This window comes from Pelophylax lessonae, assembly GCF_965119305.1.
Source record: "Pelophylax lessonae genome assembly, chromosome: 4".
Taxonomy (NCBI): Eukaryota; Metazoa; Chordata; class Amphibia; order Anura; family Ranidae; genus Pelophylax; species Pelophylax lessonae.
The window spans coordinates 500,960,731-501,032,819 of NC_138771.1; the positions used below are offsets into that span (position 1 = coordinate 500,960,731).

At 44.5% G+C, this 72,089-nt stretch overlaps 2 protein-coding genes across 2 annotated transcripts in view; one reads left to right on the top strand and one right to left on the bottom strand.

The window, feature by feature from the left end:
- The window catches only part of KLHL42 (kelch like family member 42), a 20,357-nt gene extending 10,228 nt beyond the window's left edge, over positions 1-10,129 (top strand). Inside the window, exons 3-4 of the mRNA XM_082254886.1 lie at positions 744-937; positions 9,697-10,129. Of these exons, the coding sequence (XP_082111012.1) occupies positions 744-937; positions 9,697-10,121 (619 nt within the window). The 3' untranslated portion in view covers positions 10,122-10,129. The remainder of the gene's footprint in view (positions 1-743; positions 938-9,696) is intronic.
- A 21,481-nt stretch (positions 10,130-31,610) lies between these two features.
- PTHLH (parathyroid hormone like hormone) lies at positions 31,611-43,043 on the bottom strand. Its single transcript, XM_082256235.1, has 5 exons — positions 42,855-43,043; positions 40,580-40,643; positions 38,598-38,716; positions 34,889-35,287; positions 31,611-32,073 (listed from the first exon to the last, which is right to left on the bottom strand). Exons 3-5 carry the CDS (start codon positions 38,696-38,698, stop codon positions 32,064-32,066), a joined length of 510 nt encoding a protein of 169 aa, XP_082112361.1. The 5' UTR covers positions 38,699-38,716; positions 40,580-40,643; positions 42,855-43,043; the 3' UTR covers positions 31,611-32,063.
- Positions 43,044-72,089: the final 29,046 nt, after the last annotated feature.

Here is a 72,089-nt window from a genome sequence, read left to right on the forward strand (position 1 = left end):
AACAGAAACTCATTGGACTCCGGACTGCAAAGTTCAGATGCATATATGTGAGCCCAGCCTAAAGCTGGATACACACTATACAACTTTTGTTCAATTTTTTTAGATTTACCTTCAGCTATATAATACAAGGGCCTGCCCGATTGCATACAAATTGAACGTGTTTAGGTTTGACCACATATTATATGGTTTGGTAAATTTTAAAGGAAAAAAATTTAAAGAGAATTGCATAATGTGTATCCAGCTTAAGTCTTCAGCCTAAATGCAAGCAATTAGCTGGAGTTGACATCTATTAAAATTCCTTGATGGGTGGATGCCAGTCTGGAGGAGTAGGCATTCCTAGGCAGGCTTTATTTGCATACAGACCACCCTAGGTAACACCACATGTGACGCTGAGCCTCCATGATTAAAGGAACTGAAATCCAATGAATAAGAGGGGTGGGCCAGGGACAGTCAGGCTGGGGAGCAAAGAGCTAGATGATGCTGGATGTTCTCTCCCACAGCCAGGGCGTAAAGTGAGCTTTGTTTGACTTGCTCCCACTTTTAATGCACATTATGCAAAGTTTACAGTATCAGAGTAAGGACTTTCAGTACAGGAGAGGAGCCTGTACCAACTGTATTAGACTAAAGGCAAGGCTGGGTTTCAGCTGTAAGTGGAGGAAATGGCGTTTTTGTTTAATTAGTTGTCTACAGTTCTGATTTCACATTTCACCATAACACCATTTTCCACCCATTTATCACTTCAGGTATAATTTCCGGCTCCTCGCAGTTAGCGGGTCCCTCTACGCTGTCGGAGGCCAGTCCTTACAGACCATGGAGTCCTTCAATCCAGCTCAGAACACGTGGAACTTGGTAGCCCCCCTTCCAGACACCCTGGTGGAGTTCTCAGCCTGTGAAAGCCTGGGGAAGATCTATGTAGTTGGTGGATACACTCCGCGAGGTTAGTCAGCTTTTTTATTAAAGTAGACCTTTGAGCATGAATAAATTCCTGACATGTCACATTATACAGCAACAGTAGATGTTTTCAGAAAAGCGCAATCTTGTATCCCGAAACGACTGTCTTTTGATTTCTGGTTTGGGGAGTTTGCCTTGGCTAAGATGATGTCTTGTGTCTCTTGCAGACAGTCTCCTCGCCTCCAGTGATCAGACTGTACATTGTAATTTTGTTTACCAGAGAGGCTGCAGCAGGGGGCTGATCTGTGTCAGACATTTGTGAACACAGCCAAGAACTCCACTTACATTAGGATTTATATGATTGCGTCAGCACCTCAGTCCAGGAAGTAATTGGTGACCCTGGGTGATGCCTAAACAAAGATAGCACTGTCCTTCTGGAGAAAAAAGCAGGTGGAAGCGTTATAAGGGGGAGTGCTGTGATCTCTGCCAGAGGTAATAAATACCTGGAAGTGTTACACTTTCTTTATTACTGAGCATGCTGCAAAGAATGTATGTTACTGTGCAAAAGTTTTAGACAGGTATGAAAAATGCTGTAAATTAAAGCGGAGTTCCACCCTGTGAAAGTTTTTTTTTTTTTTTTAAATAAAAATACCCCGGGACAGTCAGGGCTAGTACATTCCACCATGGATAGCCTCTGATCTGTCCCGGGTTGCACTTACCTTTTAGAAGAAATACTTACCTTGAAAATGTATTGTCCAGCGCTGCCATCTCAGGTGTGGGCAGCTTGAAGCCAGCGCGATCCTCTTCTGTGTCCTCTTCCGTCTTCTTCGGTCCCACGATGCACTGCACCGGCCCCGCCGTCACTTCCGGTGCCGCAGCGTCATCCCTGCACAGCTTCTGGGCATGCCCAGAAGCTGTTTAGCAAGGTATGTCGGTGCCTGCACCGGAACTGACGTCGGGGCCGGTGCAGGCGCATTGATTCCTGGGAGCGATGACGTTCAGCTCCCAGGAATCATTGCAAGCCAGGAAGTGACAAATCGCCGTGGCCGCCGAGGGGAGGAAGTAGGGTAAGTATATTTGCTTCTAAACCAGGTAAGCAAAAAAAAAAATAAAAAATTGCGATTATCCATTTGTTTTTCAGGTGACCCGGAACAAGAAGATGGAGGTAAGTATCATTTTAGGGTGGAACTCCGCTTTAAGAATGCTTTCAGAAATAGAAGTATTTGTTTATTTTTATCAATCAACAAAATGGAAAGTAAATGAACAGAAGAGAAATCCAATACAAATCAATATTTGGTGTGACCACCCTTTGCCTTCAAAACAGAATCCGTTTTTCTAGGTACACTTGCACACAGTTTTTAAAGGAACTCGGCAGATAGGTTGTTTCAAACATCTTGGAGAACTAACCACAGATCTTCTCTGGAAGTAGGCTGCCTCCAATCCTTCGGTCTTTTCATGTAATCACAGACAGACTACATGATGTTGGGATCAGGGCTAAGTGGGGGCCAAACCATCACTTTCAGGACTCCTTGTTCTTGTTTACACTAAAGATAATGACATTGGCTGTATGTTTGGGGTGGTTGTTCTGCTGATAAATTTGGGGCCAATCATAAGCCTGCCTGGTGGTAAGGCATGATGGATACATATCCGTCTGTATTTCTCAGCATTGAGGACACCAAATCTCCAACTCTATCTGCAGAAATGCAGCCTCAAACATGCAAGGAACCTCGACCATGCTTTACTGTTGGCTGCAGACACTCATTATTGTACGGCTCTCCAGCCCTTCAGAGAACAAACTGCCTCCTGCTACAGCCAAATATTTTTCAGATTTTGACTCCCCATTCCAGAGCACCAGCTGCCATTTCTGCATCCCAGTTCCTTTGTTTTGGTGCTTAGTTGAGTCGCTTAGCGTTGTCTTCACATCAGAGGTATGGCTTTTTGCCCCCAATTCTTCCATGGAGACCACTTGTGGCCAGGCTTCTCTGGACAATAGATGGATATACCTGGGTCCCACTGGTTCTGTGCTGATGGCACTGCTGGAAATCGTCATATATTGAAGGGAAGTAAGCATGATGTGTCTTTCATCTGCTGCATTGTTTCCTTGGCTGAGCATTGCGTCTATGGTCCTCAACATTACCCGTTTCTTTGTGCTTCTTCAAATAAGCTTGAACAGCACATTTTGGAACCCCAGTCTACTCTGAAATCTTTGCCTGGGATAGAACCTGCGGATGCAGTATAACTACCTTGTGTCTTGTTGCTGTGCTCAGTCTTGCCATTGTGTATGTCCTGTGACATAAAACTGTCTTCCACACCTTACCTTCATAGCAGAGTTTGGCTGTTCCTCACCCAGTTTGAAGCCTCCTATACTGCTGTTTCTGTTTCTGACTGTGTTTTAGCCTACATATAGAATTGATGATCATTAGCACCTGCTTGGTATAATTGGTTAATCATACACCTGACTTTAATCCTAAGAAATCCCTGACTTTGTACAAGTGTAAGAATTGAGGCTGATTTTTAAGCCAAAGGGTAGTCATGCCAAACATTGATTTGAATTCTTCACATCTGCCTGAAACTTTTGCACAGCACTGTATTTGAAAGAGAAATAGGGCCAACGTTCTTTTTGCCCTACCTCTCCTTTAGGTCATAGGAGTGCACTTCAGTCTGCACTCCTGTGAACTTTATTCAGCTGACAGTGGGCTAAAGCCTACTGTTGGTTGAAGTCATCAAGCCAATCAAGACTCTGGAGAGATCCACCCAGATGCCAGACTGACAGCTGGCTCAGCCTCTCAGCATGCCGCTAAGAGCCTAAGCCATCTGCTCCTGCCTCCTCCACAGCCCAGCGCTCCAGTGAGCACTGGAGGGTCAGAGCAGACTGACTGACAGTCACCAACTCTCTGCTCACTGAAGAGCCAGAACTGAGCGATCAGCGGTGTTTGATCGCTCGGTTTTTGGTATTAGAGGTGGTAGGGGCAGAGGCACCATCAGATCAATGCTACATCCACCTAGGTGAGTATGTAGGTTTTTTTTTTTTTATTTTCAAACCCAATACTTCTCTTTTAATGCTGGGTCTGTTTTAAAGCCCCCAACCAGGATTCCTTGCTCCCTCTTCCCCCTTCAAACTCTATGTTTTTTTTTTTATACCTTTTTTCTTCTAGCCAGTCATGTGATGTGCTAGGTTCTCTTTTTGGTCATTTTCACGTGGTCCGCAGTCCTGGATAACAGAGAGATGTACTGCCATTATAACATAAGCACTACTCTCTACATCTATACACTGTGAGTGCAGGGCATCGATCATGGTTGCAATGCTTTGCCGCTTCCTGTAAAAAAAATAAATAAACAAATAAAAAAATGCACATTTTTTTTCCCCTGCAAAACCGTATGCGTTTGGTGAACCTAGCTTTTAAATGATGCTTGGTATCATTCAACTTGGAAGACCGAGGGCATCTTGTGGCGAGGAAGAGGTACTGCAGTATATATAAGTGGTTGTAAACCCTTATATATACTCAATGAAGTAACTGGCCTCAAGTGATACACAGGGATGAAACAAATCCTCCCATACACTTACACTCTGAGTTGCATACTAAAGACCTGCTGGGGATCATTCAGCCTGGAAGACTGGGGACATCCTGTTGTGAAGAAGTTGTACTGCAGGGAACATCTTTAAATTTTTGGTGTAAGTTGCAATCTGAGCTTTTTTTGCCCTTCAGGTCCACATTTAAAAAGAAAAAATTAGCTTGGAATTAATCTGTGGCCAGACTATGTACAATCAAGTGTTTACATATTCCAAACGATTAACAAATTCACTTTAAAACATGCCCTCACAGATCTCTGTAGCTGTCGTTTCTGTGTAGTGGGCAGTGGCGGCTGGTGCTCAAAATTTTTTTGGGGGGGCGCAAACAGAAAAATTTAATAGGCATTGCTTTGCAGCAAAAAACGCTGTAAAAAATTGCGTGACTTTTGAGGTCACAAAAGTGTGAAAGGGGCCTTCAGTAATTAAGGTATAGTGTTCCCCCTTTCAATGCAGAGTGACCAGCGTGCCCCCTTTCAATGCAGAGTGACCAGCGTGCCCCCTTTCAATGCAGAGTGACCAGTGTACATGCCCCCTTCAATGCAGTGACCAGTGTACATGCCCCCTTCAATGCAGTGACCAGCATACATGCCCCCTTCAATGTAGTGACCAGCATACATGCCCCCAATGTAGTGACCAGCATACATGCCCCCAATGCAGAGATCAGCGTGCGTGCCCCCAATGTACTGACCAGCATACATGTCCCCAATGCAGAGATCAGCGTGCATGCCCCCAATGTACTGACCAGCATACATGTCCCCAATGCAGAGATCAGCGTGCGTGTCCCCAATGCAGAGATCAGCGTGCGTGTCCCCAATGCAGAGATCAGCGTGGGTGCCCCCAATGTACTGACCAGCATACATGCCCCCAATGCAGAGATCGGCATGCGTGCCCCCAATGTACTGACCAGCATAAATGTCCCCAATGCAGAGATCAGCGTGCGTGCCCCCAATGTACTGACCAGCATACATGCCCCTAATGCAGAGATCAGCGTGCGTGCCCCCAATGTACTGACCAGCATACATGTCCCCAATGCAGAGATCAGCGTGCGTGCCCCCAATGTACTGACCAGCGTGCGTGCCCCCAATGCAGAGATCAGCGTGCGTGTCCCCAGTGCAGAGGTCAGCGTGCGTGCCCCCAATGTACTGACCAGCATACATGCCCCCAATGCAGAGATCAGCATGCGTGCCTCCAATGTACTGACCAGCATACATGTCCCCAATGCAGAGATCAGCGTGCGTGCCCCCTTACTTACCTGGAGCAGCAGCGACAGCGGGCGGCTTCTGATCAGTCTCTCTCTCCTCGGTCCCGGCGGCGCGTCTCCTCCAGTCTTCCGCTCCCCCCTCCTCCTCGGCCAATGGCATGAAGTTTGCCTTGCGGCCAATCAGGAAGCGCGTATCGGATGTGCTTCCTGATTGGCCAAGAGGAGGATCGGTGTGACAATAGCAAATTTTCCTTCGCTATTGTCACACAATGGGTGGCCTCGGACGCACTGCTCTGCGCCCCGGGTCCACCCTTTGCATCGCCCTATTGGAGCCTCTGGCTCTAATCAGGTGATGCAAAAAAAAAATAAAATTCCCATTGAACTCCATGCGTGCATGCAGATTAGGGGGCCGGACGCATGGATGGGGGGGGGGCGGTGCCCCTGCGCCCTAAATAGACAGGCCGCCACTGGTAGTGGGGATGAGCTGAATCTACCTGGGTTCAATTTGAGGCAGGTCCTTTATCTAAATTTAGGTGCTGAATCCAAACCTCAATAAGTCATGTTCGTCAACTATTAAAAAAACGTAATAGGCTAAGGGATTGTCAAACAAATGGCATGGGGACTGGATACTGCCCTGGGGAACATGTACCAAAATAAATATATTTTTTTTAAACATTCCCTTTGGTAGAGTGCAGCATTTTAATAATGCTTAAAAGACACATCAAATATACAAAATTCCTTTACCTACAACATGGGCCTAAAATGCCTGCTTCTCCCATACTCTTGCTGCCCGCGCACCCCCTGGAGTGCCCGGGTGGCGGGCTCTGTGATCATCGAGTCCTTGGCACTGGGCTGATCACAGAGCGGGGTAAAGGGCTAATAACAGCGGGCCATTTACCACGTGAACAGCTATCAGCCAATGACAGCTGATCACGGAAGTCAAACAGAAGCTGGTTATCTGCTTTTTTTTTTTTCCTTCACACTGTCAGCGTGAAGAAAAGAAGAAAGCTGTTGACCGGCTTCTGTTAGAGGGACATCGGTCCCACACAGTGCTAATCAGTGCCCACTTATGAGTTCCTCATCATCGGTGTCACCTAACAGTGCCCCCCTCATCAGTACCCATCAGTAAAGTCTATCAGTGCCCATCAGTGGCACCTCACTAGCGCACATCAGTGAAGGAAACAAATTACCTGTTTTTCATATTTTGTTATAACCTTTTACAAACTTTTATTTATTTTTATTTTATTTTTTTTCAAGATTTTCAGTTTTTTTTATATTTTGCTAAAAAAAAAAAAATCTGTGGTGATTAAATACCACCAAAAAAAAAAAAGCTCTATTTGTGTGAAAATAAAATTCTAAAAATGTCATATGGGTACAGTGATGCAATTGTCATTCAAAGTGTGAGAGCATTGAAAACGGAAACTTGGCCTGGGCAGGAAGGGGATATAAGTGCCCAGTAGGGAAGTGGTTACATAACATGTGTTAAGGATGCCCTTAACCTGCCTGTTGAGTGGTGGATCTGTATGATGTATACAACCTATTGCAGCAATACTAACATTTACAAAGGAATAAAAATGTGGTTTAAATTTCCGGTAAATGACAGCTTTGGCCATTTACTTCTGTTTTGTAAACAAATCGGCTGGGGGTTCCCTTCTACACCATATCCTTTTCCTGGACAAAGATTTGCTATAGATGGTAAATGGGGACCCCACACAAAAAAGTAAATGGCATTGAGAAGAAGTAAGTATGCAGGCCCCCTCCTGATCCATACCAGGCCACATGCTTATAACATGGGATTTTGTATTGTGGGTACATTAGGGAACCTTGCCAAGGGGCAGCCATCTGGCAAAGCACCTTGTCCCCATGGTACTGAGGACAAGGGCCACTTCCACAACCCTGGCCAGGTGGTTGGGGGGGTCTGTAGGCCTATCTTTATCTAGAAGCCCCATTTAAGATAAAGGACCCCCCAGATACCCTCCACACGAGTAGGGAGTACATGAAAAATGTAAATAATAAAAAAAAACACACAGTTTGACAGCTTCTTTAATAACCCCCCCAAAAGAAAAAAATTCCCACAATACGCATCCACCATCAACCACATCCTCCATCGAAGCACTGTGACCCACTGAAAAAAAAAAACATGCCACTGGCACGATTTGCTCTGGTCTCTTACTCACCCTGAATCACTTGTCCATTGATTTGTTGTTATCAAAAGAGGAGTCTCCTGGGTGATGCAATTGTCCAAATATGGACTTGTGATTACTCCCTGGCAGGGACCAAAACCAGAAGCTGTGGGCATTACAGGTGAGTACTACAAACCAAACCTACTGTATTCAGTGAACAAAAGATGTGCATTTCCGAGTATCCTGTCCTTTCAGAAGTTCACTGGCAATTACTCAGCTGCAGAAGTTTGCTATTGCCTGTTAGTGGCTGGTTGGCTATCATCAGGGAAGATCAATGAAAAAGTTTGGTTGCCTGCCTGTGGGCACCTATAATGTATCTAAGTATAAGAAATTAAAACCTATATTGCAGTTTACCTTTTAGATGTGGTGGCTGCATTAGTGTTTGTTTTTTCTTTGGCATTTCCCCTCTTTTTTAGCTCCTGGTGATACTGCCAAAAACACACTTCTTTTCCTAGGGTAATGCTCACTCACTGTACTCTATTTTTGGAGGAGCAGCAATAGAACAAGCAGTGTATTAGAACTACAGAGGTACTAAGGGAGAGCTGGGAACAATGTAACTGATAAAAGTGGTGCATTGTTTTTTTGCATCAAACAGATATAACAAAAAGCTTTCAATGGTACATTTAACAGACCAAAATGGAGCAAGTAAAAGACGTTCTTTGTTGGGGTTTACATGAGTGAATGTTAAGGCACACAAAAAAAATAGTACATCTCTGCAGTACATACACATTTCCTCATGTGTTTTCCCTTTAACCACTTCCCGCCGGCCCACCGTCAAATGAGCGGTGTGGCTCTCCTTCTGGGGCGACGTCCTATGACGGCACCCCAGAATGGCCGCGCCGTGTTCCTAGGACACGATACGGCCCCGATCTCGGTAAAGAGCCAATGACGCAGCTCTTTACCCATGTGATCGGCTCTATCCAATCACAGCAAGTCACATATAAGTGCAGAAATGCCATTTATCAGTGCTCCTCGCCTCACACTGTCAGAGTGTGTGGCAAGGAGAGCCAATCAGAAGCATCTCCCCAAAGGGATGACCAGGACAGGTAATTGGGGCACTGGTCATAAGTGCCCTGATTACAGTAAAGCCCTAGGAGTACACATCAGTGACACCAATTAGTGCCCCCCAATCAGTGTCCATCAGTGCCACCTATCATTGCCCATAAGTGTGGCATATTAGTGCCACCTTAACAGTGCCCATCAGTCCTGCCATGTCAGCGCACATCAGTGAAGGATAAAAATGACTTATTTACAAAATTTACTGACCGAAACTAAGAAAAACTTTGTCTGTTTTTAGTAAAAAATAAAAAATCCAGCAGTGATTAAATACCACCAAAGCAAAGCTCTATTTGTGTGATAAAAATGTAATTTGGGTACAGTGTTGCATGACCGCGCAATTGTCATTCAAAGTGACAGCACTGAAAGCTGAAAATTGACCTAGGCAGGAAGGGGGTGAAACTGCCCAGTAGGCAAGTGGTTAAAGGATCTGCAAGTAAGCAAAGTAACTGTTGATGTGCCAGAAATGTAGTGTGCTTCTACCTTCCTCTTTGACATGATAGCACAATTCTTAAGCACCTGGTGTCAGCCCTGCCTACTTTATTTCTCATGATTACAAAGAACACAGACTTCTCATCATCTCCTACTCCCTCTGCATTTCCATAACTCCTTCTCTTGATCTACAAAATTCCTCCCCAATTTCCTTGGCTCTGTACCCAGATCTGTAACCCACTGTGTCCGAAATTTAAGGAAAGAAAGAGAAGTTAATGGTTAGGGATTTACATACCCTTTAATTGTTATATTAGACTGCGGTTGATGCCAAGCCATAAAATTTTCTGTCTTTTCTCATTCAGGACGAAACCTGAAGGTGTTGCGGTACTGCCCCTTGGCTGATCAATGGTCGGAGTTTGATATCTGGCGACATCATGTCCGGAAGCAGCAGATGGTATCCATCGAGGAGACTTTGTACTTGGTGGGCGGATTCATACGGGATGGTCAGTCCGGACTGAGCGAGGACTTGCTGAACGTACACTCATATGACACCCGGACCAAGGAGTTCACCCTCCTCAAAGTGAACACCTCTAAATCAGGGCTGAATATCTGCTGCACCCTGCACAATGATGGCATCTACATTCTTAGCCGTGATGTCAACCCCAGCACGCTGGGCAAACTCCGTGTGTTCCTCAAGTACTGTGTGTTCTCTGAGGTCTGTGAGTACGTCCGCGGAGCCCCATCTGAGGGGCACAACATGCACTTGTTTTCCGTATACCTTTCCTAGAGATTACAACATAGGCTCCACCACCCAGCCTTCACTACAAGCACCATTGTCAATGTGGTGCAATTGGTTACGTTTTTCACAAATCTCCTTTGTAAAATCACACCACGACTTCAAAGAACACCATACTCTTAAAGAAGACTTACAAAACACTATTTGCGTCTAAATTTCTTGTTTTGTGTGTTGTGGAGAAGTGTTAAAATGCTTGTCTGTCTACACTGGGCACAAATCTTTACCTGTCTGTCCCGGAGATAGAACAGGAAGTAGGATGAATTTTCCTGGAAGTGAGGGAAACAGGAGTGCTGAGCAGGAGGTTTTGCTGCTTCAAAGATGACAATCTGTCTAGGAAGCAGGTCCCACACACCATACTTTAAGGTCACTCCTAGATACATGGAGTGATATTTTAAGTTATAACTGAACCCTATTGGGCTGAGTTAGCACCTGGCTACTTGCGTATATGTCTTGGATACACCAAAAGTAAGATGTCCCTGGTATATTTCCTGAGCCCCGCCTAATGGGTACAGCAGATGTGCAGTCCTGGGAACTTAGTGCAGGGATGTTGGGCACCCCTTATCATGGGCACAGCAGATGTGCAGACCCAGGAACTTAGTGCAAGGGTGGTGGAAACCTCTTATAATGAACACAGCAGGTGTGCAGACCCAGGAACTCAGTGCAAGGATGATAGGAACCCCTTATAATATTCACAGAAGGTGTGCAAACCAGAGAATTCAGCACAGAGATCTCATTAATCCAGTCCCTAAGAGAGAGGAAGGGATTGTCAGGGGTTTAACTATTCCACATCCACCAATTCTAAGAGAGTGAAGATACTAAGATTCAATATCTCAAAGGGGTCTCCCAGATAGAATGGTAGTTCCAGAGCAGTGATGTTTTTCGTCTGCTGCATAAGTTGAGCCTAACTGTCCAGGAATAAGTAGATAGCCTGAAGTCAGCTTCCATCTAGAGCTTTGCATAAAACTATTGTCCTTAATGAGAGATCCCCTTTCAAGAGCTCACGTTGGCTTAAGGGCCATACACACTATAAGATTTTCTGAAGACTTTTTTTCCTTCAGATTTACCTTTTCTATGTAGTGCAAGGGCCTGCCAGATTGCATACAAATTGAAAGTGTTCAGGTTTGACCTCATATTATATGGTTTTGGTAAATCTAAAGGAAAAAGTCTTCAGAAAATCTTATAGTGTGTATGGCCCATTAGTGTGCATCAAGTCCCATCCTGTCACTGAATGCTGGCAGAGAATGACATTTCTTTATCAGCTCTGTGCCTTCCAGAGAAACCCAACCTTTTTTGGCAACTGAGATCTGCAAATTGAAAAAGGAAACAATCAATAATCGATAAATACTATTTGTTATCCATCTTGTTCATATTGCTTGCACAGGCTCTAAAAATATCCCAGATACATGTAAAGTTCACTGTTTAATTGGCTGGGAGATTGGTGATTGGTTATCCACCACTGAAGATGCAGCACTCCTGCAGACACGACATTGTATGTGTCAGCATTTCCCCAAAGACAATTGTTCCAACAAATCAGTAAAGTTTTTTTTTCCCTTAAAGCTGTTAGAATTGTCTTTGTCTGACTTGTAACAGAGTTGGGTATAAAATATTTGACTTGGTTATTTTTAAGTGCTCTCTAAAAATGTTGGAAAAGTGTTGACCATATCACACTGGCAGAAGGGATGGGGGGGGTGATATTGCAACAGGGGGGATTCTATTTGCTATAAAATTACAGATTTTGCCATTCTAGAGCTATACCTCACCCCTCATTCCTGCAGGCTTTCTCTTCTCCATGTGACCAGTCCTCCAAAGCTGCTTCTTGTTGGCACACTCTGACATCATCATGTACAATGCAGGACCCCCAATACCCCTGCATTGTAAGTGAAAACACTGAGGTCCTAACCAAAACCCAGAGGGAAGAGAAAATTGCTGGATGCCAGGGGGACGAGGAATAAAGTCAGTAAAAGTTCTTTTTAATGGCACACTAGGCAAAAACAAACATTTCCCTGGAGTTCAGCTTTAAATTATTTAGCAGTGCCACCTAAATGAATTGAAAATAAGACACTGAAAAATGTACTTGCAGATATAAGATGGCATGCCTATAAAAGGCCAGACTGATGGCTTTTTTGGAAACCAGAAATGAGAATCCAAGAGGTACACTGCCTTGAATCATTTTTTATGACACCACCCAACTTCTGCTTTTTATACTCACCTACAACTATTATTATCCTCGTTTTATGGCAGGCCACAAGCCTGGGCCTCAGAAAATGCAAAATCTTGTTCACTCATTCCAACCCCCATAGGTCCACTGGAGCCCCACCAACATTCACTGGAGCATTAGAAGAATGCATACAATGCAGAACCATGTGGCAAAAAAACTGCAGTATTGCTCAGAAGCACTGCAAGGAGACTAAACATTCAGACAAATGATAAATTGACTTTATGACTTTTATGTATTTTGCTAGTTAGTATTAGCAATCACTGATTGTCTTCTCATGCTGCATGGAGTGTCTTTTTAAATACACTGATACAGAATTTACAGAATCTACTTCAGTGGTCTCCAAAATGCGGCCCGGGGGCTGGATGCAACCCTTTGCTTGCCTTTATCTGGCACTTGGGACATTATTCCCCCCCCCACTGCTACGAGACACTATTCTGCCAACTGCTACCAACTGCCACCAACAATGGGGCACTATTCCTCCCAATGATGGTGCACTATTCCTCCCAATGATACCAATAATGAGGCACTATTTCTCCCAATGATACCAATAATGAGGCAATATTCCTCCCAATGATACCAATGATGGGGCACTGTTCTTCCACCTACTACCAAATGGGATGTTTACTCCCACTGATGCCAGGAAAATTATCACTCATGCTCCCCTAAAGTCTGAAGCATGATAAACTGGCCCTTAGAAAGTTTTGAGACCTCTGCTCTAGTTAGCAGGTAAATGTATCCATAGACCTAACACTTGCTTTTCCATCACAACACACTGATCAGCAGCTGAAGCCGCTGATTGAGAAATGTTTTTCGGCATATGTCTTTGACAAAAGTCAATTAAATGTTTGACTTCTGTCAAGCAGGGGCCTGCTACACACTAATAAAAATTTGGTCTGTCCCTGCTGAGTTTTAAACAGTGTATGCCCAGCTGCCTACAGGATTACAGGTTCTGCTATAATTGACTTTTAATTGAAGGAGTATCTCGACTCCATTGGACACCAACCAAACATATGTATTCTGTGTACTAGCCTGTGGTCCCAGTCCTTCCATACACCTAGCCAAGCTGGCCACCCTGGCTTTATGAAACAGCCATGAAGCAACAATTGAATCCTTCCACATGAATTTATACTGGTGTGACTGCTGCAATCAACCAGCAGGAGGTGCCCATACTCTAATCTTCCCAAGGACGTGCGATGAAGCTGGTGTAGTTCCTCCAATAGGCAGCAGGTGGGGCTGTGGTATAGTAGATTGCTGTAGCATCAGCACCATGGCAGGGTCAATGAGTCCTTTTGGCAGCAAAATGTGAACCAAAGTTTTATTATTGTTGGAAATGCAGCTTGACCATTTTCTGAGAATGGGAGAACTCCCATCATGGGACAGCTTAAAGGGTCAGTCCACCCAGAAGTCATACATTGCATGTAGATTTAAACAAGCAGGGTTATGCTCTGGTCCTCTTTGCCTTTAGGGGAAAGCAGCAGTAAAGTATTACGTCTTTGGCTACAGCATACATTTTTTGCATCTTCTGTAACATTCCTCATAATATAAAATTAATTAAAAATTCTGCAGGGATGGTGGGAGCCCATCATAATGGGCACAACAGATTTGTGGATCCAGGAACTCAGTGTAGGGATAGTGGGAACCCCTCATAATGGGTACAGCAGCTTAGCAGATCCACAAAATAGGCTCAGGAATGATGGTAACCCCTCATAATGGGCACACCAGGTTTGAAAATGTAGGCACCCAGCACAGGGATGGTGGGACCCTCTGATGATGGACAGAGCATATTTGCAGAGTGTGGTTATCCTCCACCAGCCAATGCAGAAGGCCACAGCTCAGCACCTGGAAGAAGCCGGGTAGAAGATGCCGGTGCCGGTGAGGGACCATTGGTGGTCAGTGGGAAGAATGGTCCTTAAATTGGTGGTCAGTGGGAAGAATGCTCCCTACATTGGGGGTTTGGTGGAAGAATGCTCCATTCTTGTGCGGTCATTATGAAGAATGTTCCTTATTGTGGGGTCAGTGGGAAGAATACTTCTTACTTTGGGAATCAATCGCAAGAACACTTCTTACATTGGGGTCAGTGGGAAGAATGCTCATTTGGGTGGAGAGTGGTCATTTGGGTGGAGCTGCACGATTCTGGATAAAATGAGAATCACGATTTTTTTGCTTGGACTAAAGATCATGATTCTCTCATGATTCTGGGGAACTTTTTTATTTTAAAGATTTACAATCCCTGAACATTAGGCTATCAAACAAGACATAATACTCTTTGCTTCAATCAAACAAGATGGCTGATAAGATAATAATGTAGCAGCTAGCACACACAAAGGTGAATATACTACCCCCAATAGACCATATGATAAACAAATTTGGTGCAGCGCTTTATTTATTTATCTAACACATGGACTTTTTTTTCATTTATGTAAAGTTCTACTGTATGTGTAACCAACTACTGTGAACTGCTGATCCTTTCTTGATCCAAAAGCCCATTGTGACAGTGCGATGTGTCAAAACACTCGCCAGAGAGTGAATAATATCCAGCCTTCAATTATGAAAACTTGCACCTGAAGTGTTGCACAGTCTCCTTATCCGTGATAATCCTCCACCATTATTTACACTCAGTCACAATGGCAGATGATGCAGGCTTACCTGAGGTGCAAAGTCTAAGTACTAACCCGTGTTCACCAGAGCTCCTGATGGTGGATATGGGTTTAGCTGCGTGTTAGTACATTGTCGCAGTCCTCAGGATCTCCCCACCAGGAGGTGAGTCAGCCGTGGTCCAGTAGCAGATAAGCAGGTAAGGATCAAACCGGTGAGTAGTCAGTAAACAAGCCAAAGGTCAGTAATGAGTAGTTGCAGGTTAAGATCAGGCAGAAGCGTAGTTGAGAAACAAGCCAAGAGTCGACAACGAGTGGTGGAAAAATATGGACGGCAGCAGGGAAGATGAGCGCAATACTGGCTGAAGAGAGTAGAATAATCTGGCAAACAGGAAGTGCAGAGACATGGTTAAAATCAAGAAGTTCATAGGAGGAGCAAAGAGTTCACGGTTGAAGACAAGGTTTAAGACAGGATCAGTCAAGGAATTGTTCAGAGAACTGTCCAGCATTCCATATGACTCAACAAGCAGATACATTGCCTAACAGCAGAGGTTCTGGGTTCAAATTCAGTCCCAAACACTGTGTTAAGGCTTGATGAAGACTAAAATTGCCCATCGGCATTAAACTTAGCCATTCACCTTTAATGCCAATGGTAGACATTAGACTTCATCAAGCCCTAACGCAGGTCCCCTAGCGCATTCTGTCATGATTTTTTTTTTCAATCGACCACTCAAACCCTGAAGAAAGGGAAGCTTTTTTTTTCTTTGAAACACGTTGGCTGTATTTGATGTTTTAAACTCTTAAATGTTCCAAAAAGCATGCTCCTCTGTACACATCCAAGAATTTGGTGGGAAGATAGTCCTTACATTGTGGACAGTGGGAGGAATGCTCCTTACATTGGCGTCAGTGGGAAGAATGCTCCATACATTAGTGGTCAGTGGAAAGAATGCTTCTTACATTGGTGGCCAGTGTGAAGAATGATCCTTACATTGGGGGCCAGTGGGAAGAATGTTCCATTCTTGGGTAGTCATTGGGAAGAATGTTCCTTATATTGGGGTCAATGGGAAGAATACTCTTTACTTTGGGAATTATTCGCAAGAAAACTCCTTAAGTTAGGGGCAGTGGGAAGAATGCTCCTGATATAGGTGGTCATTTGGAGAAGAGTCCTCCTACACTGATGGTCAGTGAGAAGAGGACCTCTTACATTGATGATCAGTGAAAGAAGGGCCCCATTACAATGGTGGACCATGGACAGAATGCGCCTTACATTGGTGGTCATTAGGAATAATGCATCTTACATTGGTGGTCAGTGGGAGGAATACTCCTTTACATTCAGGGTCAGAGGGAAGAATGATCCTTATATTGGGGGTCAGTGGGCAGAACGCTCTTTGTATTAGTGGTCCGTGGAAAAATACTTCCTACTTTGGTAGTCATTGGGAGGAGTACTTCTTACTTTGGTGGTAAGTGGAAAGAATGCTCCCTAAGTTGGTGATCAGTTGGTACACAGGGTCAGTGGGATGAATGCTCCTTACATTGGTGGTAAGTGGGAAGAACGCTCCTTACATTGGTGGTCAGTGGGAAGAACGCGCCATACATTGGTGGTCAGTGGGAAGAAACCTCCTTATATTGGGGGTCAGTGGGAAGAATGCCCCTTACATTGGTGGTCAGTGGGAAGAATGCTCCTTACATTGGTGGTCAGTGGGAAGAAGGAGGAGGACACACCCAAGGAGCTCTCTGAGATCCAGCCTTTTTTCAAGCCTGGGCCTTGCTTGCTAGCTTGGCCCAGGAACAATGCCTGATCCTGGGGGAGGCCCTGGGAGGGATCCCCCTGATGACACAGGGCCTAGTGAGGAGGAGGTGGAGGACCTGTCTGTGGGTCCAGGCCCTGGTGAGAATGCGGATGTCTTCAGCCAGAAGGTTATCAATCGTTTTAGGGCGATTGGGAGAGCGGAAGAAAAACTTAAAGTTTTGAAGGCTGAACACAAATCCTTCAAAACCAAGTATTTCCAGGCCTGGAGTAAAAATCGCACAGCCATGAAGCCTGAGTTACAGGAATTGGAAGAAAAGGTAAAGGAACAATCTTTATTATTGGAAAGGCTGAAAGATAGAAGTGGAGCATTTAAAGAAAAGTTTGACAATGAGAGGCGTTTTACCAGCCAAGCATCAGCAAGTTCTGTGGATCAGCAGGCTCAGTTAATGGATGACCAGGCTCCATCTGCCTCTGCACCTCTCCCCCCATGCCAGAACTGGGAATCACCAGCGGCAACCAGCCAGGGGGTTGAGAGTGGACATGGATCCCTGACATTCATCCAGCAGATGGAGTCACCCCTGAAAGCAGACAAGTTTGTCTTTTCTGATGATCCATCAGAAATCCCTGAGGATGGGCAGAGGAGATACAGGCCAGCAAAGCCAGTAATGGTGGAGAAATCCCAGTACACCATGCTGCCATCCAACATGTCTGCCCCATCTGCTGTAGTGGATGGTGTCCCAGGTGAGAAGGAGCTCTGCATACAGCTACCTATGGGAGTTACCGCTGTGGAGAAACCGACAGACATGCAAGGAAAATCCCTGACCGTGGAATCCCCGGACCATCAGATGAATGTGGATGGACCTGCATTAAACACCCCAGGCATGGATTTTGCTGGTCTGGCTGCGACCAGTAGTCCCACAGCAAGCAAAATGGCTGCCAGCTCCAAAGAGCCTGCTTCATGTTCACCTGAGCCTCCCAGTCTTCCAGTGCTGATTGACCAGCTGAGTGCTGATGGGGGAGGGGATCAACATGGTTCTGGAAGTGGAATTGAAGTAGCAATGGAAATATCCTGCAATGCTTTACCTGCTGCTGTGTTAAAACAGAATGCTATTTCCACAGCTGAAAACCCTGTCCTAGTGGAAGAGGAGATGACAGCTGGAGTTTTTACCAGTGCAGCAGCAGCTATGGATTCTGCTGTGAAGACAACAGCAATAATAAATATCCCAGCAAGTATAAAAAATGACATTAATGTTAAAGCAATGAATGTGGTGGGTGGTGGTGAAGGGGTTAGTAATGCTGGGAAAAATAAAAATGACATTTCTCCTCCTGCTCAGCAGAGGAAAGATTCGATTGCACAGATCAATCCCGAATCTGTGCAATCGTTATCTGCTAAGTGTGTGTCAGATAATTTAAAAAAAACTGATGGATTTTCTGCTGGGAGGAATGTTGGAAGCTATGCTTCAGCTTTGGGGAGTCACACCAGGGTGGGTGGTGGGAATTCTGTTATTGGTCAAAATTCAGGGAGGTTTGGTGGGTATAGGAGGAGGAATGTGGTACAGTTGAGGTGGGTGGGGGATGGAACTCCACCAGTAAGGGGGAGGGTGGCTGAGTTGATTTTGGAAATGGGGTTTAAAGTCTGTGATATTTTTGCTTTAATTTGCCCGGTGGGGAGTTATGAATTTGATTTGTCGTTTGTAAAACCTGAAAGTTTGGATCTCTTCTGGGAGAGATTTAGGAGGTGCAAGGGCCTTCAGCAGTGGAGTGGTTTGGTGCCAAAAGTGATTTCAAGACAGCCTCTGATAAAATCAGTGACCATTTTGGTGCGTAACGAATCCATACCAGAGGCTGATTTATTAGTATGGCTACGCCGATATGGCGAGGTCCTCACTCCACTGCGGAAGGTCCTTGATGAGCATGGGATATGGACAGGGGCCTGGACAGTGTCACTAAAATTGGGGGTGCTGGGCGATGTAGTTCAGCACCTTCCCTGCTCAGCCTTTCTGGGTAGGGATAGGCTGACCATTTTCTACCAAGGTCAGCCTAAGGTGTGCAATAAATGTGGTGATAAAGGCCACTTTGCATCGTCCTGCACCCACAAGAAGTGCTCACTGTGCCAGGATTTAGGCCATTTGGCCAGAGAATGCACCCAGATTCGGTGCAATTTGTGCCAGCAGCTGGGTCATCCATATAGCCAGTGCCCAGAGGCACTGCATAACTTGCCAGGATTGGAGACTGAGCTGCAGAGGCTTGATAAAGAAGATGAAGCAGCTGAAGTTAGAGAGGAAATTGTTGCTGCCCCTCCTGTGTCTGTTGTGTCAGATTCTGTTTCCCCTGGTGATGTGGTCCCTGAGTCTGTCCTTCCTGTGTCTGTTGTGTCAGATTTTGTTTCCCCTGGTGATGTGGTCCCTGAGTCTGTCCCTCCTGTGGTTGTTCCTACATCTACTGTGCGTAGATCCTCCAGACTAGCGGAAGCTGCTGGGGGGGCGGGTATAGTGGATCTTCCCCCTCGGCCTACTCCACCTCCAGTCCCTGTCTCTCGACACCGCAAACGCGGCCAAGAGGGTGCAGGGGTGCTGGATGGTGGTGGGGTCGATGGGGTTGAGGGAGGGGTGTCCATGTCCCATGTCTCACCCTCTGTTGTGGAGGATTCGGATGAGGAGGGGTGGGAGAGGACAAAGAGGAAGAAAAAGAAGAAGAGGAAGACCAGTAAAGTGGTCGTTTCTTCCTTACAGTTAGAGCCAGGAGGGGTTCCTCTTGGCAACACATTTTCGGTTTTATCAGGGGAGGAGTTGGTGTCGGATTTATCTATTTGTTTATCATCTATGGATGAGGGGGAGTCACATAGTGTAAAGAGAGCTGTCTCGGGTGATGAGAGTGTGGTGGAGGTTAAGAAACGACTACCCCAATCATCCTGATGGCAGTGCCCGCTCTGATAAAGGTGGCGACCATTAATGTCGCCAGCGTGAAATCTGCAAGAGCTCGTGATATTGCCTTATTTTTGCTCAGTGAGTTTGATGCTGAGATTTTATTTTTGCAAGAGACCTGGCTCAATACTTTGGCCGATGTCCATCTAGCAAAAAGGGAGTGGAGATGCGGTCCCTCCTTTTGGTCTCTTGCGGCTGAGCCTTGCAGCGGAGTAGCGGTTCTTTTTAAAACCGATATGGTAACGTGCCGGCGGATAATTGAGGTAGAAATGGGGAGATGCATGGTCTTAGACGTCTCTGTTAGGGGGCAGGACCTGCGCCTGATCAATATCTATGGACCGCAGTCAAAATGGGACAGGAAATGCCTCCTCACAAAGATCAAGCCCTTCCTTTTTACATCCCAGCAGGTTGTCTTTGGAGGTGACTTTAACACCATAATTAGGCCTGAAGACAGGAGGGTCTCCATAGACAGGCTGGGTTATGATAGCGTTTTTCTTAGAGATATGGTTAGACAAGCAGGCCTGGTAGATGTGCACATTAAGCACTGCCCTGGCAGCACGGGATTCACATTTCAGAGAGGGAATAGTCAGAGTAGGATAGATAGTTTTTTTTTAAAGGAGAACTCTGCTTTCTCGGCTCCTGAGTTGAGGGCGGTGGAGTTCTCTGACCACTGTATGCTGTCTGTGACTCTGAATGCCTCGGACACTCCACCCAGGGGAAGGGGTACCTGGAAACTGAATTCGGCTCTCCTGGAAGATGTAGAGGTAAGACAATCCTTTGAGGATTTTTTTCAGGCACAGGTTTCTATTCTGGACTTTTGCAGCAGTAAGTCAGAGTGGTGGGAGCTTGTGAAACAAAGGGCGATTGGACTTTTCAAGGCCATAAGTAAGAAGAAGCAGCTTGGTATGTATATTGCCTACCAGCATTTGCGGAGGAAGCTTGATCGTCTTGTCTCGTATGGAGGAGATCCAGGGGAGATCTCGGAGGTAAAGCTTCTTCTTAGGAAGTGTCAATACGACCGGCATGCCTCTTTGGTTCTGGAGAGAGATTATGGGAAATATCACTCGCCTGATCCTTACCAGAACTGTAAGCAAGGCATAGCAGTTAAGACGGTCATAGGTCTGAGGGATAGTACGGGTTCCCTGGTGAAGTCCAGATCAGGGATCCTGGAGATCTTCAGGTCATATTACGCAGACCTTCTGGGAAGAAAGGACCTTAGTCGGGACAGGATGGAAAGCTTTCTGGATTCTACTCCAGGATTGGGAAATGATACATTGCCTTTGATGGATTTGACGGAACCAATTTCAGCGGATGAGGTAGTTCGTGCTATAGAGAAGCTGGCTACCAAAAAGTCGCCTGGGCCAGATGGGTTGACAGCTGAATTTTACAAGTGTTTTAAGTCCATTCTGGCTCCCTTTTTAGCGGAGGTTTATAACAGCTGTTTAGATGAGGGTTCTCTCCCTCCCTCCATGAGGCAATCCGCTGTGATTCTTCTGTCAAAAGGTAAAGACCCCTCAATAATTAAGAACTGGCGCCCCATCAGTCTTCTCAATGTTGATAGAAAGATCTTGGCGAAGATTATTTTTTGGCGCTTGTCGTCAGTAGCAGGCGATTTGTTGTCCAATCATCAGCACTGCTCGGTCCAGGGCAGAAGTACCTTTTCAGCAATTTTAGCTGTCCGGGAGGCTTTGGAGCGATGCAGGGCTGCTGAATGGAGAAAGTACTTGCTGGCATTGGATCAGGCGAAGGCTTTTGATCGAGTCAATCATGAGTACCTGTATTTGCTACTTGGTAGATACGGCCTGCAGGGGAGGTTTATTGATTGGCTGAAAACATTGTATAAAGGGGCTGAGAGCTTCCCACTTGTTAATGGTTGGGTTGGACGGCCTTTTGAGGTTGGCTCTGGTGTGCGCCAGGGGTGTCCTTTGAGCCCCCTGCTATATGTATTCGCAATCGACCCCTTCATAAGAAGGTTAGAGAGTGGATCGTTGTGTGGGGTGCCTTTGGGCATTGCTGGTGTGCCACCTTTGAAGGTCGTGGCCTATGCCGATGATGTGTCTGTTATTATCTCTGGGATGGAGGAGGCGCAGGAGGTGGTCTCTGTGATAGAGCAGTACACTGAGGCTTCTGGCTCTAAAATCAATCATGAAAAGAGTGAAGTTTTCTGGATGGGTGAGGAGGGTGAAAGCTTCGAACTTCCGGATGCCTTCCCAGAGCCCCAGCAGGAAATTAAAGTGTTGGGCATCAAATTTGGTCCTGGTGACTATGGTCATCGAAATTGGGAAAGCAGGTTGTTGAATGCCAATGCCAAGGTGGCAAGCTGGAAGAAATGGAAACTTTCCTTGAGGGAAAGGGTTGACTTGATTAAAACTTACCTGATCCCAATCTTTTTATATGTCAGCTTTGTCTGTATCTTGCCAGAATCTCTCTATGCAAGGGTGTACAGCTGCTTTTTCCAACTGTTATGGGGAAATAGGCTGAACCTGATCAAACGCAATGTAACTTACCTGTCCAGGCGGGAGGGTGGTCTAGGAATGGTCAACCCTATAGTTTTCTTTTCTCTGCTTTTTTTAAAGTATAATCTTGGTAATATGTTAGCAGAGACCCCGCCGGGATGGGTGGGTATTTTTCAATCTTGGTTTAGGCCTTTTCTGCAATGCTGGGAAGATGGCGGGCCAGTGAAAAGTCTGAGAGTCCGACATGGCAAGCTTCCGGCTTATGTTGCCCCGTGTCTGAAAATACTTAGGCAGTGGCAGGTGACAGTGGGGGATATCAAGTCCCTCCCCAGAAAGCTTCTGGAGAAGAGGATTTTGGGCTCTGCTTTCAGTGTGTCGCTGACCTTAAGGGATTGCCCAGGCCCCGTAATGAGGGAGGGGTTGCGTTTAATTAACTTAGGAAGAATCCCTTTGAAGTTTAGGGATCAAGCCTGGCTCGCTTTCCATGGAAGGCTCTATGTGAGAGGGAACCTGAAGCATCGCCCTGTGGATGATCGGGATTGTCCTAGAGCGGAGTGTGTTGGTAAAGTGGAGTCTATGGACCACTTTTTGCTCCAGTGTCCCTTTAACATAGAGGTGTATAAAAGGGTGGGGAGGGCTCTAGGCATCCCCTTTCTCTATCGCATGAGTTATGCGGAGTGGGTGTACGGGGCATTCCCGACTCGCTGGGATTTTGATTTGGATACACTTTTTCTAGTTAGTATAGTTGTCCGTTACTTCACGTGGAATGCACGGTGCCAGATTACCCTGCGGAAGAAAGTCCTCCCTGTCGAGGTGGTGGTGTACGATATTCTGGGTGAGGTTGGGAAGATTCGGGGTCTTGAGAAGGGCAGGGAGCCTCGAGCGGTCTGGATAAGGGCGTGGAGGAATATCAGACCTGCTTTTGGTGAACTGTCCATCTCTGGGTGAAAAGCTTTTTTCCTATGCTATTTCTTTCACGCCCTTAGCTTTTGTTAGTTAATATCTTCATTTTTGAAGAAGGGCTGCATGCATAATGGGAGTGGTTTTGTTTCTTGACCTCGCAGGTTTGATGTCTGGTGTGGTAGTGTGAGTCCTACTAAGATTATTTTCTCCGGTAATGATGTGCTTCATGATGTGAGTTTTGTTTTTGCTGTAAAGGCAGTCTTTATTTGAGAGCAGAATTTGCTATGTATTTTTTTTTTCCCCCCTTTTCATGTAAATATGTATATATTTATTTATGTATATTGATTTTATGCTTATTGATTGCAAGACTTTTAATAAACAAAATTGGGAAGAATACTTCTTACATTAGTAGTCAGTGGAAAGAATGCTTCCTACATTGGGGGCCAGTGGGAAGAATGTTCCATTCTTGGGTGGTCATTGGGAAGAATGTTCCTTATATTGGGGTTAGTGGGAAGAATACTCCTTACATCGGTGGTGAGTAGGAAGAACACTCCTTACATTGGTGGTCAGTGGGAAGAACGCTCCATACATAGGGGGTCAGTGGGAAGAAAGCTCCTTACATTGGTGGTCAGTGGTAAATGCTCTCCTTACATTGGTGGTCAGTGGGAAGAATGCCCCTATACGTTGGGGGTGAGTGGGAAGAACACTCCTTACATTTGGTGGTAATTGGGGAGAAGGCTCCTTACATTGGTTGTTAGTGGGAAGGACGCTCCTTATATTGGGGGTCAGTGGGAAGAATGCCCCTTACACTGGGGTTCAGTGGGAAGAATGCTCCTTACATACGGGGTCAGTGGGGAGAATGCTCATTACATTGTTGGTCAATGGGAAGGATGCTCCTTAGATCATCGACCAGTGGGAAGACTACTCTTTATATTAGTGGTTAGTAGGAAGAACTTATCTGAGAGGCAGAATTTGCTCACTTCTCAAGGAACCCCTAGAAACCTCTGGAGGGACTCTGTTTGAGAAAGGCTGATCTAACTGAAAAACCTTCTTTAGATTTACCATTTAGTTAGATAGTAATTACAAGGCACTACCTGATTGGATCTTTTGGGTAGATCCTCATATTACATAGATTTTTGTAAATCAAAAGGAGATTGTATAAATATTGCACTGTGAGATCGTAACGTGTGTGGTGAGCTTTAAGGGGGAGAGGAATGGCTTTTTTCCCCCCAAGAACAGAAAACCCATTCCTATCTCTTTTCCCCCTCCTATTTCCTTTTACATGTGCTTCCAGAAACTTCACAGGGCTTGCGTTGCTGGCAGCGATTCAACCATTTGCCGTGTAACTGTCCGCTTTTATTTTTCTCACAAATGTGCGTTTATACGTTAATCGCTTTTCCCACTAATAGATGGGAATCCATGCAAAATGGACCACAAGCTTAAACTGAGTTCATTTGCTTGTCCCTAATCTGGAAACACAGGAGCTGCTCCAGGCAGGTTTGCAGCCAGAGCGATCCTTGGACTGCGATAAGGCACATTGCCATAATTAATGACACTGATCACAATCTGCCCGTTAAATCCAAATGGTATTTATAAACTTGTTCTATTTCAAGGCAAAAGCAGCTGGAGTTGTGTCTATTAAACAGCCTTCCGCCGTCCTGCGCACGCTACCGGCACCTGTGAAAACATCTTTATTTGATGGACTTACAGCGCAGTTCCACCCAGCATCACAGCTAACCAGCTGTCAGTGGAAGCCTATAAAGTGGACTTGTCATCAAATATATTTTATAATGTAAAGTTCACCATGCTAAATATTGTGTCAGTGTTAGACTTCCAGGTAGTTTTTTTTGTAATTCCTTTATTTAATCAAAGGTGGCATTGTACAAATCAAGGTAGGGGTAGAGCAAAAAAGAATGACTCAAGTCCGTCAATTACATACAGTAGACATCAACAGTAGAACTACAGAGACAGTACAACAAAACTTAATATATATAACATGACAAGTTTCAAGTTAGGCGAGTAAAATGAGACGCCCAGGTATTTATTACCTCTTGTAGAGATCACAGTACCCCCCCCCCCCCCCCAGAACACCGGCTTTATCTGCTTTTCTCTCCAGAAAAATGGCACCATCTATGTTCAGGCATTACCAAGGGTCACCATTTACTTCCTAGACTGAGAAGGCAGCTCAGAGATGACACACTCGTGTAAACCCTGGTCTGTGGAGTCCTTGTCTGTGTCCACAAATCTCTGCCACAGATCAGCCCCCGCTGCAGTCTTTCACCTTGTAACTTTCTACAAAGTTTCAATGTTGCAGCCTGATTACTGTGGGAGAGGAGACTTTGTGCCCATTCACACTACCGCGACTTGTCAGGCGACTGGTCAGCCTGACAAGTCGTGGTCCATGCAGTGCTACGGGAACCGTTCTAATAGGAGCGACTCAAGTCGCTCCGACTTAGAAAGTAGTTCCTGTACTACTTCGGGGTGACATCGGAGCGTCTTGCATTGACATTCATTATATGAAGTCCGTGCAAGTCGCGCCGAAGTCGCGGTGCACGCGACTTCACAGGTCGCCCCGAAGTCATGCCGCGCAGAGTTGTATAAAGTATTCGAAACCCATACTTGAGTAAAAGTACAAGTGCTCGATCAAAAAGTGACTTGAGTAGAAGTGGAAGTGCTCGATCAAAAAGTGACTTGCGTAGAAGTACTAAAGTATTCAACATTTTTTGTACTTAAGTATTGCAAGTAGTTTTTTAAAAAATGTTGCTACTCAAGTACTGAAAGTAAAAGTACCAATAGTTTTGAAAAAAAAAATGCTACTCAAGTACTGAAAGTAAAAGTACAAGTACTGTGTTATGTAGTTATTAAAGAAAGAAGTCAAAAGTTTGAACATCATATTGTTTTTTATTATTTCTAATGCAGCTTTTATTTATACATACAGTAGCTTTTATTTTCGTATGCGCTGATAATACACATGTTTTGAGCTTCATGAAACCTGCCATCTACTGTTCTGGCAGTGGTAATTTTTATAATAGTAACGAGTAACTATGCAGCACAAAAAAAAAAAATATCGGAGTAGAAGTATTGAAATCACTGAAAAAATGTAGTGAAGTAAAAGTGGAAGTAGGAGAAAAAAATTCTACTCTAGGAAAGTACAGATACCGCCTATCGGTTCTTAAGTACAGTAGTGAAGTAGTTCTACTTAGTTACTATACATCTCTGATGCCGCGGTAGTGTGAACCGGAACTTAGGAAGTGCTTCCCCCTGCCTGCAGCAGACTGATGACATCATCTCAGCCTTGACACAGTCCCTGGACTAGAGCTTTTCTGAAAAATGATCCTTTTGATGTATAATGTCACACATTGGGAATTTATTCCTGCAGACTTGGAAAGTTATTGACAGGTTCACTATAAGTGGCCGCCTAATAAAAAGTCTAAAATTATATTTTAAATCTTTTAATGCAGAAGAAATTTCTTTCAACACTTTTTTCTGTTTAAGAAGCCAGGCAATTTCTTATTTGTGCCATGACAGAAGGGAGATAGTCCCACTTTCATGGAACTTTCATCAATTGCAAGAATGGCTGAACTGATCAAGGCAACGCAAGCAGCTTGGTCTGCCTTAAATAGACCCTATCACCAGACCCTTCATTTTAGCAGCAACATTCTATAGGATTATTTGTTCATTTTCGGCATGTTATTTTACCTGTAAAAGCCTCCCTCCTGTAGACATCCAAAAACCCTGAAATTGCTGCTAGGTTCTGCCATCTTGGATGCAGGGTTGCCAACCACCAGTAAATTCACACAGTTTGTAAAATCCATGACTTTTACATCTGTCTGTAAATGTATATTACTGACATGCAGACTTACACGTCCATAACAGACATTCACGGAGATTTGTGCTGGATGGGGGAATTGGGGGGTCACAGAAATAAGATTTCTTCTAGAAGGGTTTTTGCTGGGAGAGGGAATTTGGGGGCTGACAGGAATAAGATTTCTTCTAGGAGGGGAGATTTTGATGGGATGTGCCAGGAGGAGTGATTTGGGGGAATTTGTGCTAAAATAGAGAAAGGGGGGATTTGTGCTGGGGGAGATTGCGGGGAGGGGATTTGTTCTTGGGTAATTTGGGGGGTGATGGGGTTAGATTTGCTCTAAGAGGGAAAATGTGCGGGTCCTCCTGCTCTTTGGATCTTTTCCTGATGTTGGGCGGTCCCCAATTATGCATGTTATGACCATACATGCATGATGAAGTTATAATGCCACTCTCCGCATCAGTACACCGTAAATGCAAGGTGCTGTGGTGACTCCACCTAAGAAGTGGGTCAACGACGACCTGCACTCACAGTATGTCCTTAGTGTGTATGCAATGAGCACCATCTGAGCTGACAGACGACATCTAGTGGTTGGGAAAAGGTACTGCAGGAGACCACTCCAGAGATGGAGCCTGAGCTGCTTAGTCCACCATTTACAAAAAATAATAAATACACATATGAATGAATCTAAACATGTGTAAATTTGTCTAATGCATTCCAGTGGCGAGAATAAATTATTATTCTGGCCAATTAAATCCATTACCACTCAATTGCTTCACCTGCCTAAACGCACCTAAACACATGTGCAACACGCAGCTTTAGGTATTTTATTTAACAGCTTTTCCTCTGCCAGCAGTTCTGACGTTCAGAGGAAAAAAGCAAATGCCCTGTGCGCATGAGGCCTGGGGGTTTGCAGGAAGGATTGGTATACATTAAGGTGACCAGATTTTTAAAATGAAATCCGGGGACATATATATATATATATATCTATAATTTTATTGGCAAATGGCACAGGACTGCATAATACACAGAGTGCTTGGGTACAGGACTGCATAATACACAGGGCTCCGGGCACAGGACTACATAATATACAGAGCATTGGGTACAGGACTGCATATTACACAGAGCGCTGGGTACAGGACTGCATAATACACAGAGCGCTGGGCACAGAACTGCATAATACACAGAGTGCTGGGTACAGGACTACATAATACACAGAGCACTGGGCACAGGACTGCATAATACAGAGCGCTGGGCACAGGACTACATAATACACATAGCACTGGGTACAGGACTGCATAATACACAGAGCGCTGGGTACAGGACTGCATAATACATAGAGCGCTGTGCACAGGACTGGATAATACACAGAGCGCTGGGCACAGGACTACATAATACATATAGCGCTGGGCACAGTACTACATAATACACAGAGTGCTGGGTACAGGACTGCATAATACACAGAACGCTGGGCACAGGACTACATAATAAATAGAGCTCTGGACACAGGACTACATAATATACAGGAGGGTGTTAGGCATAGAGTACAGGATTCAGAGGTTTGCTATGCATAGAGGACACTTCTGCCCCCACCTCAATAGCTCACCTATGCACCCTTCTCTCATAGATTATCTCTGCAGCCACCTCTTAGCTCTTCCCCCACAACAGCTAAACTCTCCATCTCTCCATGCAGCTGCATCAGCTCTGACCCCTGCTCCCCCACTGCCCTCACCTGTGTACAAACAGAACCCCCCCATCTTCCTACTTCTTGGTCTCAGCCCTCCACACAGTCAATTTGTGGCTCTGCCTCTCCTCCATTGAACAGCAGCAGGAGCGGCAGTGAGATCGTCCAGCAGGGGGCGTCTGCCTCTGAGCCACCAGCCTGTTTCTCAGCCAGCATGGGATGCCCTGTCTACATTAATCCGGCCCTGAATCCGGGGACAAAACCGGGGACAGACTTGGACCGGGAACAGTGTCCTCAATCCAGGGACATCTGGTCACCCTAGTATACATGTGACGACTGTCACACTGATCACATGATCAGAATGGTCAGAAGCCTGTCCTGCTGGCTATTGACCTGTACCATAGATTTTACAAATCGCTCTTTGTGTTGAGAGCGCACAGTGACCGCATTCTCAGCACATAATAATTTGGCTGCCCACAGACGCATATGTCTGTATGCGTATGTATGCGTATGTATGGGCATTAAGGCCCACCCTTTTGCTGCCCCACATATCTGTTGGGATGTCTTAATAGAGGGGTTAAAATGCTGGATGGCAGGGCTCCCTCTAGTGGCAATTTGTATGTTGGATAGACAGCATGGTGGCAACAAAACTGCTGTGACAAAGCTAGCCACAAGGCAAGCTATTCTGGAAGTGACTGTTAATCCAGAGGGCTAAGCCTGAGCTGAACAATTTTTGGGTTGAAAATGTATGTGCAGGCAAAAATTATTTATTTTGCTCAGTGAGATAAAATATCTACTCTTGTTTTTTGTTTCTTCATTTTGCTGGCACATCATGTCCTTAGGATAGTTTGGAGTGTTCTTTGTAATTTTTGTGGGTGTTCTTGATTTTTTTTTTTTTTCACAGTTTTCTTTTTTCTTTCTGTTAAAGTTGAAGTTTAAACTGCTTATATTTTACTTTCCCTGGTTTCTTCCTCCCACTGTCATCAACTAATACAATTAAAAAAAACACATTTCCGATTACATATCTTATTTTATACACAGTGATGTCATCACTGGATCTCTGTGCATCTCTATGCAATGCAGGCAAATCATGGCTGGTGAGAGGGGCCGGCAGGCTGCTGTACATAGGTGAACCTCTGAAGACGTCACTACGCTCTGACGAAACGCGCGTCAGGTGGAACGCACGCCGTAAGCTTCCGGGTAGCCTGGTGGGACGCAAACCGGCAGTCGCCGTTCTCCATTCCCAGGCATTCACCCAGAGCTGGCATTCATTATTTTTACTTATTTTTACCTGATCTTTACTTTGTATAACTTATTTTATCGGCATATAAAAATAAAACGATTTTAATGGTACTGCACTATCGGAGCACTCTTTTGTTCCTTCCTTGATCTGGATTGGAGGATCGGTCCCCAGACATAGGATTACCAAGGACCAGAGTGAACCACAGAGCCCAGCAGTTTCCTATAGGCTTGGGAAGCCATAAGCTCGTAAGGTCTTGGTACTATACGGTACTCAAGACCCAACAAATCCGGTGAGTGTGCACCCCTTTTCTTACAATATATGCTGATTATACCAACAGCTGATATATTGGAGAAACAGTACTAGGACACATTTGCACAAGATCACTGAAGGAACTTCACATTGGGACTTTTGAATAATTTGTTTATATTGAATATAATTTATTTATTTATGTATTATATACCTCATCCAGCACTCTGCACTTTATCATAATTTATATTTTGTAGTTATCACCTTTAGGAATTTAACTGTTTTCACTTGATTGTTCACTATTCAGGTGTGTGAACAATTAATTGCTCACCTCTGATTGATTAGAAGCAAGCGCTATATTAATCCCTTTGGGATCTATATCTTTCTATTGCAGGGTGTTACCTTACTGCATTGGGGTGCTATTCAAAATGAATGGAACTCCATTGCATCAACACATGTACATGGTAATTCCTAATTGTACCCCAAAGACTTTTGCCAAAGCATGTTTTTGTGCCCCAGAATGCATGGCAACACACTATCATGCATTGTGGTGTGCTGCCTTTCTAAAAAAACAAAAAATAAAATAAATAAAAGTACATGCACTTTTTGGTGCATTTTAGTGATAGAGAACCCAATTAATGAACAGGCTGCCCTTAAACAACGCCTTTGTGTTAAAGAATATGTAAACCCAACATTTCCTATTCCTGATATGTGCCTGCTGTACCATGTTTTTGCATGAAAAAGTATCCTGTTCTCCTTGTAGCGGCTTCCTTTGTGTGAAATCCCTGGTGTTCCTGACAGTCCCTCTGTTTTCCTATGAAAAACTGACCACGCTAAGCAGGAGAACACAACGTGGTCAGTTCTCTAGCTATGCTGGGAACCCAGCCTGCTCCCCTCCAATGATCAGAAATGTCCTGAACCCTCTGCCCACTTCACAGGCTTTCACTGGGAAGATCAATGTACTGCTGCTTCTCCTCCCCCAGCTTATATGCAGCTGAGAACAAAGGGAATGTGATCATTCATATAAAAAAAAATAAAAAAAAAAGTTTTATATTTTTTTTATATGTATGCACAAATGTTTTGCCTTTAATTCCTATTTTAAACTTTACAAGATGAGAGTTTACATAGACTATAATGCATTGCCAAGGTAAAAACATAGGCTCCCATTTACTATAATGACATTTCCAATTTCAGTGAAATCTACAGTGTTCTGTCTATAGACCTAAGAGAAACAGCAAAATGCAATTACAATCCTACAGAAAGTGTGACAGATGTGATTGGCAAGTGCCAAATTCCCTTGTGCAAACAGACTATAAATATAACAATCTTTTTTTTTTCTTTAAAAAGAATACCACATTGACATGACTGTATATCTAAAATAAATAAAAAAGAATAAGCTGTAGGAATTTATAGGATGCCTCTGTGGAGGTTCACAGTTTTTCCGCTGCTTCTTTAAAGTAAAAAAAAAAAAAAAAATGTAAATGGCTCTATAAATAGAGACAATTTTTCCTTTAATACCAAATGTTTACGAGTATGTGGGTTGTAAATTTGGCCCTCACCACCCTGGGGGGGAAGTGAAGGGGATTCAGAACCAGACAGCGCTTTGCTTTCTTTGGACACCAAATTTATTACACATTCTGTACAAATTCCACCAGTTGCCACATCTTATACATGCACAAAAGAGAAAAAAAAAAATAGTAATGTTCAATTCAATATCAAAAAATAAAATAAAAAAACAAAAAAATAACAAAAATTTTTGGCGCGTTCTTGACATTAAAGTGCAACATGAAACGGGACGCCAGCAGCCACAAGGAATAATAATATTAAAAAAAAAACACAATAAATATATAATCCAACCAATAAATAAGGGGAAGGGAGGGGCCGCAGGGGGGGGCGGCTGTGCAGTATTACAAATGGCGGGGGGAAGACAGCGCATTTGGGGGTTCGGGCAGTCTCTGGTTGTTATTTACAGGAAATAAATACATCTTGTAAGTCCAAGTTCAAAGATCTCCGCTGCACTCCCCGCTCTTCTTTTTATTTTTTACGGATCTATCTCCTTTTATCATTATGTTCTCTTTCTCTGATAGGTAAGGAGGCTCCAGTTGAATTCTCATTGCGTCCTGTGGACAAAAGGAAAGTCGCATTAGTTTAAGTATCAGAGCCTTTCATTAATAAAAACATCAATAAGGACATCACTAAACTGTCCGCCATTTGGTCAAGCACCTTTTGAACACAGGAAGGATTTTAAAGGCACCTGTACCGAGACTGTCATTGCTGAAAATGCTTGTTGCCTGGCTGCCTTTGGCTTCGGTATTTTTAGACAAGAACTAGCTTGAAGGTCAGTAGGAACTTTTCATTAGCACACTGGTCCAGGCTCAGTTACTAAAAAAAGCACTGAAGCCATTGGATTATCATAAGAGCCAAGAAGCAGTGCTGTATTTTGGCCTAGGCCGACAAGACCCAGGCCTAGGGCGGCACTTTGCGGGGGGGGGGCAGCAAAAAAGCCGCCCCCCCTCCCCCTGAGACTCTTTTGGCCACTGGTTGCTAGAGCCGCCTTTCCCACCTCTCTCTCACCCCCCCTCTTTCTTTCCCTCACCCCCTCTCTCTCAACCCCTCCTCTCTCATCCCCCTCTCTCTCTCACCCTCTCTCACCCTCTCTCTTTCTCTCTCATCCCCCCGTCTCTCTCATCCCCCCTCTCTCTCATCCCCCCTCTCTCTCATCCCCCCTCTCTCTTATCCCCCCTCTCTCTAATCCCCCCTCTCTCTCTCCCTCCCCCTCTCTCAGCCCCCTCTCTCTCCCTCCCCCTCTCTCACCCCCCTCTCCCTCCCTCCCCCACCCCCCCTCTCTCTCTTATCACCCTTTCTCTCACCCCCCTCTTTCTCTCCCCCCTCTCTCTCATCCCCCACCCCCTCTCTCTCTCTCTCTCATCCCCCCTCTCTCTCTCTCTACAGTCACCTGAAAATCACAGAATAAAAAGTGCTGAAGCCAGGGGATCATCATGAGAGCCTGGAAATGAGTTTCCAGTAGGGGTCAGCAATAGGCACCTCCATAAAACTTCCCCATAGTGACTAAAATTCTGAGGCCTGCAGAGAACCTTGGCTTTATGCAGGCTTGGGAAAAGTTTCACATTTTCCGTCAATGGAATTACCGTTACCGGAAAATCCCAAGGAGTTGGGTGTTGCTGAATAGAGAAATATATGTGGAATGGCTTTTTTGAGACAACCCGAGAGTGTTTCCATTTTAAAAGATGCGTAAAGACTCCGGCACAGTAAAAAATCTGATATTTGCTGTGTATGCCGGTACATCTGCTTTTTTTTTTAGGTGAAGGCCCATTTGGATCCCTCCCAACCCTTGGTGTTGAAAATGTGGTAAACACAAATCAAAATTCACCAAAACGCTCATAAAAGGTTCCCATGAAGACACATCAATCGGGAGTTATGTGTAAAAATCACTGTAAAAACAATTGGACAATCCTGGAGTTCTGGTTAGGACTAAACAACTTTTTTTTTAGGACTCAAAGCTATCCATTCATCATACGTCTAATAAATAAACCATGTGTGCTTTTCTGGAGGTGCACATCCTCCATTATACTTAGAGGATACTATGCTGCCACTGACACATTGAAAGGAAGGGTGGGGGGGAACAGAGAGTCTTCACATCTGCGTTGGGCTGCGTTAAGCTCAGCTGATATATAAATTGTATTAGCCGTGGTTTTGGTGGAGCTTCGTCCAGAATGCACTTAAATTTCACCGCCTTGCACTAAAATTTGCAGCCCATTTGGAAAGTAATATAAAAAGTCAGCCCACGCAGAGGGAGAGAGAGACCAAAGATAAATACCACACTGGGATGAGCTGACTGAACGAGGATCACACCACGTTTGCACAGCTAAGTCATCCTTGCTGAAGTTTTAGGAAAAATGGAGAAAAAGTTAAGGCGTTTCCTGTAGCAACCAATTAAACTGCAGCCGTCATGTTTCTGGCTTTCTCAAAGAATAAAACCCAATACTTGTTTGGCTTTTGTGGCCAGTGTCCTTTCTCTGTTTGCTGTAGCTTAGTTTATGAAACACTGGAGCAGTAAGGAGCCAATCAGGAATGAGCTCCAGAGAGGCAAGGCAAGCTATTACTGGCTTACTAAGAGCCAATGGCAACTGCTGATTTTACTGTCTTCTAAAGCTGGACACACACTATCCAACTTTTGTGGTTAGATTTCCTTTAGATTTACCTTTTCTATGTAGTGCAAGGGCCTGCCAGATTGCAGACAAATTGAAAGTGTTTAGGTTTGACCTCATATTATATGGTTTTAGTAAATCTAAAGGAAAAAGTCTTCAGAAAATCTTATAGTGTGTATGGCCCATAAGGAAGCGATTGACTGCCTGCTGGTGGGCTGAACCACCCATTGCCTTTCATGGACGCAACAGCAAAGTCTTTGGCTCTGCTCTTACGTCACATGCTGGAGATGAATGCACCTCAATGTAACCCAATGGGAAATGCAGACTTCTTCCTAAGAAGCTGTCAGCGAGGGGCGGAGCTGGGAACTCACAGTAAAGTGTGGAGCAGAATGATTTCTGCTCTTGAGCCCACGTTTTCCTGGTATTGTGAGTTTCCAGCTCCACTCCCCATTGGGTTGGTGACCCAGCTGGCTCTTTCACAAAATCAGACCAGATTCAAGTTTAAACCTTTAAAAAAACAGTAATGTTGGGGAGTTTAAAAAAAAAAAAAAGAACATACTAAAATATATATGTTTCCTTCAGAAAATGCTATTAGCCTGGTTGTCTCTGCCATCTTTGTGAGTCACTGATCAAGAAAAGAAGCCTAAATGCCTAGTCTGTATGCTTTTTTGAGGTCAGTGAGTCCCCTGGATCGGCTTGACAGCCAGGGAAACAGCATTTTCCTTTAAGTCAAACTCTTTAACAGCCCAAGATTTCATCTACTGACCTGATGCCCAGCTCTTCCCACCACAGTTCTGACCCGGGCGGGTCCTGCAGACCCTCTAGCGCCGCCCGCTCTTTCCTCTTTCTCTTGTCCTGCTCCTTTCTCTTCCCCGGCTTGCCCTTCTTCTTTTTGCTGGGGATTTTTGGTGGGGGGTCTTTGAAGCTCTGTAATTTGTGGGTCTCCTGAGTCAGCTGGGTTGTCACTCCCTCCTCCTCGCCCGGCAGGCGCAGGGTGTTAAAGTTCTTGACGCTGGGGATTGGACGGGGCAATTCGTCCGGCACTGACCGGATTTCTGCTGTGTTCACCCCTTCTATTAGGTTCTGCAGGAAGATCCTGCGCCGGAGCTCCTGGAGGGATCGTCCTTTGTCATGGAGAAGCTGATGTTCGGAGACTGCCCTCCGTCTGCAAGAGGAAAGAAAAGAAATTGTCAATAGGTGCAATTAGCTAGGTAATAAAAATGCAGTGTAATATTAATCTTACAGCTACGATAAGATGATATTTCTATGAACACTGATCTGCCATTAGTTATATTTTTTCATGATAAAAGTAATTTGTAAGTGTAGCACTTCCAGGTATTTACTGCCTCCTATGGAGATCATAGATCTCCCCTGACAATTCTTCATCTGCTTTTCTCTCCAGAAGGAGGGAGCCATTTTTGTTCAGGCATCATCCAGGGTCACCATCTTTTCCTTGACTGAGATGCTGGCTCATAGAGGATAAAGTTTTGGTACCTATGCAGTTCTTTTTTCACAAGTATCAGACACAGACCAGCCCCCTCCTGCCGCCTCTCACCTTGTGATTTGTTACACTGGGGGAGAGGAGACTGAGGAAATGCTTCCCCCTGCCCGCAGCAGACTGATGCCATCATCTCAGCCAAGGCAAAGTCACTGGAGCTCAAGGATGACTTTTTAATGATAAATGTTGGAGTAATGGTGAAAAAAATGATAATATTACTGTATACTGTGACAATTCAGAAGTTAGTTACGGAAAAGTTTACTTTTGAAGGAGCATTCTGTTTTCTAAAAAACATCTCCTAAATCAAGAGAAAGTTTCCTTCTTGTGGGTGGGCAGAGGGTGGGAACAGGCATCATTTATTTTGTATCTCTAATTTAGGTGGTCAGCTCATTACAGTGATCCCAGCTTCAGCCACTGGTTGTATTCAGAGAAAAAAACTCTTTAGTGTTTTTATAAGTGGGAGTTCTTGTTAGTTCTAGGAAAGTGTAAATGAAGGCGCAGCGGTGGGATCCAGTGTAATGGATGAGAGGAAGTGCAGCGTGTGGTTACACAGGATAATCCAAAGTGTTTTCACATATGAGAGACACATCCTGCTCCGCTATGAAACCCACGCGAGAGACAGCGCGTCTCCCATGGATGAGACAGGATCCGAGGCCAGAGCTGGCAGGCGCACAGCCACCCTGATCTGCATAGAAAATTATGTCTGACCTCAAAATTACACACAAGCTGTGCAGATCCTCCCACACACATTCACACCATGGCCTGACTTTATAGCAGTGTGTATTCATTTCTATGGGAAATTTGATTAGTTAGCAAGACACCAAAGATCTAGAGGAAGGGGGGGGGGGGCATAGATGGGCAGAGGTGTCAATGAGATGGTGCGACAACCAATTCTGAGACCTGCTGCAATCTGTTCCAGGTTTGGGAAGAGTTAGTAGGGTTGTCTCAATGAAAGTCTTGTTGCTTTGTAGCTTGTTAGTGAACCAGAGGGGTCTTGCTGCTTGCTGATCAGGCTGTGTGTAGGTTGACCATGTGGTTTAATGATCAGGTAGAAGACAGACGGTGATCAGCATGGATTTACACCAATGACTAATAATTAAGTAATTCTAATGGAAGGAATAAAGGGAAGGAAGGAAGGAAAGGAAGGAAAGGAAGGAAGGAAGGAAGGAAGGAAGGAAGGAAGGAAGGAAGGAAGGAAGGAAGGAAGGATCGAAGGAAGAAAGAAAGGATCGAAGGAAGGAAGATAGAAAGGAAGGGAGATGGCAAGGAAGGAAGGAAGATATAAAGGAAGGGAGGAAGGAAGATATAAAGGAAGGAAGGGAGGGAGATGGGAAGGAAGGAAGGAAGATATAAAGGAAGGGAGGAAGGAAGATATAAAGGAAGGAAGGGAGGGAGATGGGAAGGAAGGAAGGTATAAAGGAAGGAGGTAAGGAAGATATAAAGGAAGGGAGATGGGAAGGAAGGAAGGAAGGAAGGAAGGAAGGAAGGAAGGAAGGAAGGAAGGAAGGAAGGAAGGAAGGAAGGAAGGAAGGAAGGAAGGAAGGAAGGAAGGGAGATGGGAAGGACAGAAGGAAGATAGGAAGGAAGGAAGAAAGGAAGAAAGGGAGACGTGAAGGAAAAAAGAAAGAAAGGAATAAATGAAGGAAGGACATATAGAGGAAGAAAGGAACGTAGGGAGGGAGGAGGTTGTTAGGAAGAGACGGAGATAGGAGGAAAGGAAAGGGGTAACGAAGAAAGGAATAAAGGAGAGCAGAGAGAGATGAAAGGAAGGAAGGGAGGGAGGGAGATATAAAAGGAAGGAAGGGAGAAGTGAAGCAAGAAAGAAAGGATTAAATGAAGGGAGGACATATAAAGGAAGAAAGGAAAGTAGGGAGGGAGGAGGGAGATAGGAAGAAAGGAAACGGGTAATGAAGGAAGGAATAAAGGAAGGGAGGGAGGGAGGGATAAATTAAAAGAAGAAAGGAAGGCAGGGAAGAAGAGGGGAAGGAAGGAGGAAGGAAGGAAGGAAGGAAGGAAGGAAGGAAGGAAGGAAGGAAGGAAGGAAGGAAGGAAGGAAGGAAGGAAGGAAGGAAGGAATGAAAGAAAGCTAGAATGGAGGAAGGAAGAAAGGAAACGATGAAGAAAGGAAAATAGTATATCTTGGATTTCTAATTTTCCTTTTTTCCCTTCTCTTTCTCTCCCTCTCTCTTTATTTTTTTCATCTCTTTCTTTTCTTCCCCTTTTTATTTTTCTTTCTCTCCCCCTTTCCCCTATCCAGCACAGACAATGCAGCATTGATGTGTATGATGTGCCCAGGGACACGGCTCACATTAGTGTTAGTGAAAGGTGTAGATTTAATTACACTTCTCTCTTTAGGGCTACATGTGTGCACTTGATTCCTGTTCATTTTACTTCTATATTTAACTAAAGAATTACTTCAGAATTAATCCTCTGATGTGGGTGGAAATCTGATTCCTCAAAGGACTGCATTTCATATTAAAACTCTGAAAACTCACTGTGCAACCAACAGCAGTGCAGCCGCTGGCTTGGATGGGGCCCAAGCTGTCCGATGCACATTATTTGCTGGCCTTGGGAAGGCTTCCTGTGACTCCTTCACACTTAAACTACATAGGAAAGGGTCTATAGGAAAATTGTTATGGCCCAAAACCAAATCTTCACTTCAATCTTAGAGCTACACACCGAGGCTAGATTTGTTATTGCTATCTGCAGTCCCAAAGCACTTCCATCCCTTGACATGAACTATCATAAATCTATAAAAGCTGCACCAGAAGAACTGATTCCCTGCTGGCATGTGTAAGATAACATCCTGATTGGTGAGATACTTCTGGAGCTCATCTCTTAAGGATGAACACCAAAGTTCTTTAAGTAATTTCTTGTAAATTTGTTTTGTCTCAATGACGACAAGCACACGTATATATATATATACTGTATGTATACATAAATGAATGTATTAATGAAAACACAGCAATTCTCTTACACTCTGCTGTTGAGTCCCTGCGTTGGTCTTCCATGTGCGGGGAATGTGCAACTGAGGATGAAAACCGCCAAACTGCAATGTGGTAGGAGACTCCGCAACATCTTGAATGCAAATGAGACCTGCAAAGAATGATATCTGTTAAAATATGCAATCATCTAGGCTGAAGAAGTGGTGAGGTAGGCACACAACATTTTTTAGGGTGTTTGTCTATCTATCTATCTATCTATCTATCTATCTATCTATCTATCTATCTATCTATCTATCTATCTATCTATATATATATATAAAATTTTTACTCTTTAATAAATTTAAACTCAATAAAAAGATAAATTCTTCAAGAATTAACCAAAACCGCAACAAATTAATGTCATGAAATGACTTAAGAGCCAAATCTATTTCCTGTATTACATCCTCTGCATTCTACATTTTCACTTTCCTAAAGTTTAACTAATAGTATACAGCAGCTTTTCTCACATTATCTCTAATCTGATATCACAAGACGTCTGCATAATTTATGGCATTCTACAGAAAGTAGAAACACTGAAATGGGACCACAATCATGGGAACAAGAGGCAAAATAATTAATTCACCAATCAGGTTATTCCCGGAAATTTGGAGTATTCTGTTGCCTCTGGTCAATGAATGGCAAATTTTTGTTTTTGACGAATGGATGCATCCAAATTTGTTAGCATAGGTGTGCGCAGCCTATTGCATTAGGGTGTGCACCCCAAAGTTTAAATACACATGCATGTGTTTGCCTACATGTACATGGCCCCGATACATTACTCTCCCTGCTGGCAAAGTGAAATAGAAGTGTGTGGCACTTCTCTTATGGCAGAGCAGGTCTGAGGGAGATCTTTCCCATCTCCTCACTGGCAAACAGAGCGATAATGCTAATGTGCCCTAGGTGATTAGGGTGTGCCCAGGCACACCCGGCACACCCTGTGCGCACGCCTATGTTTGTTAGTTTAGAGAATTCATGATTTCCGGCAATCAGGAATGACATGATTCTTATTATTCTCCGTATGAGATCACTCTCCAAAAAATAAAACTTCTAAACTGGCCATACCAGCAATTAGATTATCTGGAAAAGAAATCAGACACAATCCCCGCTTCCAAGGACATGCAGCTTCACTAGTTTGCATACAATCTGCCAATTGTCATGTTAATGAACACTTGTGGTGTTCAGCTTCGCTTCACCGTATGCATTGATTGTGGTTGATCAAAGGTTCTAACCTTCAGGAAAGTTTGTGCTCAATTTTAAAATGGCTATATTTAATACATGCTAATGTTCGTGCTCTCATACATTATGATAGGACCGCCCTTTACAGTGGCACTGCTAGGTGGTGATTTAGCGTCCACATATATTTTCAATTGAGACCTCTACTTCCATTAAAAAGTTATAATGACATCCTGTCTGTTGGCCAGCTATGCTGGGAAATTTTAAGCATCCTGTCCACTAGGCTGGATTATTTTGGGATGATTTGATTTTTTTTTTTCTGAATACACTTTGAATTTTTGAAAACTATTTGTTAAACAAGAATACCATTGTAGGTAGAAAAACCATTGCACGTCAAAAAATTAAATGCAATTCTCTTTTTCAATGGCAATTTTTATGAAGATTTTTTTTAGGTACTATTAAGAATTCCACAAGATATTTTCTACTGTCCAAAATTTAAACTAGAAAAAAAAAATTAAATCTGCAAATCGTAAAAATGATCAGAAAATGTTTTCCTCCTATTTGCTTTTTGACTACTGTAATATCTGCTGAGACAAAGGGACTAAAGTTTCCGTGACAAATGCCACCTTCCAGAATGATGATATCTTTCTCACATGTTATGCAATATTGCTGGTTTAGGGATATATTATAAAAACTCAGAAATTTGTATTTATTATTCTATTTCATAATATGATATATATATATATATATATATATTTGTTATATATCTACATATAAAACACTTGTGTGGCAGTTGTCTTACCTGTCCAAGTCTTCCAGAATTTTCTCTCTGTTGGATCGAATATTTCAGAACAAAAAGAGAAACCCTGAAATCAGAAAGATTAAGAATGTAAATAATGCATTCATCAATATGAATAACACCAACTCTTGTTTTATGATAGCCTATACATTACATTATACAGTCATGGCATTTTCTGCCCTCCAGCTGCTGTCAAAGTGGCCCTGTTCCCTGGTAGTCAGCAGGGCATGCTGTGACTTGTAGTGCTCCAGCAGGCAAAATGTTATATGAATTATTTGCAGCAGTATATTACTTAATGACAGATGGCTTTGTGTCCAGAACACAAGAACAGTATTTGTATAAAATTATAAAATCATGCCAGTATTTTATTTTTAAAGTGACATTAGAGTGGGCACTGTGATTTAGGCAGTGCAATATAGTTAATGGCCCATAGGGGGTATCCTTGCAGCATGTTTTTCTTCACTGACTAATCAGAGACATCACTGGGAACAAAGACAAGTTTCATGGAGGAATTTCTTTCGGAGCCTTTGCATGCCAACCTTGTCCTGTCCTGTCTAGGTAGGCATGGAACTTTGGCAAACAGTACCCACTCTTGCCCAACCATATGGAATCCACTAATCATCAAGCTACATTGGCGCTGCCACCCAGAATAGGGCGCTTCAATTCACGTCGCATCAAAATTGGCACCTTGGCATAACAGAAATGGGCACCTGTGCCAGGGCTTAACAAGACACGCCAACTATGCTGTCCCCCCCAAGTGTCCTAATATACCTTAACAATTGTTTTACAGTACAGATTCTGCCCTCACACCAGTCCCAACCTTTACCCAACTGGGCTGTTTTCGTAATCCGATGACATGCTGATAAAATGTCCTTTGCACAACACTGTCTGAAAAACGCAACAGCATTCCTACCAAAATCAGAGAACAATTCCTTGCATTCCGCATCCAAATTCTTGAATGGCTCAGAATACTCAGCTGAACGTTACAGTCAAAGAGGCGTAAAAAAAAAAACTGAAATAATCGCCCAAGTAACCTTAGATCGCCAAAAAATGGAGTTTCGTCTGTGCGGGGGAGGACGGTGAAATATTTCACTAATCTCTGCGTGAAAAAAACAATGATTGTTGGAGTTCGGAAAACTTGTGGGTTTTGGATGCTGGATGAGTGTGGAATAGAATCAGGCTGAGGTTTTTGTGCGTTCTTCAGGAAAGGTGAGACACACCAATCAGATCTCTCTCTCTGACCCTAAATACACCACATCAGCACCCAAAGCGCGCTTGCTAAGGTTTTTATACACATGGGCATTATTAACAGGCATTTAAAGCTTTGATCAGTGTGGAGTAATAAAAAAAAATAAAAAAAAGGCATCTCCACCTAAAAATTTTATTTAATTTAATATTTGATATTTAAATTAGATGTGAACTTGGATAATTGAGATCTGCTTGCTATAGATCCTTTCTCTTAAATAAAAAAAAATAAATAAAAATAAAAAAATTACCTCCTGCTTTATTGTATCTAATAGAAAATAAATTTAAAATCAAAAAGGGAAAATGGCTGCAGAAAGTATGCAGACCCAAGAAGAATCCAAACGTGGTGTCCTGAGACATAAGAAAAACCGTTACCTGGTTTCAAACTCTCCAACATCTACTAAACATTGAAATATCAGTTTTGGGTGGAGTGACCTTTCATCCCCTGCGTCTTGTAATACCACATAGGTCGCTTATTACTGGGACGCATTCAACCAGACGCGGTGACAAAGTCAAACATGTCAGCCAGGCAACAAGTTTTTCAGTCTATGAAATACATCATGCACAGGCAATAGGTTCAATTTACAAACTGGGATAAGGATCTTTTTTTATTGTAAGTGACACATATTTTCAGTGGAGTCACAAAGTAAAAAAAAAAAAGTCACACAACTGAAAATAAAGATTCTTATCCTTCTATTAAAGCTAATGACAGTTATGGAATTCTGAAAGTTGTTTTTTTTTTTTTTTTGAACATTTGTATAAATAATAAATACAGACAAATAAACATCATTACATTTTCAGAATAACTTTCTGCATGTTCAAAGTCATAAAACCAACTTTTTTTTTAGCTTCTATAAAGTTTTATAGTTTTGGCTAAAAAGTGACATTTTTAAATCACGTCCTATGAATTTCTGCAGATTGATATAAAAAGGACATTTATTAAAAAGGTTGCAGTAAAGTTTATTTATTCTGATAAGTGAAATGGAACAAAATGGGGAAAGTTCCCATGCATTAGATTTGCAGGTAAACTTACTTTGTGCAGCTCCTGTTGCTTGTGCTCCCCCAGTGAGCAGCGCTCAGTCGTGTCTGTGTCTGCAGTCCTGTGTAGTATTCCCAGTGCTGATGTGATGTTGCAGTCCAGTACTCCAGGAAGGAGCTGTGTCCTTTGGCTGAGTGTGAGGAGAACTGAATTCCTTCTCACTGAGCTCTTAATAAAGACAAAACTGTGACATCATAAGCTACATTCCCCTTTTCAACTAAACAGCAGTCATGATGGTTCATTGATGGTGAAGCATGTGACCCCCCCCCCCCCCCCCCCACCCTTAACACTCCTCACATTTAGAATACAGTACATAACCAATGCCAAGAGCAATGGAAGGAGTGTCCTGTGGGCTCACCTGTCATTTTCACACCCCTCCTTCTTAGTTGTCTTGTGGGGTGTCTCTATCATTCTGTAGAGGGACAGAGATAGAAAGAGCAAAGAGAAGAGGGGAGAAAGAGAGATGAGAGATAGATAGGGGTAGAGACATAGGTAAAGAGATATATAGAGAGTAAAAGCAAGGAGATACATAGAGAGAGAGAAAAAGAGAGAAGGACATAGGGAGGGAAAGAAGAGAGGGATAGAGAGAGAGAGAAAAACATAAAAAAAAGAGAGAAAGGAGAGAGAGAGAACACAAGGAGACGAGGCAAAAAGAAAGAGAAAGAGTGGCATAGAGAGAGAAGAGAGGGGGAGAAGGAAAGAGGGAAGGAGAGAAAGAAGAGAGGGTTAGAGAGAGAGAGAGAGAGAGAGAGAGAGAGAGAGAGAGAGAGAGAGAGAGAGAGAGAGAGAGAGAGAGAGAGAGAGAGAGAGAGAGAGAGAGAGAAATATAGAAAAGGGAGAAAAGAGAGAGAGAGAGGGAAAGCAAGAAGAGAGGAAAAGGAAGAGAGGTATAGAGCGAGAAGGTGGTGGGAGAATGAAAGAGGGAAGGAGAGAAAGAAGAGAGGGATAGAGAGAGAGAGAAAAACAGAAAGAAAAGAGAGAAAGGAGAGAGAGAGAGAATGCAAGAAGTTAGAAAGAGAAAGAGTGTCATAGAGAGAAGGTGGGGGAGAAGAAAAGAGGGAAGGAGAGAAAGAAGAGAGGGATAGAGAGATAGCGAAATATAGAAAAGGGAGAAGAGAGAGAGGGAAAGCAAAAGAGAGGAAAAGAAGGAGAGGTATAGAGAGAGAAGGTGGGGGAGAAGGAAAGAGGGAAGGAGAGAAAGAAGAGAGGGATAGAGAGAGAAAACAGAAATAAAAAAGAGAAAGGAGAGAGAGAGAGAGAATGCAAGAAGTTAGAAAGAGAAAGAGTGTCATAGAGAGAGAAGGTGGGGGAGAAGGAAAGAGGGAAGGGGAGAAAGAATAGAGGGATAGAGAGAGAAAAAAACAGTAGAAAAGTGAGAGAGGAGAGAGAGAGAAAATGCAAGAAGTTAGAAAGACAAAGAGTGGCATAGAGAGAGAAGGTGGGGGAGAAGGAAAGAGGGAAGGGGAGAAAGAAGAGAGGGATAGAGAGAGAGAAATATAGAAAAGGGAGAAAGGAGAGAGAGGGAAAGCAAGAAGAGATAAAAGAAAGAGTGGCATAGAGAGAGAAGGAAAGAGGGAAGGAGAGAAAGAAGAGAGGGATAGAGAGAGAGAAATATAGAAAGGGGTGAAAGGAGAGAGAGGGAAAGCAAGAAGAGAGGAAAAGAAAGAGGGGTATAGAGAGAGAAGGTGGGGTAGAAGAAAATAGGGTGAACAAAAAACAGAAAGAAAAGAGAGAAATCAAGGAGAAGAGAGGTATAGAGAGGGAAGGTGTGTGTGTGTGTGTGGGGGGGGGGGGGAGTAGGGGGGGGTGAGGAAAGTGGGTGAATGAGAGTGAAAGAAGAGAGGGATAGAGAGAATGAAAGAGAGAGGCAAAGCAAAGAGAAGAGAGAAAGAGATATTAAGTTGATGGATAGAGTGAGAAAAAGAGAGAGATAGAGAAAGTGGAGGCAGAGGGAGTAAGAGAAAGAAGAGAGGGATACAGAGAAAGTGAAGAGGGAGAGAAAAAGGAGAGAGATAAAGCAAGGTGAAGAAAGAAAAAGAAAGAGTGAGAGAAAAAGCAAGGGGAAGAGAGAAAGAGATAATAGGTTGAAGGATAGACTGAGAAAAAGAGAGGGAGAGAGAGAGAGAGAGAGGGGTCAGAGGGAGTAAGAGATAGAAGAGAGGGATACAGATAAAGAGAAGAGGGAAAGAGATGAAGCAGGGTGAAGAAAGATAGAGAGAAAAGGCAAGGAGTGAAAAAAATTAGTGGGATAGAGAGAAAGGGGGGGGGGGGGGTCAAGAAAGAGAAGGACAGACAGAGGAAGAGAATAAAGAGAGATAAAGAGAAATAGAAGAGATAGAAGAAGAGAGAGAGAAGGAAAAGAGAAAAAGAGAACACAAGGAGTGGGAAAGAAGAAAAAAGAGAGGGGGTGAAGGAAAAGAGAGGGAAATTAACTCTTTAATTGCTTTGATAATGCTAAGATGTATTTGGTCCTGCCAAGAAAGCCTTTTTGAATTTGATAGAAAGAACAAACAAGAATGGAGCAAAGAAATAAAGACTAGAGAAGGGGAAAAGTGAGAGAAAACAGAGAGTGAGAAGAAAGAATAAGAAAGAAAGAAAGAAAGAAAGAAAGAAAGAAAGAAAGAAAGAAAGAAAGAAAGAAAGAAAGAAAGAGAGAGAAAGAAAGAAAATGAGAAAGAAAGAAAGAAAGAAAGAAAGAAAGAAGGAAAGAAAGAAAGAAAGAAAGAAAGAAAGAAAGAAAGAAAGAAAGAAAGAAAGAAAGAAAGAAAGAAAGAAAGAAGGAAAGAAGAAAACTGTATGTTAGAGTGAAGAATGAGAGAAGAGTATGAGCAGTGGAAGGTAAGGGAGGTTGTGTGTGTGAGATACAGAGAGGACGGCTTGTTGCAGTGCGGTCTGGTTAAGTAGCCTCTCTCCGCAGAGCCACAAGCACTTTGTACAACTTCCCACAAACTTGCGCTTGTGGCACGCGGGTGGTCATACATGAAAGTGGCTGGGGATTGAACGGAAGTGCGGGCTTGTATTTTTAAGACCGACAATATAAGCACTGTACCACACGTCTTCAAACAGCTCCACTGTATTCAAGGAGTGCAAGTAGTTTTTTTTCCTCCTAGAAGAAATCCCCCCTCCCCTTTGAAGAACATGTCCTCTGGTACTTTTAAAGTGTACCTGTCTCCCCTGCATAGTGGAGAAATAGAGGCAGACATAGCCTATGGGCTCACAGCCTGTAAAATATTCCTGTGTATTAACGAGCACCTCCAACTGTCCGAGGGGCTCATTAGAGCTCACATATGGGTGATAATTGACAGCGATCCTTGACATTTGGAGTGTCAATTGTTATTAAAAGGCTAGCTACACTTCCATACCAGAGTAGTACACAAGAGTGCAAGGGCTTGCAGCCATTTCGTATAAAAGCCGAGTTGTCACCATTCCTGGAAAAAATTGGCAGGACACCTTCCTATAATAGTAAAAAAAAAGTAGTGCACTTTGCTTGATGCCTGTGCGTTCATTTTTCTTGCAGTAACTCATAGTATTAGGGCTGGTACCAGTAATATATTTAGGGCTAGAGGCCCTGAGTCGGCATATTTTACCATTTAGCCTTTTCAACACAGAGGAACCCTTGAAATAACTTTCCAGTCTCAGGGAACCCCTGCTAAAAATGACTATATCCAATAGATACATTAGTGTGGTGGTCAATGGGAAGCTTCAAGCATGAGCCTAAAGGGCCATACACACTATAAGATTTTCTGAAGACTTTTTCCTTCAGATTTACCTTTTCTATGTAGTGCAAGGGCCTGCCAGATTGAATACAAATTGAAAGTGTTTAGGTTTGACCTCATATTATATGGTTTTGGTAAGTCTAAAGGAAAAAGTCTTCAGAAAATCTTATAGTGTGTATGGCCCAATACACTTGTAGTGATTGGGATAAATTACACCCTCACATATAGCCAAAAAGATCGATAGTGTCAGGTGGAACTTACCTAGAGTCAGAAACTGCTCATTGCTCAAGTAACCCCTAGCAACCTCTGGAGGAACACCGGTTGAGAAACCCTTATTTAGACATAGATCTGAGGTGCATGGGCATCCGCAGGTAGGGGCAGGGGGCAAATGCCCCCCTCTGGAATCTCAACTTCCCCTTTCAAGTGGTTTTAAGCCACTTTATACCATCTAATCTGGTCTGTTTAATAACCCTGTGTGCCTGTGTATGTGTTTTAAAAAAAAATAAGCCTTTTTTGCCAGTTTTCAGAGGGCCGAGCGCTGCTCGCGTGACCCGTACGGTCATTCTCTCCCCGTCTGACAGCTTCCTGCAGGGCCAAGGATTCCTCACTGGTGTCAGTCTGGAGGGGAGGAGGAGGGGAGGGGGAGAGGAGGAGAGAGGCGACGAGTCACGTGAGCGGCGAGTGGCACTCTAAAAACTTGTAAATAATGGCTTATTTTTATAAAACACAGACACGGGGCACACAGGATTAATAAATAGACTGTAGACAGGATATGAAACTTTAAATAAAACTACAGCAGCAGGAGGGGAGGGGCACTGACACAGGATCAGACTGGCAGGGAGGGAGGGGGGAGAGAGGACAGAAGAGGACAGGAGGGATGCGGATGACGGAGGCATGTAAACTGACCACAGTGTCAGGGCTCAGCAGCCATGGTATACTGTGGTCAGTTTACAGAAGGGAGGACATAGCCAGGCAGGATCAGCCAGGTATTTTAGGTGATAGAAGGGGCCAAATTACACAGCAAAACACTGTGCTGTATCACATGCTTTAAGGGAACATGATCAATATTTTTTTTTTTTTAGGTTAACAAATGCTTTAAAAATAAATGCTGCTGTTTGCTCTTCAAAAATAAATACTTATAATAAGTATAATGACTAAGCCCCTCCCCTTCATGACATTGTTGAAAAGGGGCGTAGCATGGGTGACCTTAAAATTATGCCCCCCCCTGAAAAAAGTTCTGCAGTCGCCCATGCTGAGGTGGACCTGCAGTCAGTGACACATGTTGGGCATTATATCTGCTCCCTGTTCAGATCTGCAAGCACAGCTTCTGCCAGAAGGGTGTTTCTGGTATTAAGTTCCTCAGTGGCTTTGAGATATCACGTAATCATGTAATCAAATGTTGAGAGCTGCAAAGAAAGCTGATGCTAAATGTTGTCACAAAAAGTCATGTCAGTTAGGAACACTCACCTTTCACTTTGCCCATCAACCAGTGAGGCACCATGGCACACTGCATAGTACGCATTTATTAGCCCACATGTCCCTACCAATGAAAGGACCAATTGATTATGTTTGGCTCCCAGACCAAAGGTTCTCAGTCATCCTCTGCATAAAACAAGATGAGAATCATTTCTACAATGGTCTTACCTCTGTTGAATGAATTCTGGTTGGTTTTGGGTCACTGCATTGCACACCTGACCTGCTGGTCAATTAAAAGAGGCTCCCACCATCCCTGTGCCAAGTCCCTTGGTCTGTTCATCTGCTGAGCTTGTTATGAGGCAGAGTGCCTTGGGGTCTCCTATTATACATTGTAAAAAAACTATTGAAAAAGGGCTAATTCACACAGGTTCTCTGTTATGTTTGTGTCCACTAATAATGATTTTAGTGTATATTTAATGAAAATATTGTCTTGATAAATTGGGGGGGGGGGGGGGGGCTGCCAGGTAGGCTGTACGGGGGCCCATGATTTCTAACAGCAGTCCTGCCTGCCCTGAGTTCCTAGGTCTGCACTTCTGCAGTGCATATCATGAGGGGCTCCCACAATTTCTGCTCTGGATTCCTAGGTCTCTACACCTGCTGTGCCCGTTATGAGGGGTCCCCACTATCCCTGCAGTGAATTCCTTAGCCTTTACACCTGTTGTGCCCATTATGAGGGGTCCCCACTATCCCTGCAGTGAATTCCTGAGCCGTTACACTTGCTGTGCCCATTATGAGGGGTCCCCACTATCCCTGCAGTGAATTCCTTAGCCTTTACACCTGCTGTGCCCATTATGAGGGGTCCCAACTATCCCTGCACTAAATTCCTGAGCCTTCACACCTGCTGTGCCCATTATGAGGGGTCCCAACTATCCCTGCACTAAATTCCTGAGCCTTCACACCTGCTGTGCCCATTATGAGGGGTCCCAACTATCCCTGCACTAAATTCCTGAGCCTTCACACCTGCTGTGCCCATTATGAGGGGTCCCCACTATCCCTGCAGTGAATTCCTGAGCCTTTACACCTGCTGTGCCCATTATGAGGGTCCCCACTATCCCTGCAGTGCATTCCTGAGCCTTTACACCTGCTGTGCCCATTATGAGGGGTCCCCACTATCCCTGCAGTGCATTCCTGAGCCTTTACACCTGCTGTGCCCATTATGAGGGGTCCCCACTATCCCTGCACTAAATTCCTGAGCCTTCACACCTGCTGTGCCCATTATGAGGGGTACCCACTATCCCTGCACTAAATTCCTGAGCCTTCACACCTGCTGTGCCCATTATGAGGGGTCCCCACTATCCCTGCAGTGCATTCCTGAGCCTTTACACTTGCTGTGCCCATTATGAGGGGTCCCCACTATCCCTGCACTAAATTCCTGAGCCTTCACACCTGCTGGGCCCATTAGGAGGGGTCCCCACTATCCCTGCAGTAAATTCCTGAGCCTTCACACCTGCTGTGCCCATTAGGAGGGGTCCCCACTATCCCTGCAGTAAATTCCTGAGCCTTCACACCTGCTGTGCCCAGTATGAGGGGTCCCCACTATCCCTGCAGTGAATTCCTGAGCCTTTACACCTGCTGTGCCCATTATGAGGGGTCCCCACTATCCCTGCAGTAAATTTCTGAGCCTTTACACCTGCTGTGCCCATTATGAGGGGTCCCCACTATCCCTGCAGTAAATTTCTGAGAGCCTTTACACCTGCTGTGCCCATTATGAGGGGTCCCCACTATCCTTGCAGTGAATTCCTGAGCCTTCACACCTGCTGTGCCCATTATGAAGGGATCATACCATTTTGCTGCCTTTTAATTTTTTTTTTAACTTAATTTTTAACTTTTATACTTTGGAGAATAAAACAGAAGGAGCAGAAACACGCAAAAGTGGCTGGAAAAACCCAAAACTCCAAGAGTCAGGAGTTTTGCCAGGGATATCTCAGTATTGGAAAAAAAAAAACATGAAAACATATAAAAAGTCAGCATATCAAGCTCCCCCTATAACTAAAGTATAACTTTTAGGGAACCTTTTACGTATTAGCACTTATGAGCACAAATTCTTGATTGAATAAGGTCATATGTCACCATGCTTCAAACTTTTTTTTCTTTTTGTCTGCTGGGGGTGCGGGTCAGGGGAGCGATAATGACATTCCCTTATAAGAGCATTCCAGCTGACTTCCCATCCATGTAAATGTCTTCCCTGGTGGATCTTTCCACTGCTCCAGTAAAGGTGTCTGATATCTACATAGTCATGTCAGTTTGGTATCTGAGGATCGCCCCAGACACACAGGATATGTTGGAATTTTGGTGTGGGTGGATTTATGGATTTAGAGAAAAATTCTAATGTTTTTCTATTAACAGCAAGTAAGCCTATCTTTGTAAACTTTGCTGTTTTTTAAACCTGATAGATAAACATATTAGTAAGAATTTCACAATTTCTTAATTATTTTTTTTAGATATATACTGTGGGTGACTGTGAATAATTTCTCACAGCCAAGGCGGATTAAAAACCTTAAGGGCCCATTTACATTTTTGCCCTGCATTAACACATTATGCAGTCTGTTACTTTTTGCAGCCCATTCAAATGAACTGACTGTCACAATGCTCCCCATGGGAGCCCTTAACATAGGTTCACACCATGGGCGTCCGCAGAACTTTTTTCAGGGGGGGGGGCATAATTTTAAGGTCACCCTTTTCAATAACATCATGAAGGTGACGACTCGCGAGTATTTATTTTTAAAGGTGAAATGGCGGAAATAATTTTTAAAGCATTTGTTAAGCTAAAAAAAAAATATTTGATCCTGTTCCTTTAAAGCATGGTATACAACACTGTGCTTGTGCTGTGTAAATTGGCCCCTTATATCAATTAAAATACCTGGCTGATCCTACTTGACTATGTCTCCCCCTCTGTAAACTGACCACCGTATACCATGGCTGCTAAGCCCTGACACCGTGGTCAGTCTACATGCCTCCATCATCCGCAGTCCTCCTGTCCTCCTCTGTCTGTCCCCCCCCTGCCTGTCTGCACCTGTGTCAGTGCCCGTATCCGCCCCTCCTGCTGCTGTAGTTTCATTTAAAGTTTCATATTCTGTCTACAGTCTGTTTAATAATCCTGTGGGCCCCTGTGTATGTGTTTTATAAAAATAAGCCGTTCTTTACCAATTTTCAGAGCGCCGATTGCCGCTCACGTGACCTGCCGCCTCTCTCATCCTCTCCGCCTCTCCTCCTCTCCTCCTCCTCCCCTCCCCTCCTGACTGACGTAAGCGGGGAATCCTCTACCCGCTGCAGACAACTGTCAGACGGGTTGAGGAGAAAGCCGGCGGGTCACGTGAGCGGCGATCGGCACTCTGAAAACTGGTAAAGAACGGCTTATTCTTTTAAAACACACACACAAACACAGGGGCACATAGGAATATTAAGCAGACCAGACAGGATGGTATAAAGTGGCTTGATAACCACTTTAAAGGGGAAGTTGAGATTCCGGGGGGGGGGGGGGCATTGTCCTCCCTTGCAGAAGCCCATAGTTCGCACTGCTGTTTGGTGCAAAATCTGATTTCTTGATAAATGTAATTTTAGTTGTAATTATCATGATATAAAATAATGGATGTGGGGGCCTTTTGATGGGCATGATTTTTTTTTTTTTTTTGCGGGGGGAGGGGGGGGGGCAGCATTTTATTCTTGGACCCAGGCAGCACAATGTCTTGGGCCAGCCCTGGATTTACCAATGGGAACATCTGTTTTGGTGACAAAAAAAACTGTTGGGTGTTTTAACCTCCTTGGCGGTAATCCCGAGCGTGACTCGGGGTTGATTTTTCATATCAGGAGCGGTAACCCCGAGTCACGCTCGGGGTGGATTGCAGAGAGCGCAGCGGTGTTCTCTTACCTTCTCCTGGCGATCCAGCGATGATCTCTCATTGCTGAGATCGCCAGCAGAGAGTCCCGCCGCTCCTCCGTCCCTCCGTCGGTCTGATCACTTCCTAGTTCCGTTCCCTGCAGCAGCAATGCTGCATGGGAGCGGAACTAGGGAGGGAAATTAAAAAAAAAAAACGTTGCACAAAACACAAAACTCATTTTATATGCATATATATATATATACCGGTATATATATATATATATATATATATATATATATATGCATATATGCATATATCTATATGCATATATATATGCATATATATATATGCATATATATATATATATATATATATATATATATATATACCGGTATATATATATATATATATATATATATATATATGCATATATATATACACATATATATATATGTGTATATATATATATATGCACACACACACACATATATATATAAAATTATATTATTGATTCAATTATAATTCATGCGTTATATATATATATATATATATATATACACACATATATCTATATATAATATATAATGCATGAATTATAATCTAATCAATAATATAATTTTATTATATATATTATATATTAAATAATAAAATAATATTATTGATTCGATTATAATTCACGTGTTTGTGTTTCAAATTTATCACATCTGGGATGTCTACTAGAGTCTTGTTTTGGTCAGGTTTAAGTCAGTAATTACTAAGAATTGTAGGCCTATAATACATAATGCCAAATTTCCATGAAAACAATTGTGCCGCTTTTGGTATGTAATTCCTGACATAATCATACCGCCAGGGAGGTTAACTTGCCCACACTCCAAAATAAGCTAATACAATAAGCTTAAGAATGGACAATAGAGTCTCTTTACAATTCCTCACCAATAACAAACACAGATTTTTTAAATTGTTACAGTTACTGCAATTTTTCTAAGTTTCCACCTTAGCCCAATAAATTGTAGCAGTGCCCCGTGCTATATTTAGAAAAAAAAAAAAAGCTTTTAAAATAGAAATTGGGTGTCAATAAAAAATGATTTTTCATAGTTGTTGAGTAAGAGCAACACGTGACCTAAGGAAAAGGAAACTCGCTGTTCCCTGTGTGAATATTTTAATCCTTATCAGGACATCTAAATGGATGTGGAGACATCGCAGCCAAAGTGGAAGGGAATTCATAGATCACAGCTGGGAGATTGCAGCGCGGTGAGGTCCTGAAAAAAAACAGGAAGGTGAAATCATTACGATAGATGGACTTCACATTACTCACACTAAGTTTATTCATAAAAAGGAAATAAAGAAATATGTACTATCCTGGAAACATAAAAAGATAAAGATAAAAAAAAAAAATGTATGCTATTTTTGAAACTTGCTTTCTTTCTTTTTTTTTTTTTTCCTAAAATACTGGTTGTGTTCTGAACTTTAAAAAAAATAAAAATAAAATTGTGTTTTTTATAGTGAATTAAGCCCCCGTTGCCGACAGGTCAAATCACATGACAAGTCGCATCCTATTGTCGGCAATGGAACTGTTCAAATCGGTACGACGCCGACTTTGCGGTGCCACACCAATTTGAAAAAGTAGCTCCTGCACTACTTTTGGCCATTTCAGGTGCGACTTGCTTAGACATTTCAGGTGCAAATTGCATAGACATCTCAAGTCACCCAAGTCGCACATGAAGTCGCATTGACATGCAGCTTTGAAATCGGGCAATTTCAAGTGAAGTTGCACGATTTCAAAGCCCCATTCAGTGTGAATGTAGACTAAAGATGAATTCCAGGAGGGGGGCGTGGCTAGCGGCCGACATGTAAGCAGCACAGGGACGGAGCTCCGGCGGCTTTAACAGATCTTGACATGATCGCAGTACAGATCCTTTGGTTACTTACCTCTCCTGGGACCCCGCTTGCATCCTACCACCTGTACCTACCTGCATCATGGTGAAGATCGGCTCCCAAGGACCGAAATCCACGGGGACTTCCAGGCCCGGACCGGGCCACGAGGCCTTCCAAGATGGTGCCGGCACTTCCGCTCAGCAGGTACTCCCGCCCCGGGAAAAGCATGGGCGCACACCACAGGCTTCCACCCGGATCCCCACACCATCTAGTAGATCGGATGCCACCTCTTCTAAACCCCGACCTCCCGCCACCATCAGAGACCATTTTGTGGACTCTCCCACGTCCTCTCGCAGACCCCCCGCGGCTCCACCAGGCCTTGAGGAGGACCCCGACCCCTGGGAGGCTGAGGGGACGTGGGATGAGGGGGTGCCATCTGTCCCTAGTACCCAGGAGGGGGAGATAGATGCTGAGGGGCCCGCAGGAGGTGACCTCACACTTCAACATATTATGGAGGCTATCCACACTTGCCAGGCTGCCTTAACATCTCAAATAGAGACTGTCAGGCTTGATCTCTCTATAGTGAAGCATGATATGCAAAAGATTCGTGCTAGGATTTCTACAGCCGAGCAGCGTATAAGTGATGTAGAGGATACTGTTACCCCTCTAGCTGCTGATATGAGGTCCCAACAGCGGGATTTAAAGGATCATTCTGCTAAATTGGGAGATCTTGAGGACCGCATGCGGTGGAATAATCTGCGCTTTATAGGCTTTCCAGAAAAATCTGAGGGCAGGGATGTGGAGGACTTTCTGGAATCTTGGCTGAAAAACATCATAGGGCCTGAACACCTGTCCCCCCTATTTGCTATTGAAAGGGCACACCGGGTCTCCATGCGCCCCCTCTCACCAGGGGCACCCCCGCGGCCTTTGTTGGCAAAATTCCTGCATTTCCGGGGATAAGGAGCGTATCCTAAGAGCTGCCCGCAATCTTCCTGACCTCCAATTTAATGGCAACAAGATCTCTATTTTTCCAGATTACTCGGCCTCCAATCAAAAGCAGCGGACAGCCTTCAATGCGGTCAAGCGCAGACTCCGTGACAAGCACCTTGAATACAGTATGCTGTACCCGGCTAAACTGCGGATCCTTAATGATGGCAAGGCACATTTTTTCCTCACTCCACAGGAGGCCTCCGACTGGCTTGATGGCTTAGGCTGAAGCTTCTTCTCTGCCCCTATGCTGTTCTCCTTCTGATACCGATTGTGCTAACCTTAGTTTGGGCCTGGCGCTCGTCTTTCCTTGGTTGCTGGGCCATGATGCCCCATTCCTTTTTCCCTGATGTCTGGGCCCAGGACTTCCACTGGCCTGTCCACTAGGCGCTCACAACCCTATCCTGATTGTACTGTTACTACCGTCCTGGCTCCGGCTATACCCAACTCCCCTGTACATTTGACATTTGTTTTTCTTTTTCCTTTTTGGATTCACTTTTTTTCTCCCTCAGGGACATTCTGGGATCAGCGGTCAGTGTCATTCTGCCTCTCCATTTTTTGCCTTCCGAAGTCATGTCCATTAAATTGTTAACCTGGAATATTAGGGGCCTGAACTCTAAAATCAAACGTTCCCTTGTATTTGATTATGTTAAGCGCACTAAGGCCAACATCCTCCTTCTGCAGGAAACCCATTTGCTGGATCAGAGAACGAGGGCGTTGAAAAGACCCCGCATAGCTCATGCTTTTCATGCCACATACTCTTCATACTCCAGGGGGGTCTCCACTCTGATTACTAGAGACTGCCCTGTGCAGATTGTGGAGGTCAAGACTGATCGCTCTGGGTATTATGTTATAGTGGTCTTGTCCTATTTGGTTCAATTGTTCACGATTGTGAATGTGTACCTCCCTCCGCCTGTTGAAGCACTGCGCCTGGAAGTCTGTATGCAGGACGTTCTTTCGATTGCCCAAGGACATATTATTGTGGGGGGAGATTTTAACGCGGTGTTAAACCCCTCCCTAGACAGATTGCATGGTTCTGTGCGCCCCTCACTGTCCCTTGCGGATTGGATGGCGGCATACTTCTTGACGCCTGGCGCTGGAAATATCCCATGCGGAGGGAGTACTCTTGTCATTCTAGCTCCTATGGTACCTTTTCTAGGCTAGACATGTTCTTTGTGGCTCCAGACCTTCTACCCAAGGTGACCACTGTGCGTTATCTACCTAGGGCGATCTCTGATCATTCCCCCCTGGAGTTGGATCTCCTGGTGGCCAGAGCGCTGACGAGGGCAGTCTGGCGCATGAACTCCTACTGGTTGGTGGAACCTATGGTATTAGCGGAGTGCACGACTGCCGTGTCCCACTTCTGGGATGAGAATGTCGGGGACACTCTGGATCGGATCTAGTCCGATGGGATGCTTTTAAGGCGGTCCTGCGGGGGGCCCATATGAAGGGTGTTGCAGGATTCAAAAAGGCTATTGCTTTAAGTTGATCCAAGTGGACCTATATATTGGACCCTACTCCTGACAATTACCAGTTATGGCGCTCTTCCCAGAGAGCCTATGAATTGGCCCTCACGGATAAGACCCAGAAGAGGCTTCTGTACCAATCCCAGCACATTTTTGAATCGGATGACAAGAATGGCCGCCTTCTTGCGTTTCTGGCAAGACCCATTCCAGACCCCGCTACTATACCCCTGATATATGATGGACATGATCGGCAGTGTTCCTTTACAGAGGACATACTCCAAGCATTTCTTTCATATTACTCTGACCTATATACATCCAGAGCCCACTATACACCTCCCAAACTATATCAGTATGTGGACTAGATCCCCTTCCAAACCCTGACACACGCCCAAAGCTCCAGCTTAGATGAGCATATCACTGTGGAGGAGATTGAGCTTGCTATTAAAAACTTTTCCTAAACACAAAACCCCGGGACCTAACGGTTTCCCAGTTGAGTGGTATTTGCATCATGGGGAATTGTTGGTGCCTCGTCTTTTGGCCCTTCATAAATTCATATACGATACGGGTTGCTTGCCTGAGTCGTTACGTGAAGCCCTTATAGTGTTGATCCCCAAGCCACATAAAGATTTGAAGGTTTGTGATTCTTACCGCCCGATATCTTTAATTAATGTGGAACTCAAAATTCTATCCAAAATTCTTGCCTTGCGTCTCAATAAGGTGGTCAGAACCATAGTGGGGGTGGATCAAACGGGCTTTATGCCGGGACGCTCCACGTATTCTAATATTCGTCGTTTATTTACCAACTTACAGGTCCCGTCCTCTTCTCCTCTGCCTAGACTGGTGTTGTCGCTCGATATGCAGTAAGCGTTTGACTCGGTTGAGTGGCCGTACTTGTTCTATACACTGGAGAAATTTGGTTTTGGTAAGGTGTTCCTCACCTGGGAGAGAATTCTCTATGACCAACCGCTGGCTCGTATTCAGGTGAATGGCTCGGTGTCGCAGTTGCTGCACATACATAGGGGTACGCAGCAGGGCTGCCCTTTATCCCCACTCCTTTTCGCAATCGTTATAGAACCTCTGGCACAGCTCCTCCGTAACTCTACGGAGATCCAAAGAATGCGTATAGGCAGTCTGAAGGAACGTGTGTCGCTTTATGCTGATGACATGTTGCTCTATTTATCGGATCCAAATAACACACTGATGAAGGTCCTAGGTCTTATTCAAAACTTTGGGGCCTTCTCGGGTTTAGGACAACTGGTCTAAGTACAGTCTGTTCCCGGTGGACCCGGATGTTCCCCTCTCCCTACCCACCGCGTGCCCTTTACGGGTTACTATGTCCTTCCGATATCTGGGTGTTGTGGTGCAGCAGCCTCTCTCTATGTATGTATCTAATAATCTTCTTCCTTGCCTGAACCTGTTTAAATCTAAAGTGGAACACTGGAAGCATCTGTCGCTGTCTCTGACCGGAAGGGTAAACTTGTTTAAAATGATTATGCTCCCCAAATTCTTATATATCCTGGCGAAATACCCTCTTTTCATCCCGAACCATTTCTTTAAGGAAGTGGATTCTCTAATTTCTGCGTTTATGTGGTACCCTAAGACGCCCAGGCTTTTGATTAACACACTCCAACAGCCTGTATCCCTTGGAGGCCTGGCCTTGCCGAACCTGCGCCTTTATTATTATGCTGCGCAATTGGTGCATATCCATGGGTGGCTCTTCCCTCAAAGGGGCAATGCGGCCACGGCCGCTGAGGCGGCAGTAATGTCTTCTTTTGAGACACTGACAAATCTTATTTACCGCCGTTCCGTTGCTCCCTTTGAGGGTACGACCCTCTTGGAATCCTCCCTTAAAATTTATGTTAGATGTACCTCCTTGGTGCAGGAACCTGCGGTGCTGTTTTCACCTAATCAGCCTTTGTGGTGTAATCCCAGTCTTCCTCACTTTTGTGATTCCCAGGATGCTACTGCATGGGCAGGTAGGGGTCTTAAATATGCCCACCAGTTGTTCTCCGATGGAGTCTTCAAAACATTCCGGCAGTTTCAGCTGGACTTTCAATTGCCTGGCTCTTGCCACTACCGATACTTGCAATTGCGACACGCGGCTGCGGCCCAGTTTAGTGCAGCCTCGATGTCTCTTGCTAATTCCTTGCTGGAAAAATAATTGCTGTATGATGTCAACACTAAACTGATCAGCTCATATTATAGCATTCTGACCTGTGGTGTGCCCTCACGACTGGAGGCCATTAGAGCTGGGTGGGTGAAAGATATTCTGGATTTATCGGAGGATGATTGGGAAGAACTGCTTAATACGTATTTCACAACAGTTATATCCGCTAGAGACAGACTGATACAGTTACGGATCTTTCATCGAACTTATTATACCCCCCATAGACTGTTCCTCATGAAGCACAGGTCCACTGCAGAATGTCATAAGTGCAGTACAATGACGGGCGATTTGCTTCATATGTTGTGGGGCTGCGATACAATCAGGCCCTTCTGGTCTCAGGTTACTCATTTTGTATCCACACACTTTGATCTCCCTAATGTGTGCAACCCCAAATGGTGCCTCCTTGGTATCTTGGAAGATGTGGGCCTGCATTCTAGTCAGAAACCATTTTTGAGGTTTCTACTGTTTTATGCCAGGAAAACTATTGTGATGCAGTGGATAGGCACTACCAGCATATCTTTGAATTTTTGGAAAAATATGATTAACCAAGTTCTTCCATTGTATAAATTGACGTATAAAGCCAGGGGTTGCCCGGATATGTTTAATAAAATTTGGGGTGACTGGGTTGCTATGGTTGACACCTGTGCTACTGAGGAGCTTTAGCTCTCCCACATTGTGTAGACGGAGGGGCGTGTGAGCATGGAGGACCTATCCCTGGCGCGGTGTACCGCATGCCATACCTTCTCGATATAATGGCTGCTTTCTCAATGATTACTCATGGGTAATGTTTACAATCTGACAATGTCTCTGTGTTTTTTGCCTTAATTACCTGACTCCCTTTTGGTTTACTTCCCCCTGTTGTTTGCTCCTTTTTCTATGATGTCATTATGCATTGAGATGTGATCACTTAACCACTTTACCACCGGAGGATTTTGCTGTCTTACGTCTGGGCCACTTTTTGCAACTTTGTAAACTGACAATTGCGCAGTCATGCAACGCCGTACCCAAACAAAATTTATGTCCTTTTTTTCCCACAAACAGAGCTTTCTTTTGGTGGTATTTGATCACCTTTGCGATTATTACTTTTTGCGCTATAAACAAAAAAAGAGCGATAAGCGTATTTTGATTGGTTTGCGCAAAAGTAATTGCGTTTACTAACTAAGGGAAAGATTTCTGTCGTTTTTGGTGGTTTTTTTTTAAACGAGTAATGGCGGCGATCTGCGATTTTTTTTTTGCGGGACTGCGACATTGCGGCGGACAGATCGGACCCTTGAATGACATTTTGGGGTTACCAGTGACATTTCTACAGTAATCAGTGCTATAAATATGCACTGTTACTGTAAAAATGACACTGGCAGGGAAGGGGTTAATTTTATTGGATAGGGAGGGTTAATGTATGCCTGGTGCTTACTGACGTGTGTGGGGGGAGGTGACTGAGTGACACAGGGATAGATCGCAGGTACAGCTATGCTGAACCCTGCAATCTGACCCTGCCTGTCACTTAGGAGATCCGCCTGCTTTGTTTACACAAGCGGGCGGATCTCCAGACTCGATTCCCCGACGATCAGGGAAGAGCGGCGGTGATCACCGCCGCTCCTCCCCTGGCCCGACTCCCGCTGTGACTGAAAACAGCGGGAGCTGCCGAGAAGGGGGAGTGTCTGGCGACGTAGGTCTACGTCGTCAGACCTACAAGAGCCACTTTGCCGCAGTAGAGCTCTAGTGAGCAGCGGTAAAGTGGTTAACACTCATTTTCTTTGCTTCTGATTATTGAGTTTCACTGGTATTATGTCCCTAGACTGTGTCTGTGATGCTATCTAATACGAGTGTTCTGTTTTGCTTTTGTATGACCTGTTCATTTAATAAAGTTGAAGTTTAAAAAAAAAAAAAAAAAGATTAATTCCAGGTATGGATATTTTTACATAGTTACATTGGTCCAGCTTGGATCAATGAACTATGCATTTACTATACGTACCTTTGAGATTCCCTGGAATGTGAAATTACTGTAGTAGACACAGCTTCTATAGTGATCTGCACCTGTCTATTTACTTGCTGCTGCTTTGCTGCATTGTGAACACAGGAGATCGTTCTTTCAGCATGGATGGGATTAAAAGAACAATTTGCATTTTCTCACATCAGTAAGCAGCAGGGCAGCCACTCGACATGGGACCAGAAAGCTAGTTGAGGTTGCTGTAGTAGCAATCCCCTCCTGCAGTGTTTTCTAGATTTCAGCGGAATCCCACAGGTAAGGTACATACCTACTTACAGGATATTTGTCCAAGCTGGACCAATCTAACTATGTAAAGATATCCATACATAGAATCATTCTTTAACAGTGATTCTTATGGCAGATGTCCCAGTATAAATGGCTCAAAAACAATTTTACTTTTTATTCATTTTTTAAGCTTTCAACTTGATGTTTTATACTTGACTTTTACTATTCATATAAACTGTTTGCTTTACATAAAAACACTAGTGTGCACCCATGACACTGTATTCCCAAAGCACCATGGGAACAGAAAGAAGTTTGCCTTCAGGCTCTCTCTGCAATTGCAACTTCATATTACTGAGCCATCTAAAAAAAGAAGGAGTGAGGGAGAAGGGGGTCATGGCTCTGATTCACTGAGTTGTGCCATGTACATTTAAAGGTTATTTGTGGTCATAAATAAAAAATATCCATTCCTACTATACAAAAAAGGCAAAGGAGACACAACTGCACAGCTGACCTTGCGTAATACAGTTTTAATAGAAGACATCAAACAGAACTTTAAATCAGATGCACTCACATGATCGTGGACTGTTCAGGGCATGTACATTGGCTCATCTCCTTAATTGCCCCTTCAGGGCTTACACGGAGCTCGATCACTGCTCCTATTTCACCTGATGGTGGAACCCCAGGATCTTCTTGCCTAGGCTCCGGCATTGTCGGCCAAGTGCACCTGTGCCCAGACCAGCCTGCACAGTCTCCACTGCACATGTATGCCACGGCTACTATACCCACCTTCACCTTATCCATAGTTCCACTTTTCAGAAACATAGTTAGATTGTTAAAGTGTTACTAAACCAACAACAGTAAAGTCAGTCTGTATATGTAGTAAAGCATGCTTGATATACAGTGCATCCAAAAAGTATTCACAGCGCTCCACTTTTTCCACGTTTTGTTATGTTGTGGGCTTATTCTAAAATAGATTAAATTCATTAATTTCCTCAAAATTCTACAAACAATACCCCAACTGAAAAAAATCACATGTACGTAAGTATTTACAGCCTTTGCCATGACACTCAAAATTGAGCTCAGGTGCATCCTCACCAATCCTATGGAACTCCTTACCCTTATCTGTCCGATTATCTCATACTCTATTAGCTTTTAGATGATCTCTGAAAACCCTCCTCTTCAGATAAGCCTATCCTACCCACACCTGACAGCTGTACCTCCATTTTCTCCATCAGCTCATCCCCCACACAGCTATTGCCTTTTGTTTCACTTGACCCCCACTTCTAGATTGTAAGCTCTAACGAGCAGGGCCCTCTAAATCCTCCTGTATTGATTTGTATTGTAACTGTATTGTCTTCCCTCATATTGTAAAGCGCTGCGCAAACTGTCGGCGCTATATAAATCCTGTATTATAATAATAATAATAATCCTGTTTCCACTGATCATCCTTGGGATGTATTTACAACTTGATTGGAGTCCCCCTGTGGTAAATTCAGTTGATTGGACATGATTTGGAAAGGCACACACCTTTCTAATGGCGGTTTTCCACTGCATGGAACCGAACGGTTCGGCCCGCTTTTGTGCTTTTCCACTGCTGGTACCGCATGGTATGGTGTAGGAAAGGTTCGGTACGGTACGGCGGCGCTTTTCCACTACATGGAACCGAACGGTACGGCTCTCTAAAACAGTACCACCTCGATTGTGGTTCCAAGAGGTACCATACCGGTACCATATCCCACAATCCTTTGCATGCAGTCACTACTAGCCACTGATTGGTCCATCCACTTAACTGCAGTACTACTTTAGTGGAAAAGCAAACCATACCAAACCGTACCGAACCGTTCCAACACTGTACCATGCGGTACCAGCAGTGGAAAAGCAAACCGGGCCAAGCAGGGCCGAGTAGAGCCGAGCCGGTACTTGCAGTGGAAAAGTGCCATATATAAGGTCCCACAGTTAACAGTGCATGTCAGAGCACAAACCAAGCCATGAAGTCCAAGGAATTATCTGTAGACCTCTGAGACAGGGTTGCATCAAGGCACAGATCTAGGGAAGGGTACAGAAAAATGTCTGCAACATTGAAGGCACCAATGAGCACAGCGGCCTCCATCATCTGTAAATGGAAGAAGTTTGGAACCACCAGGACTCTTCCTAGAGAGGGTTGCCTGGCAAAACTGAGCGATCCGGGGGAGGTGGGCCTTAGTCAGGAAGGTGACCAAGAACCCAATGGTCACTCTGACAGAGCTCCAGTGTTTCTCTGTGGAGAGAAGAGTACCTTCCAGAAGAACAACCATCTCTACAGCACTCCACCAATCAGGTCTGTATGCTGTGGCCAGACGGAAGCCACGCCTCAATAAAAGGCACATGACAGCCTGCCTGGAGTTTTCCAAAAGGCACCTGAAGGACTCTCAGACTACGAGAAACCAAATTCCAGTGGCTGCGGGACAATTCTGTGAATGTCCTTGAGTGGCCCAGTCAGAGCCCAGACTTGAACCTGATTGAACATCTCTAGAGAGATCTGAAAATGGCTCTGCACGTATGCTCCCCATCCAACCTGATGGAGCTTGAGAGATTCAAAGAAGAATGGGAGAAAATGCCCAAAAATAGGTATGCCAAGTTTGTAGCCTCATACTCAAAAAGGCCTGCCTGAGCCTGTAACTGGTGCCAAAGGTTCTTCAATAAAGTATTGAACAAAGGCTGTGAATACTTATGTACATGTGATTTTGTTTAGTTTTTTAATTTTAATAAATTTGCAAAGATTTCAAACAAACTTCGTTCACATTGTCATTATAGGGTGTGGTTTGTAGACTTTTGAGTAAAATACTGAATTTAATCCATTTTGTAATAAAGCTGTAACATAACAAAGTGTGGAAATTGTGAAGCTCCGTGAATACTTTCCAGATGCACTGTACTCACTGTGGAACCTAACCACATTGTGTAAAAATGCACTGTGATCCTGTCTTCTCTGATCCTCCCCTTCTTCTACAGGCTCCAATTCATCTCCTGATAGAACAGATCCTTGGAGTCACTCTGCACATGCTCAAATTGGTGTGTATTGCAAGAGAGTTTGTTTTTTCTTGAGAGAGTGCATGTGATCAGCGCAGGGCCAATCTGCACTGTCCAGGCAGAGGGTCAGGGTTCCTGCAGCCTCATATGTCAATCAGGGGAGAATGAAAACTCCTCCTACAAGCTTGAACCAGGAACTGATAGAAGTCACAAGACTGCTTTACACTGCTGATGAGAAAAGGTATTTTACAGTTTATATTTACTAAAAAAACAATGCATTCCCAAATGCATTACTGTGGGAGACCAGCTATAGTGAATGGAGGGTCCTGGGTTTAGTAACACTGTAATCTGGTTGAAAAAAGACAAGTCCATCCAGTTCAACCAAAGACCCATTTTTTTTCTCTTTTACGGCAAACAACAGCCATGTTGTGACAGGACGAAACTCAATTCTTGTATCTTCTGGTCTGTAGTGTGGGAGAATCCTATTTTAAAGTAGTTGTGGACATTCAATGTTATAGACACTCTATTACAGGTATACCTATGCAGGCACCATAACTGCTTTTTTTTAAGCCCGGAATGATACCAGATCGTACGATTTACGTTTAACCAGTACAGTTGTCGTTCAAATATCCCATACAAATATACTGCAACACATCATATCGCTTTCAAATTTTTATTCTGTTGTACAATAATTTTTGTAACTTTGATATGAGATTAGCATGCAAAAAAGAAAAAAAAAAAACCCGGACAATTATTTGTCCGATATTTCTCATTGTGTGTACAAGGCATTGGTTTTTCAGAAATAATCTCTCTACACTTTTTTCCATGGCTAAAAGGTTCTGTCTTCGGACCATTCCTGATAGTGGGGGTATTGTTACAGGGCATTAAGAAGATACATAGCATGCCTGACTTCCAGACTTGGGCAAATTCTGGCCCCAGGGAAACATCCGCCCCACTGGCTGTCCCTATCTGGCCCTCGATGCCTCCCCTGTCAGCATACCATTCTGAGCCTGTCAGGTTCATCACTGAAAAAGTTGACAGGCTAAGAGAAGCGCAATGACAGATGTCTGTGTGGAGCGTTGCAATAACTGGATGGAGAAAGTCTGAGGAGCTAATTGGTACAGCGGGGAGGCACAGCTCTAGTGAGAGAACATTACCTAGAAAACTTCCTGATGCTTTACCCACACTCTGCTATCTGGCCAAGTTCTTCCTCCTGCGTTAATGTCTGCTGGCTGCAAACCCCAAGCCTTGCACCTGTTCTTCACTCCTGGTCAGGATCTGCAGAAGTCTCTGCTGTAGGGATCTCAGGCTCTCTCCTTCTAATCACAGTGCTTTTCAGAAGGCATTTTGACAGGCAGTGAGGAGGTATTGTGTCACTCCTCCCCACCTAATTTACCCTATAATGCTGCACTACAACACTGCATTCCACAAGTGATAGTGCTTATAAAACTCTGCATTCTAAACCATGAAGCATAGAACCTTGGTCATGGTATGTGAGCAGCCCAATCCAGCTTTATACAGTACTGGGGGGGGGGGGGGGTATAAGTCTGAGGGGAGCACATGACAGAGCGTCTTTGGCGGGAAGCAGAGTCCCAGGAGGAGGCTGACGGCTGTCACTCCTCCTGTCATTGGAGGCAAGTGTGTCCTGGGCGGTCGGCCTAGAGGACGGAGGTTGAGCTTGGCTGCAGGAAGGGATCCAGAGGGCTGTGGACCGAGTGGAGCTGCTGAGCAGAAGTTTCCAGGAAAAACAGTGTTGTGAGTACTCGAAACTGCCCAGGGGTCTGCCTGAGAGAGGGGGCCACTCTAGAAGGTCAAAGGGATCCAGGAGCCAGCTAACCAGTAGAGCGGTTTATAAAGGGGGTGCCTGTGTCTAAACCCTGAAGATAAGTGAGAGAAAGGGGGCGCCAGTGTGGGCCCTGAAGTGTTCAGCAATACAGCAGTGTATACAAGTAGCTACCTCAGCAAAGAGTGCTTAAGGGAGCTTAAAGAGGACTTCTTTATTCAGAAAAGCAGTTACAAGTTAGTTCAGCGTTAACAGGCATCAGGCCAGCGTTAACCAGTGTCAACCGGCATCTTGCCAGCGTCAAGTCAGTGCCAATCGGCATTTTTCAAGTGTCTCCAGCAATTTGTGCATAGTTGAGTCAAAGGAGTATCCCACTCATCCCTTTTCCTATCCCAGTCATCAAATAAGTCAGTTCAGCGTTAACAGGCATCAGGCCAGCGTTTCCCAGTGGTAACCGGCGTTGACCGGCATCTTGCCAGCGTCAAGTCAGCACAAATTGGCATTTTTCAAGTGTCTCCAGCAATTTTTACTCCAAAGACATGCTGGTAGGTTAATTGGATCCTGTATAAAAAAAATAAAAAATAAATTGTCCCTACTATGTATGTATGAATGTGAGTTAGGGACCTTAGATTGTAAGCTCCTTGAGGGCAGGGACTGATGTGAATGTGCAATGTATATGTAAAGCGCTGCGTAAATTGACAGCACTATATAAGAACCTGAAATAAATAAATAAAATAAACTCAATTTGTGCATTGATGAGCCAAAGGAGTATCCCACTCATACCTTCTCCTATCCCAGTTACCAAATAAATACAAAACCCAAAGGTACTGGACTGGTCATTGTCTCAGTGCTCACACTTGGAGAACATGCTTAAATATGCTGTTGTCGCTAGCGGTTTATCCATATCCAGCAAAACGGCTTGGAATCTTGCTACATTTGGCAACGGCCAAAGAAAACGTTCAAAATCTCCATTTTTGTGTCCGGGACTTTATTCCAAAACTTAAGCCAAGTGTGAGGTCAGCTCTGTAGGAGAGAGGGAGAGTGGGATGAAGATTAATGTGCACATGGAGGGTTGCCCGTGGCAACATAAATGTTCCAGTCAGTACTGCAGAATGGCGGTAACCTTCCATTTCAGTTATGAGATGTACTCTGCTATCAAGTATTGGAGAGCAGGGAAGAGATCTATGTCAGTGAATGAAAGCTGCAGCTGCTTAACAGAGAAAGGCCCCGGGGGACGAAGAAAATGGCAGCCAGGGGCACATGGAGCAGGGTGCCAGGTGTGTGTGCAGGCAATATGGACTGATGTTGACCGTGCTTATGACCGTGGGACATTTGTTCTATACAGGAATTGCAGTGATACTGTGAAGATTGCAGTCAGCCATGCCAGGAGGGGCAGTGGGACTACCTTCGGAGACAGTATGGTGGGCCTTACTTGCACATGTGTCGGGGAGAGGACTGTTGACCGTGCATGTGACAGTGGGACAATTCTCTTGCCTGGCAAAGAGGGACAACTGGCTCCGGGAGAGGGAGGCGCAGCTGGGGCCCTGTTGCAAGTAAGAAGAGTGAATGCATGTCTGGTGAGGGACATGGTCAGCTTTGCAGCGACTTCCCTGTGGGCTAGAGAGAGAGAGCATGACATAGGAAGAGTTGCTGCACCACGCGGGAAAGCGCGATCCAGAAAGCACTGCCTAGCAGAAGGAGCCAACGGCAAGTATGGGTGGAGACATCGGTCGCGCCCAGCCAATCAGGAGTGACTAGGGGTGTCCATATAATCCTCCCCCCTTCAGGTGTGCTGAGAGGGAGACACGTGAAGTGCCATGGAGTTGTTTGGAGAAGAGAAGTGCGCAGCCATGATCGCTTCACCCATTGGCGGAGAACCTGCTGGGCAGATCCAGGAGCAGACCGGGAAGCCGAGCCCAACCTTTGTGTGGGACACGGGCATATGGATGGTGCCCGAGAGAGGACTGGCGCTGTGCACCGGAGAAGGTCAGGAGTATCTTGGCACGGTATGTCCTCAGTGTGCAAGAGTCACGATGAAGGTGCAACCATGGAGTCAGTGCGGGCATTGCGGCTATTTGCTGCTGCGGGCGGAGAAGAGTGAAGGCCGGCCCAGGCAGATGTGTGTGGCTTGGGAGTCGGGGCTCACTCGGGAAGTGACAGGCACAGAGTTCAGGTTCCTCCGCGGAGGCAGGAGGGGCATGATTAGAGTGCTGATGAAGTTGGAGGCCATGCAGCCTGACAGTGGTCCAGCTTCAATACGGGGGACTCAGTCACTGGGAAGAGGGTGCATGCCAGTCCAGCAGGCCAGGAGGTGGCCAGAGGATACACCGGAATCCACCGCAGCAGAGACAAGGTCTGCCCCTGTTCCTATATCTCATCAAAAGTGGCCTGCGGCCATCAAGGCCTCACCAACCAGTCTTAGTAGTGAGGAAGAGGCCAGAGTCATTTATGTGGGGTCTCCCAGTTTACAATAGAAATATGGATCCATAGAGGAGGGAATTGATGATTGGAGATCCGAAGATGAGACGGAATGGGACTGGGGTTCTGAAGCTGGGAGCAGCTCACCAGGTCCTGATGTTGTTACCGTGCCTGATAAAGAGACTCAGGAGTCAATTGAAAGAGGGGAGCTGGCCCAAATATTTGGCTTCTGTGAGGCCTACACAAAAAGGGTCCCAGAACTAACCCCACCGACAAACTATGTCCGGACTCGAGATCAGAATGAGGCATACAGCTCCCTGATCAGAAAAGAAGAGACCCCTTTTTCTTTGCCTGGGACAGGTCATAGGAAGACCCTCCTCTGCGTCTCACGGAAGCAAATATGGATGCAACACAAAGTAGAAATGGAGTATGGATACGACTATCCATATGCTCCCAGGGAGGTCATGTTAAATATTGAAGCAAAAAGAGACTTCTGGTGTGATGAAGCCATTTGGAAATTTCTGCTTGTCCCCAAGCCCTTGCGGGATTCACCCAGAACTGATCTCAAAGAAAAATTCAATGCTGTAAAGACACAGTGGCTGTATGGACGGTCTATATACATTGACCAAGTGGAAATTCGTCTTCCGGACGGGTCAGGCCAGGCTTTGTCCATCCGAGTGCAGGACAGCCAGGGAGCCCTTGTCAGGGTCTCCCACCCAGAGTACTATATTTAAACAGAGTTCTTCACCTACAAGACTGTAACAGTAGGGCTGGCTAGCCATTAAAAAAAAAAAATATATATATATATATAATGATGAATGTTGAAGTTCAAGTTGTTACCCTTCTTTTGAAAAAGATTGTTATTCTACAGACCCCTTGGGCCACCAGCGCCAGGATCCTAAAGAGGAACCTCAATCTTACAGATCCCTTGGGCCAGCGTGCCAGGATCTCTGGATTACAATTATTTGCCTAAAAGGGAACTGGATCAACACGGGTGGCCATCGAAGTGATGGGCGGTGCGTCCAGGAAGTCTGGAGGGGGATGCTCTAAAGATCCTCAGTGTTCCCTTGACTCAGCAGGACTGCAGGCCACTCAGGCTCCAGTGGTTTGCCATGTTTCCAAAAAAGGGAGAAGTATCGTGGGAGACAGCAGGAAGATGCTGTAGTTGTCTTCTCCAAGGACTCTGCAAATAGGTAGTCAGTGGTAGGACACAGATTCCCCCAGGAGGAGGGGAGGTTGGACCCTGACGTGTCAAGCATTAAGCAGCAGAGGAGTCAGGGAATGGAGTGAGAAGGTCGCCCTGCAGGGAGGGTCTTTTCACTCAACTGTTCAGGTAGTTAGTCCTGTAATGGATGTATGTAAAACGTGACTAACTTTCCATTTTTCTCTACAGGTGGGCTCACAGTAGAGGCAGATAGTCAGGACATGTATATTTGCTTAATCCCAACCAAACCAAGTTTGTTTGGTGGGGGGGGGGGGGGGTGCATCCTTTCATGCACCTTAAATAATTTGTATATGTGTACAGTATACAGATGTCTACATGTATTTTTTCACGTAAATTATTTGTACATTAGTTTCTTTCCCTTTTCCCCCTTTCCAAGTTTGTGGGATACTCCTGATTTTTTTTTGGCAGATTTTGTAGGAGGCGGCTGCCTCAGAGCCAATGGGGACATGGCTCATTTTTGGTGGGGGGTGGATGTAGCACCCTCCTAGGTAGGTGCTAAGAAAAGCATATATGTGGCCCTGTCTGCTTATCAGGGGGGCCTGATCATTCAGCTAGGCTGTCATGTGTTTCCAGGTGTGTCTGTTGAGTCTGGGGAGTCTCCCCACTGTGTCCAATAAGGGCTCTTGTTGGACAGTGGAGGAAACCTGGCCAATAGCACATTAGGGCTTATATCTATCCCAGAGGGCGGAGTCTGCCGCAATGCACGCTGGGATGGGGTATAAGTCTGAGGGGAGCACATAACAGAGGGTCTTTGGCGGGAAGCAGAGTCCCAGGAGGAGGCTGACGGTTGTCACTCCTCCTGTCAGAGGAGGCAAGTGTGTCCTGGGCAGTCGGCCTAGAGGACGGAGGTTGAGTTGGGCTGCAGGAAGGGATCAAGAGTGCTGTGGACTTAGTGGAGCTGTTGGGCAGAAGTTTCCAGAAAAACAGTGTTGTGAGTACTCAAAACTGCCCAGGGGTCTGCCTAGGATAGGGGGCAACTCCAGAAGTTCAAAGGGATCCTGGAGCCAGCTAACCAGTAGAGCGGTTTGAAAAGGGGGTGCCTGTGTCTAAACCCTTAAGATAAATGAGAGAAAGGGGGCGCCGGTGTGGGCCCTGAAGTGTTAAGCAGTGTATACAAGTAGCTACCTCAGCAAGGAGTGCTAAAGGGAGCTTAAAGAGGACTTCTTTATTCAGAAAAGCAGTCACAAGTCAGTTCAGCGTTAATAGGCATCAGGCCAGCGTTACCCGCGTTAACCGGCATCTTGCCAGCGTCAAGTCAGCGCCAATCTGCATTTTTCAAGTGTCTCCAGCAATTTGTGCATAGTTGAGTCAAAGGAGTATCCCACTCATTCCTTTTCCTATCCCAGTTACCAAATAAATATAACATCCAAAGATACTGGACTGGTCATTGTCTCAGTGCTCACACTTGGAGAAAATACTTAAATGTGCTGTTGTCGCTAGCGGTAACCCAAGGGGACCCATATCCAGCAAAACGGCTGGGAATCTTGCTACATGTTGTGTTTGTGCAGTGTCCTGTACCTCTGAATGACCAGCCAAGCACAGATCAGCTTCTGTACTTAGTGTGTTCCATTAAAAAAAAGGAAGAGAGGTGAATGGAAGGATCAACTAGGTAATTCAGATGGAAAGAGTACATAAAAATATTATAAAGATTATGATTTATAAATTCACATATGTGAACACACACAGTTTTTTTTTTTTAGGGTAACATACACTTTAAGTGCCCATGTTGTTAGCTGGTAGACACTGTCTATTGGCTGTGAGAAGAATCACAGGGTCTTTACAGAGTCCTCGCAGGGTCTTTATCTCCACCTTGTCCTTAAACCTTCTGGAGTTGGTGCCATGACATCATGACAGGAGCCGGTTGTGGGTGTCTAGGGTGTAATTTAGGGAAGAGGATAGGTATTCTATCCTCTTCATATCTCGGATTCTGCATGCAATTCAACCAGGGAGAGAGGTTCCTGTTTCTTCCATTTGAGCGCTACCAAGCATCTAGCCATGGTCCACACGTACGCTAAGAGTTTTATAGAGGGTTTAGAAAATGTTTGGTTGAGTCCCAAAGGGTAGCTTTTAGGTTTGAAGGGGATCAGATCCAAAGATGGAGTGAGCAAGAGTAATGGCCAAGTTTTTTTTACGTCTGCATCTAAAGGGGAAATTGGTCAATATGAGGAACATAGAGTGGGATCCTTCCCTGATCTAGGGATAATAATTATGACTGCCTCTGTCATGGAGGGATGCCAAGGGAGGCAGACTATCATCCTGCAGTGCAGTTACTATAGCTGTGTGCAGATGGAGCATTAGTTCTTCATCATAGGTTTTATAGAATTCTATGGGTATTCCATCAGGGCAAGGTGATTGTAGGGAATGCATGGCAGCCTGTACTTCCTCCAATGAGACAAGTGCGTCAAGTTGGTCTAACTGGGAATCTAGAGTAGTCTATTGTATTAAAAAAGTTTGTGATGTCCACTGGTCATAGTCCATAGGTTTTTTATAGTAGTGCACAATGCTATAGTTAATATCATCAGGGTCAGAAACTGAGGCACCCGTCAGTTCCTCTATGGTCACAGTACTAGTCATTGGAGTCTGTTCTTTAGCCAAGCACACCAGGAACCTACCATTCTTTTTGCCCTGATCAAATATACTGTACATTGGGATTGGTTAAGAATGTGTTTTTTAGCTGTCTCGGTATGTAGAAGTTCCACTTCCCTGAGTTCCATCTGCAGTTCAGAGTGGAGTTGTGTATCAGGGGATTTTGCAAAGCTAGACTTAAATACTAAGTGTGAGCCTTGCCACTGTCCAATGCCTGATTGAGATCCCTACAAACAGTGCTAATAATAGATTGGTATTGCCCACAGGAGTATGCCTTGGAAGTGTCCCATTTGGTTGGAAGAGAAGTCAATTCAGAGTTAGCATAAATTCACACATATGCTGTGCGGGAAACACAGCGATCCCTGCACATTTCCCGCACTGTGTTTGCGATCCGCTGCAGGTGGTAATACAAAGTTAAAAACACCCCAAACGCATCACAAATGCAGTGAAGTTTGCATGCACCAGATCCCATACTACAAAACGACCATGTGATG

Coding starts and splice junctions, on each gene's coding strand:
- PTHLH (XM_082256235.1), bottom strand. CDS start 38,698: ATGTTGCGGAGTCTCCTACCACATTGCAGTTTGGCGGTTTTCATCCTC. Junction 35,288..38,597: donor CAGGGACTCAACAGCAGAGT/GTAAGAGAATTG, acceptor TTCCTCTTGCAG/ACGGAGGGCAGTCTCCGAAC.